Source organism: Pristiophorus japonicus, chromosome 12, assembly GCF_044704955.1.
Source record: "Pristiophorus japonicus isolate sPriJap1 chromosome 12, sPriJap1.hap1, whole genome shotgun sequence".
In the NCBI taxonomy this organism is placed as follows: Eukaryota; Metazoa; Chordata; class Chondrichthyes; family Pristiophoridae; genus Pristiophorus; species Pristiophorus japonicus.
The window spans coordinates 194,683,375-194,744,322 of NC_091988.1; the positions used below are offsets into that span (position 1 = coordinate 194,683,375).

Here is a 60,948-nt window from a genome sequence, read left to right on the forward strand (position 1 = left end):
TCATTGACAGCTCCGACACAGTCTGTGCTGTGCCCCCATCCACCCACCACAGAGCCAGAGAGGCTGAGTCTGTTTCCTTCACTGTGGCCATCTCAGTTTCTAATGCAATTCAGTCGGCCAGCCTCCTTATGACATTCCAGTGTGAGTAAAGACAGTTATTTGTAAACAAGCCAACAAGATCTTGTACTGAAGTTACTTTTTAGCACGAAATAGGGTAATCACATTCTGAAATATATCTGTGATCATAATTTTAAAATGCTCGACTAGTGATTGTGACAAACTCACAGAAGAAAAAACCTTTTCATGTTTTTCATGAGTTCCTGTCACCTTGATGTAAAAAGCACAAGGGATGAGTCAAAGCAATAGTTTCACGTTGCTGGTTTTAAAGGCAATGTATAATCATTTCAAAATTATTTAGTGGAAATTTTTAATTTAACATTGGAACTGAAATTGCGGTTGGAGGATTCCCGTGGGCGAATGCCTCTGAACCCCAAGTAAAATCTGTACTTACCTGATGGCCCCAGGCCTATGAAGACTCACGCTCCTGGGCCTGCAGCCATATGCCTGCGTAAAGGCCCACATATCCCAGCGGCACGTGCAGTTCACAAGCCTCCCTGGGATCACATGGGCTGGCCCAACCAATCAAAAAGGGGATTCCCATTATGCTTATGGGGTTGCCATTAACATACGGAATCCCATAAGCTTAATAGGAATCACATAAAAAATATTTCATTTTCATACAAACTAAATCAAAATACATCATCACGTTTAAAATTAATTAAAATACAATTTAATTAAACATTAATTTAATCTTTTTTAAATAAATTTATACATTTTTAAAGGGCCAACAATAAGCTAAACTAATTTTAAAGGTTTTTGAATGTTTAAATGATTTTTTAAAATGTATTTTAATATTTATTTAAACTCTAATGCTGGGAAAAGGACTTATTTATGCCTGCTTTTACCAGGTGTAAGTGTTTTGTAGTCATTCACCGGCAGTACTTGGGCAAATAGCCCAAACCTGCGCCAGCAAATGTCCATTTCCTGCAGATTCATACGATCTGTCAAGCTGACACTTGATAGATCGCAATTTCCGGGTTTTCACACATGTGCAAACCCAGAACTTGTGGGCCACTTATGACAGTGTACGCAGTCATAGGCCACGGAAAATTCAGGCCATTATATTTACAGTGAACGTATCGGAAACTGTACTTAAATTGTAATTAAAACAATTTTAATAATTTGGAGTTTTCTCATTTGTGTAATTTTCTAAATTCTTTCCCATTCATTTCTGCATCACATTCTATAGTGTTTAGTTTTCTGCTGAAAGTCTAAAATATTAAACAGAAAATAAAGAAACTGATGGGAATTAAGAACTTACAGTAACAAATATATAGGAAATATGAATGTCTGTATGTACTTGTTAATCAGGCTTTATCCATTTCTGACATTTTTCAGTGGCCTATATTCCTGCAAGTGCAACAGAGCAAGAAAAGCTCATTAGACATTGCCCTGCCTTAACCTGAAACATTATAGAGGCTGGTAACATAGAAACATAGAAACATAGAAACATAGAAGATAGGTGCAAGAGTAGCCATTCGGCCCTTCAAGTCTGCACCACCATTCAATAAGATCATGGCTGATCCTTCACCTCAGTACCCCTTTCCTGCTTTCTCTCCATACCCCTTGATCCCTTTAGCCGTAAGGGCCATATCTAACTCCCTCTTGAATATATCCAATGAACTGGCATCAACAACTCTCTGCGGCAGGGAATTCCACAGGTTAATAACTCTCTGAGTGAAGAAGTTTCTCATCATCTCAGTCCTAAATGGCCTACCCCTTATCCTAAGACTGTGTCCCCTGGTTCTGGACTTCCCCAACATCGGGAACATTCTTCCCGCATCTAACCTGTCCCGTCCCGTCAGAATCTTATACGTTTCTATGAGATCCCCTCTCATCCTTCTAAACTCCAGTGTATAAAGGCCCAGTTGATCCAGTCTCTCCTCATATGTCAGTCAAGCCATCCCGGGAATCAGTCTGGTGAACCTTCGCTGCACTCCCTCAATAGCAAGAACGTCCTTCCTCAGATTAGGAGATCAAAACTGAACACAATATCATTCAGATAATATTCTGCCTTCGTGTTTTTGCCCCCAAAATGGATAACCTCACATTTATCCACATTATACTGCATCTGCCATGCATTTTCCCACTCACCTAACCTGTCCAAGTCACCCTGCAGGCTCTTAGCATCCTCCTCACAGCTCACATCGCCATCCAGTTCAGTGTCATCTGCAAACTTGGAGATATTACACTCAATTCCTTCATCCAAATCAATGATGTATATTGTAAAGAGCTGGGGTCCCAGCACTGAGCCCTGCGGTACTCCACTAGTCACTGCCTCCCATTCCGAAAAGGACCCATTTATCCCGACTCTCTGCTTCCTGTCTGCCAACCAATTCTCTATCCACGCCAGTACATTACCCCCATACCATGTGCTTTGATTTTGCACACCAATCTCTTATGTAGGACCTTGTCAAAGGCCTTTTGAAAATACACCACATCCACTGGTTTTCCCTTGTCCACTCTACTAGTTACATCCTCAAAAAATCCTAGAAGATTTGTCAAGCATGATTTCCCTTTCATAAATCCATGCTGACTTGGACCGATCCTGTCACTGTTTTCCAAATGTGCTGCTATTTCATTCTTATTAATTGATTCCAACATTTTCCCCACCACTGATGTCAGGCTGACCACTCTGTAATTACCCGCTTTCTCGCTCCCTCCTTTTTAAAAAAGTGGTGTTACATTAGCTACCCTCCTGTGCATTGGAACTGATCTAGAGTCGATAAACTGTTGGAAAATGATCACCAATGCATCCACTATTTCTAGGGCCACTTCCTTAAGTACTCTGGGATGCAGACAATCAGGCCCCGGGGATTTATCGGCTTTCAATCCCATCAATTTCCCCATCACAATTTCCCACCTAATTAGGATATCCTTCAATTCCTCCTTCTCACTAGACCCTCGGTCCCCTAGTACATCCAGAAGGTTATTTGTGTCTTCCTTCATGAAGACAGAACCAAAGTATTTGTTCAATTGGCCTGCCATTTCTTTGTTCCCCATTATAAATTCACCCGAGTCCGACTGCAAGGGACCTACGTTTGTCTTCACTACTCTTTTTCTCTTCACATATTTACAGAAGCTTTTGCTGTCAGTTTTTATGTTCCTGGCAAGCTTCCTCTCGTACTCTATTTTCCCCCTGCTAATTAAACCCTTTGTCCTCCTCTGCTGAACTTTAAATTTCTCCCAGTCCTCTTGTTTGCTGCGTTTTCTGGCCAATTTATATGTCTCTTCCTTGGATCTAACACTATCCTTAATTTCCCTTGTTAGCCATGGTTGAGCCACCTTCCCTGTTTTATTTTTACTCCAGATAGGGATGTACAATTGTTAAAGTTCATCCATGTGATCTATAAATGTTTGACATTGCCTATCCACCGTCAACCCTTTAAGTATCACTCGCCAGTCTATTCTAGCCAATTCACGCCTCATGCCGTCGAAGTTAGCTTTCCTTAAGTTCAGGACCCTAGTTTCTGATTTAACTGTGTCACTCTCCATCTTAATAAAGAATTCTACCATATTATGGTCACTCTTCCCCAAGGGGCCTCGCACAACAAGATTGCTAATTAGTCCCTTCTCATTACACATCACCCAGTCTAGGATGGCCAGCTCTCAAGTTGGTTCCTCGACATATTGGTCAAGAAAACCATCCCTAATACACTCCAGGAAATCCTCCTCTGCTGCATTGCTACGAGTTGGTGGTCAGTAACATTCCAATTTGTTCTTGGAGCAACTCTATCCATCTATCGAAGTTCCAGAATCAAATCTTAAAATCCATTATTATATTAAAAAGAATAGAATTTTTACCATAATAGATACATTTTACATTCCACAAATATAAAATGTGGTTTTCAGGACCAGGACGGTTGTTCAGCGATAGTTATAACTCAGTACGCCATTAAAACCTCATTGGGCAAGCTTTAACTTTTTCGGGGCGGGGATTAACAGCGATATTAGAGTATAAAAACTGAAGTTCTCGTCAGTTCAGTGATTTCAATTGATTGCAAGCTGTGGGGAGCTCAACAGCGCGGCGTGTGGAGGAGCAGGGAATGACTGACAGCAGCTTCTGGAGGTCCCCGTTTAACTGCACGTGTCGGACGCCAGAACGTGCTGTCAGTTCCACAGTTGTAATGAGAGTGAACGCTGACAGTTTCGCCCTCATTATAACCACAAATTCCAGGCCATTATGAGTACGTGCTTGCAGAGATGTAACATCATTGCAAGCTCTGGAGAAAAGCAGAGTGTCCAGTGTTTGCAGCCTCACTCAGCAACACACAGTACTGGTCTAAGTCCACCAGCCCGAGGTCAGATCGACTCCAGTCAGTGGGTTGGCCCGATGAGGCAGTATGATGGCTCCCCTTGTTAAAATAGAAGTGATAAACAAGTCCTCCACCTTCAGCCTACGTATTTAAGGTATTTGTACGTTCAGCTTTTCTGTACTTTGGATTATGGAACGGTAAATCCGTGCACATTTACATTGCTAAACCAGCTCTCTTTGAACAATAGGCATCTTTGTGATTTGGCATTTAGATAAGAATGAAGTTTTTGAAATGTGAACTTGAGGAGTCAGCACATGGACATCATGCCCCGACCATCTCAAGTACAGAAGCACTAAATGTAAAACTATCTTTAGATGGCCTCAGTCGTAGTAAATCACCATATCATTCTGAAATCAGTCACCAGCAGCAGCAGTTTTAACACCAAATTCTATGATGGTGTTAGCAATCTGCACCATGCTTATTTTTTTCAATGAAAAGCTTCAATTCTTTTAAATATCTCTCTGAAGAGGTTTGAGTGCCAGAAAGATCCTTTTCCCTTTTCGCCGTTCACACTCCAGTGTATCAATTTCCCTTTGAAGGTAAGGTTCCGAAAATTCCACACATTGTTCAAAATGTAGCATTATTAGTGAGATGTACAGGGTCAAATGAATCTGTTCCTATTTATAATTTGATGCCCAAGACACATATTCAGTTACTTGACTTGCCTTTATAATAATAGCTTTATATTTGCAAATGTTTGCATTCAGAGTGTCCTTGTACATGAATCACAGAACGTTAACCTGCAGGTACAGCAAGCAATTAGGAAAGCAAATGGTGTGTTAGCTTTTGTTACAAAGGGATTAGAGTATAAGAATAAAGAAGTCAGTTATACAGGGCATTGGTGAGGCCACACCTGGAGTACTGTGTATAGTTCTGGTCTCCTTACCTAAGGAAAGACATACTTGCCTTAGAGGGAGTGTAATAAAGGTTCAAAAGACTGCTTCCTAGGATGAAGGGATTGCCCTATGAGGAGAGATTGAGTAGACTAGGCCGATATCCCCTAGTGTTTAGAAGAATGAGAGGTGATCTGATTGAAACTTATGAAATTCTTAAGGGGCTTGACAGGGTTAATACTGGGAAAATGTTTCCCCTGGCTAGGTAGCAGTCTCAGAATAAGGGGTCGGCCATTTAGGACTGAGATAAGGAGAAATTTATTGACTCAAAGGGTTGTGATTCTTTGGAATTATCGACCCCAGAGAGCTGTGGCTGCTCAGTGGATGAGTATATTCAAGACAGAGGTCGATAATATTTTGGGAACTAAGGGAATGAATGGATATGGGGATAGTGCAGGAAAGTGGAGTTGAGGTAGATCAGCCATGATCTTGTTGAATGGTGGAGCAGGCTCGAAGGGCTCGAAAGGCTCCTGCTCCTATATCTTATGTTCTTATGTTCTGATATTGGCTGGATGTTTTCAATGAATGGTAAACAATCTCTTGAAATGGATTTCCTTTGCCGTTTTTGCTAAGGGATGTCCATGTAGCCTCTGCAGGTTCGCTGGATACTTTCTGTGACCAGTGGGCAATGGGCATCAGATGACATTTTTGTTTGATTTCACCTGATCTTACTGTTTTAATTTTTTTTTTAAATTTAGTTCATTTTCTTTGAAAAAATAAAACAGTGTGATTTGGACAAGCCGCCCTGGAATATTTCAGTGCTGTTGCCTCTTTAAGGGGAGGCACTTGATTATGTTCCTGTGACACATTGCTCACCTGCACCCAAACTGACCTATCTTAAAATAGAAACCGCACAACCAATTGTTCACGTTTATTCCCTGCCAGGACACTTCCTGGCAGCAGGTAATGCCACCTTCAGAGGATAAGCATTGCCAATGGAAGACCCTGTATTAGTTTAGCAGTACTGCTGGATACTTGGAGTGGAGAACATTATATAAGAACAGAAGAAATAGGAGCAGGAGTAAGCCATAAGGCCCCTCGAGCCTGCTCCACCATTCAATAAGATCATGGCTGATCCGATCATGGACTCAGCTCCACTTCCCTGCCAGCTCCCCATAACCCCTTATCCCCTTATCATTTAAGAAACTGTCTATTTCTGTCTTAAATTTATTCAATGTCCCAGCTTCCACAGCTCTCTGAGGCAGTGAATTCCACAAATTCACAACCTTCTGAGAGAAGAAATTTCTCCTCATCTCAGTTCTAAATGGGCAGCCCCCTTATCCTAAGATCATGCCCTCTAGTTCTAGTCTCCCCCTCCAGTGGAAACATCCTCTCTGCATCCACCTTGTCGAGCCCCCTCATAATCTTATACGTTTCTATAAGATCACTTCTCATTCTTCTGAATTCCAATGAGTAGAGGCCCTCCCTGGTTTCCCCGTTTGTGCCAAGGTGGTATCCATGTTCCATATCTATGTGCAGTGCCAGAGGTTGCATCGCTCCTTCATTGCTTGAGGGGATTGCTTTTATATTATTAGTTTGGCTTTTCCTAACCGGGGAGGCTAGAACTAGGGGACACAGCCTCAAAGTACAGGGGAGCCAATTTAAAACCGAGTTGAGAAGGAATTTCTTCTCCCAGAGGGTTGTGAATCTGTGGAATTCTCTGCCCAAGGAAACAGTTGAGGCTAGCTCATTGAATGTATTCAAGTCACAGATAGATATATTTTTAACCAATAAGGGAACAGTATGTTACAGAACCTATAAGCAAGCAAGCCATCTTAGATCTGGTCCTGTGTAATGAAACAGGAATAATAAACAATCTCCTAATAAAAGATCCTCTCGGAATGAGTGATCACAGTATGGTTACATTTGTAATACAGATTGAGGGTGAGGAAGTAGTTTCTCAAACGAGCGTACTATGCTTAAACAAAAGGGACTACAGTGGGATGAGGGCAGAGTTGGCTCAAGTGGATTGGGAACACAGACTAAATGGTGGCAAAATTGAGGAACAGTGGAGGACTTTTAAGGCGCTCTTTCATAGTGCTCAACAAAAATATATTCCAGTGAAAAAGAAGGGCGGTAAGAGAAGGGATAACCAGCCGTGGATAACCAAGGAAATAAAGGAGAGTATCAAATTAAAAACCAATGCATATAAGGTGGCCAAGGTTAGTGGGAAACTAGAAGATTGGGAAAATTTTAAACGACAGCAAAGAATGACTAAGAAAGCAATAAAGAAAGGAAAGATAGATTACGAAGGTAAACTTGCGCAAAACATAAAAACGGATAGTAAAAGCTTTTACCGATATATAAAACGGAAGAGAGTGACTAAAGTAAATGTTGGTCCCTTAGAAGATGAGAAGGGGGATTTAATAATGGGAAATGTGGAAATGGCTGAGACCTTAAACAATTATTTTGCTTCTGTCTTCACAGTGGAAGACACAAAAACCATGCCAAAAATTGCTGGTCACGGGAATGTGGGAAGGGAGGACCTTGAGACAATCACTATCACTAGCGGGGTAGTGCTGGACAGGCTAATGGGACTCAAGGTAGACAAGTGCCCTGGTCCTGATGAAATGCATCCCAGGGTATTAAAAGAGATGGCGGAAGTTATAGCAGATCCATTTGTTATAATCTACCAAAATTCTCTGGACTCTGGGAGGTACCAGCGGCTTGGAAAGCAGCTAATGTAATGCCTCTGTTTAAAAAAGGGGGCAGACAAAAGGCAGGTAACTATAGGCCGGTTAATTTAACATCTGTAGTGGGGAAAATGCTTGAAGCTATCATTAAGGAAGAAATAGCGGGACATCCAGATAGGAATAGTGCAATCAAGCAGACGCAACATGGATTCATGAAGGGGAAATCATGTGTAACTAATTTACTGGAATTCTTTGAGGATATAACGAGCATGGTGAATAGAGGTGTACCGATGGATGTGGTGTATTTAGATTTCCAAAAGGCATTCGATAAGGTGCCACACAAAAGGTTACTGCAGAAGATAAAGGTACACAGAGTCAGAGGAAATGTATTAGCATGGATCGAGAATTGGCTGGCTAACAGAAAGCAGAGAGTCGGGATAAATGGGTCCTTTTCGGGTTGGAAATCGGTGGTTAGTGGTGTGCCACAGGGATCGGTGCTGGGACCACAACTGTTTACAATATACATAGATGACCTGGAAGAGGGGACAGAGTGTAGTGTTACAAAATTTGCAGATGACACAAATATTAGTGGGAAAACGGGTTGTGTAGAGGACACAGAGAGGCTGCAAAGGGATTTAAATAGGTTAAGCGAATGGGCTAAGGTTTGGCAGATGGAATACAATGTCGGAAAATGTGAGGTCATCCACCTTGGAAAAAAAACAGTAAAAGGGAATATTATTTGAATGGGGAGAAATTGCAACATGCTGCAGTGCAGAGGGACCTGGGGGTCCTTGTGCATGAATCCCAAAAAGTTAGTTTGCAGGTGCAACAGGTAATCAGGAAGGCGAATGGAATGTTGGCCTTCATTGCGAGAGGGATGGAGTACAAAAGCACGGAGGTCCTGCTGCAACTGTACAGGGTATTGGTGAGGCCGCACTTGGAGTACTGCGTGCGGTTTTGGTCACCTTACTTAAGGAAGGATATACTAGCGTTGGAGGGGGTACAGAGACGATTCACTAGGCTGATTCCGGAGATGAGGGGGTTACCTTATGATGATAGATTGAGTAGACTGGGTCTTTACTCGTTGGAGTTTAGAAGAATGAGGGGTGATCTTATAGAAACATTTAAAATAATGAAAGGGATAGACAAGATAGAGGCAGAGAGGTTGTTTCCACTGGTCGGGAAAACTAGAACTAGGGGGCACAACCTCAAAATACAGGGGAGCCAATTTAAAACCGAGCTGAGAAGGAATTTCTTCTCCCAGAGGGTTGTGAATCTGTGGAATTCTCTGCCCAAGGAAGCAGTTGAGGCTAGCTCATTGAATGTATTCAAATCACAGATAGATAGATTTTTAACCAATAAGGGAATTAAGGGTTATGGGGAGCGGGCGGGTAAGTGGAGCTGAGTCCACGGCAAGATCAGCCATGGTCTTTTTGAATGGCGGAGCAGGCTCGAGGGGCTAGATGGCCTACTCCTGTTCCTAATTCTTATCTTATGTTATGTTCTTATGACAGAAGATTTCTGAGAAGAACTTTGTTTCCCTGTTTCTTGGCAACAAACAGCATGGTGAAACCCATCCCTTCACTACAGCGTGTTGGCCGCTTGCTTCCATCACCAGCGAGCATCATTTTTTTTTACTTAATTTTATTTCCAGCCGTGAATAACACAGAATTTCTGTCAGGAGCAGTCTATAAGAAATGCATTCTCGACTCTGCAGATAGTGTCCTGTCTCAGACAGACAATCACAGGCTTATTTCCATCCATTCGGCTGCTTCCTACCCAAACTCCAATTTGTTCTGGGCCACTTGCCGCCAGCACTTACTCCGCAGAGCAGGTACCTTTCAAATAAATGGTTGGATGTCCCTCTGCAGCCATAATGAGGTATGCAGCTGTGGTTTCGTGCTGCAGACATCACAGAAAGGCATTGAAAACAATTGCGGGAAAATCTCCACAATTAACCTTTCATACATCATATCAGGTTGATGCGAACTGAAATTATTTGAGATTTCATTCTGCCTTTGACTTCCAACGCATAGATTACACTTTTTTTCTTTCTGTCTTGTAAGAGGCACTAATTTTATTTTTCTCTCCTGAGCCACCTGATCATTTTGCCCCAAGCAGGTCTCCACCAATGTTGGGCCTCTATTCATTGTAATTCAGAAGAATGAGAGGTGATCTTATTGAAACATATAAGATTATGAAGGGGGCTTCACAAGGGGGATGCAGAGAGAATGTTTCCACTGATGGTTGAGACTAGAACTAGAGGCATGATCTTAGAATAAGGGGCCGCCCATTTAAAACAGAGATGAGAAGAAATTTCTTCTCTCTGAGGGTTGTAAATCTGTGGAATTTGCTGCCTGAGAGAGCTGTGGAAGCTGGGACATTGAATAAATTTAAAACAGAAATAGACAGTTTCTTAATCGATAAGGGGATAAGGGAGTGGGCGGGGAAGTGGAGCTGAGTCCATGATCAGATCAGCCAAGATCTTATTGAATGGCGGAGCAGGCTCGAGGGGCCATATGACCTACTCCTGCTCCTATTTCTTATGTTCTTATGTTCTTATAATTAAGGGTTACGGGGAGCGGGCGGGTAAGTGGAGCTGAGTCCACAGCCAGATCAGCCATGATCTTGTTGAATGGCGGAGCAGGCTCGAGGGGCTAGATGGCCTACTCCTGTTCCTAATTCTTATGTTGTGTTTCGTTTCCTCATTCGGTGGGCAGATCAAGTAGTTCGGGGGGTTTGCTCTTAGTCCTGGCCAAGACTTCAGTCCACAGATCCAGGATGCTCAGGATCACTAGGCAGGATTTTTCTGATTCCTTGCCCACGTTTCAAGCTATAGTTTGTACCCAGGTGACCTTTGGGTAGCAACCCACAGAGCCTACCGGCTCCTTTGTGCCTGGATCCATGTCAGTGACTAAAAAGAATAACATTTTGGAAAATACACAGCTTCTAGTCAATAGTCTATTCCCTGTATCATTTATAGAACATTGCAAATTACAAAAAATTACAATGCATTACCTTCTCAAGCATTCATTCTTATCTCTTTTGTTTACTATTATTCACTAGTAGGCTGCAGTTATACTACATATATATGGCTAGATTTACTATTGACAATATTAACCAACAAATACTTAGCATATTTGCATGGCACTCCTGTGTCCACTATTGTAATGGGGATGTCAATACGCTTGATGTAAATGAGTTAATGCGTCTGTTAAAATATCAGGGAGAGGAATGTTTTTGAACACTTTTTGGGGCTAGACTTTTGGCACATATTCGCCCATTTAGCGCCCTTTTTGCACCCATATAAGCACCGAGATGCTGTTTATCGCCCATATTTGATGATAAATGGAAACTAGCACCCGATTATCGGCCATTTATCGCAGGTGCAACTTTTGGCATACAGGAATGAGCTGAATCGCCCAGCCTATTTTTTTAAATAAATTTTGACATCATCACTCCTGCAAGGCCCAGAATACTGTTTATAATAGAAACTAGCACCCAAATATCGCCCAGATTATCGCCGAGTGTTACTTTCGGCATATCGCCCATATTGTGCCCAAATGATCGTTCACCAAAAAGACGCTCAAGAAAAGCTGCGCTCACCTGACCTTAACTCGGCAGTATGAACGCCATTTTGTAAATCAGAGGAAGTTTAATAAAAGGCTGCTTGAAGTGGATGGGAGCATTGAAGTAATTCGTGAGTGATTTTAAGGGCGTTTTAGAATCTTGCCAATCATCTAATCACGTTGTGGTCAATTTCGAGTTTATATTGTATTTGTTGAGGATAATTTAAGAATATTTGAAGACAGATTAGGGCATTTTGTAGTGATGGGGCCTGTAATTTCTCAACCAATATTGATGACTACTCAAATGCTGCAGAATAGAGATGGGAGAAGGTTCATTGAAGAGCCCAATCAAAGAGGTGGCAGATTGCTGAGGAGCAGGAGACCTTACACCCAACGCATTTACAGGGATAAGCGATCATATCTGGACTTGTCCGATAATACGTGCGTTAGAAGACTGCGCTTCTGAAAGGAGGTCATCAGTGAGATATGCCAGCTAATTAAGGGAGATCTGCAGCCTACCAGCAACATCAGGACCATTGAGGTTAAGGTTACTGCGGCACTTTCCTTCTATGCATCGGTCTCCTTTCAGGCTTCAACTGGCGACATTTGCTGCATCTCTCAGCATGCCATACATTGCTGCATTCGACAGGTGACAGCCCTTTACGCACACAGGCGGGACCTGGGGGTACTTGTGCATGAAACACAAAAGGTTAGGATGCAGGTACAGCAAGTGATCAGGAAGGCCAAAGGAATCTTGGCCTTTATTGCAAAGGGGATGGAGTATAAAAGCAGGGAAGCCTTGCTACAGCTATACAGGGTATTGGTGAGACCACACCTGGAATACTGTGTGCAGTTTTGTTTTCCATATTTACAAAAGGATGGCTGTTCAGAGTAGGTTCACTAGGTTGATTCCGGAGATGAGGGGGTTAGCTTATGAGGAAAGGTTGAGTAGATTGGGCCTCTACTCATTGGAATTCAGAAGAATGAGAGGTGATTTTATCGAAATGTATAAGATTATGAGAGGGCTCGACAAGGTGGTTGCAGAGAGGAGCGGACAGTGAAGTGGACCTGAATTCATGATCGGTTCAGCCATGATCGTATTAAATGGTGGAGCAGGCTCGAGGGGTCGTATGGCCTACTACTGCTCCTATGTTCTTATGTTCTTACGTTATAAACTTCTCTATCACAAGGGAGGCACAGAGTGAGAGGACTTTGGGATTCTCAAGAATAGCAAACTTCCCTAAGGTGCAGGGAGCAATAGGCTGTATGCATATCGCTCTGCGAGCACCTTTACAGGATGCAGAGGTGTTTTGGAACCAAAAGGGATTCCACTCCCTGAATCTGCAGCTTGTTGTTGACCACAAGCAAATAATCATAGCAGGAAATGCAAATTTTCCAGGGAGCATCCATGATGTCATGTATGTAGACCATGTACATTAACTGTATAGTCACATAAGGTGTGACACCAGAGGGCACTGCGGTGGGAGACCTGAGGGTCACCTGCATAGGTGTGCAGGGCTCAGTATAAAAGGCTGCTCACCATGCCTGTGCCTCATTCTGGAGTTACAATAAATGGGACTAAGGTCACAACAGCTCAAGTACAATACTCAACCTTGTGGAGTCACTCATAAGAGTATTAAAGACATGACAACTGGCGACGAGATTACAAACTTTCACGCAAAAATGCCTAACGGTGCATTAGAAAAGTTCTCAGAGGGTGAAGATTGGGAAGCCTTTACGGAGCGGCTCGACCAATATTTCGTAGCAAACGCCCTGGTAGGCGATGATCCGGCCACGCTGGCAGATAAGCGCAGAGCTATCCTGTTGACCAGTTGTGGGCCCGCGGTATACGGCCTCGTCAGGGACTTGCTTGCACCAGAGAAAACAACGACCAAGTCATACGAGGAGCTGAAAGTGCTAATTTGGGACCAACTCAAACCGAAGGAGAGCATCCTCACGGCCAGGCATCGGTTTTAGACACACCGCCGCCCCGAGGGCCAGGAAATCGCGAAGTACACTGCCAACCTCAGGAAGCTGGCAGGACCGTGTGAATTTGGTGCATCCCTCGCCGATGCATTGCGGGACACCTTTGTAACTGGCATTGGTCATGAGGCCCTTCTTCACAGGCTACTGTCTGCCGAAACCACCGTCACTCTGCAGAAGGCCATCAGCATCAGCCAGGCGTTCATGACCTCAAGCTGCAGCTCCAAGCAGTCACTCTCAGGACTCAAATCCGGCATCTTTCGCAGGCAGAACTGTTGAACGTGAACCTGCCCAGGGCAGAGCGTACAGGCCCCCAAGTCCTTTAACCCACAGTCCGGCGAGGGGTGCAAACGTAAGTCGAGTAACACCATGCTGGCGTTGCGGAGATAATCACAGGGCTCATCAGTGTCGGTTCAGAGACTGTGTGTGCAAAGGCTGCAGTACAAAGGGCCACCTTCAGCGAATGTGCAAAAGAGCTGTGACTCACCACGTGGAAGAGGAGTCAGCAGATGGCTGTGAATCCAGCGCTGATCCCGAGCAGCTGGCTAGAGAGGCAGCTCAGTCCCAGGACGAAGTGTATGGAGTATATTGATCTTATTGAATGGCGGTGCAGGCTCAAAGGGCCGAATGGCCTACTCCTGCACCTATTTTCAATGTTTCTATGTTTCTATACCTGCACCACAGATTGTCCTCCAGTGATAATGGAAGTCGAGATAAATGGCGTTCCAGTCTTCATGGAAGTAGACATGGGGGCGAGTCAGTCAGTAATGAGGCAGGAAGCCTTTGAGAGGCTATGGAACGATCAAGCTGAACGACCCAAGCTGGTCCTGGTTCAGGCAAAGCTGCGCACCTACACCAAGGAACTGGTATCAGTTGTTGGTAGTGCAGATGTAAGTGTATCCCATGATGGCGCAGTGCACAATTTACCATTATGGATGTTTCGGGTGATGGACCAACGCTACTTGGAAGAAGATGGATGGGGAAGATTCATTAGAACTGGGAAGACTTCATCCCTCCAGCAATCGATATCCCCCGTGCTCAGAGGCAGAGCAAGCCCCCACCTTCAGTTGGACCAGACACCGGAGAGCAGGTCCGCGCAGACCCCGAGGCACAGACCGCTCATCACGACTGCGTGGCGATGATCCGGCAGAGACGACCCGAACACACCTTCCCGGTTTCAGTGGCAGGACTCCTCGGGAGGAAGGTTGGATCCGTGGATGCCTTCCCAGCTTCAGTGGCAGAATCCCTGGGAAAGAAGATCGCGGCAGTCGACATCATGGACAGGGAAAAGATGGCATCCAAACCACGAGGTGCATGCTAATGGAGCAACGACACGTGGTTCCACGCAAGGAAGACAATTGGGGTAAAAGTAGTAAGGCCATTTTAAAGGAGGCCAACAACCCGCCATTTTTGAATAAACTGCTTGAAATTGGTAACCAATGTAAAAGTCCAGCTGTAACGGGCAAAGTGTTGTTGAGCGATGTCGGGTGCAAATTGCAATCAGCCAATGTAGCGGGCGAACACCTAACAGTCGGATACAGGTCCAGCGGGCTACCCAATGCTGTAGCCTGTGTCCCCAGGACCAGAACGATGTATCATAAAGTGTCCCCACAGCTGACAGAAGTAGACAAACCGCAGAGTAAACGATTCCCGGAGAGCAGAGACACCGGTAGCGATACCCTGCCTCAGATCGGTTTAACATTGCAGGCACCCGATGGCATGAACCGCCACGGGCCAGAAACAGTAAACTGCGCCTATGCTCGCAGTCGGCTACCGTCGCCCACCACCCAGGTGGAAAAGGCGCAGCCCACAAACCCACTCGCCACCACGGCAATGCCCAAGAGCGAAGGGTCTCCCGCAACGGCTCCTCCGAATGGGACCTGGACCAGTCAGGATCACAAACTAGAGAGTGCTCACAACGGTGCCCTCAAGGAAAGCGAGTCAGCAGTCCCCTGCGAACTGCTAGACAAGACGAGGCAGCCCCACCGTCGCTTAGACGAAACGCTCACTCGCTCAGACCGTTTCCCAGGGAGCAGCAGCAAAACTGTGCAAATGAAAAGGACAGGGAGGTCACAGACACATCAGCTGTCTTTGGGCCTGCCCGACACTAGGAGTAACGGCAAGAGCCCTGAGCTCCGACAACTCGAGCAAAATGAGCTCACCTCGCCCACAGACCCACTAGCATGGGGTACTGCGCCACCACCAGACGACCCGGATCTCATCCGGCCGTGCTGGAACTAGACTGTCCTTGTGTACCTGTACTGATATACCTGTACTGATCATGTAAATGTACCACACAAATAGAAACACAACTGTAATCCACCCAACAAATGTACCAAGATGTAAATGTAAAACCCATGTGATGAACTTGATGCAACTTGCCTGTAACGGGCCATTAGCCTGATCTCTGTGTGGGGGGGAGAATGGAGTAGTCATGGACTCACAACCAGAAACCACGGGGACCTCCACTGGCAACAAATCTCACTACCAACCCACCCAAGCTAGAAGTGACCCTCCAATGGTCAACCAGGAAGAGCAAAGCCCAGGTCACCGTCAATATACGAGTCAATTTGCATTAAAGACTTGGGGGGAAGTGATGTCATGTATGTAGACCATTTATACTAACTGTATAGTCACATAAGGTGTGCCACCAGATGGCACTGTGGTGGGAGACCTGAGGGTCACCTGCATAGGTGTGCAGGGCCCAGTATAAAAGTGTGCCACCATGCTTGTGCCTCACTCTGGAGTTACAATAAATGGGACTAAGGTCACAACAGCTCAATGTACAATACTAGACCTCGTGGAGTCATTCATAAGAGTATTAAAGACATAGCACATGATGCGCACATCTTGTGTGAGAGCACTGTCTCTGACCTGTTTAAGAGTCAGCTACAAGGTCACAGTTGGATGCTGGGGGATAAAGGATATGGCCTTACCAGCTGGCTGATGACCCTCCTGGTTAAGCCCCAGACGGAAGCCAAGAAGCACTACAACAAAAGCCATATAGCCACATGCAATATTGTCGAAAAGACACTTGGAGTTCTGAAGCAGCGCTTCAGATGCCTGGACCACTCAGGAGGCAATCTACAATACCACTTTGAGCAGGTCGCTGATTTCATTGTGGTGTGCTGCATGTTGCATAACCGAGCTATCAGGAGAGGACAACAATTGTCGGTTGGGACTGCCAGTCCACCTCAGGAGAGAGGTAAGGCGGAAGAAAAGGACGAGGAGGAGGAGGACGAGGACCTCCGGGAGGACAATCAGCCTGCCGATGAACCATGGCCCCCACTAACCGCCCCCCCACCGGCAAATTTGCGTGAAGTGAAGTTACATTTGTGACAGTTTCAGTTGCGTTACATTTCATCCTAGCCTGGCCTGGCCATTGTTTGCAACCCTTGTATTGATGTTTAACCTCACGCTATTAGAAGACACTACACAACAAGTGTAAAGTTCAATAAAAATTTTAATAATTTAACAATTGATGTAATAAAAATTATAAACAAACTATAACATCCATTTCCACCCCGCCCCTCCCCGCCACCCCCAACAGTCAGCAAAATTTTTCACCCAACAATAATTTTAAAATAACGATAACACTACAAAAACACCCTCCCACCACCCCCACCATTCAACAAATATTTAATAACAATAAGGACAGGCAACAATTTGAATTAAAATAGATTAGGCCCCCCCTTCCTTCCTTCCTGCGGCCATGCTTCCCTCCTGTACCTTTGCCCCCCCCACTCATCCCCCCCCTTTCCAACTTACGCCCCTAGTAATGGGGCCAAGTCGCCTTGCAGCAGAGCACCTCGAGGGCCGCTGCTATGGAGTCAGGGGGAGGGGCGGTAGGTCGTTGACGTTGGCAGATTCAATTCAGGGGACCGAGAAGAAGACATTTCCGAAGAAACGTTTTCCGAGTCAGAAGCAACTGCTTCCCTCCTGACTCACATCTGTCGACGCTGTTGGTGGTACGGCACCTTGGGGTGCAGTGCCGTATCCCGAACCCATCGCCTGCCATATGATATCGACGGAGTCGGCCATTTGCCGCATTGCCGCAACCATCTGTCCCATGTCCTCCGAGATTCTGGCAGATAGTGTGGCAATGTTGCACTGAACCCACCAATCGCCTGGAGGAGCTCTCGACCCATGCCGACACTCGCCCTCGCCAGAGACACCATGTCCTCGTTCACATCTGCTCGTCGCAGCGCGTGCCTACCTCGCCGACCCAACCTCCGCGGGCACTGGATGACTCGGAGTGCCCTGCTGCAAGCCACTTGGCCCCGTTACTTCATCCATTGAGGATGACGTGGCCGCAGGTACCACAGACGACCCTTGAGGCTCATCATCCTCCTCGGTTGTATCTTCTTCCCCCCCCCCCCCCCCCCGTGGGCAGCACGACCTGCAGCGGTACAGGGGTTGCTGCAGGGGCCTCCCGTTGCGTCTGGGGAGCTGGAAAACATAATTGAGGTTTGTAGAAGAGAAGGGAAGACATGAGAATGCTTGCGCTGCACAGGCATGTGTACGAGGAACGACACTACTACAATAAATGTGAACAAGTGATGTTACATATAATTAACATGAGTATATAGAAGCTGCATCCATAACATTACATCATTCATATATTATACTCAACTGGCATTACTTTAAATTACCATTGGTTTACACATTACTCACCATGGGTGGCAGAATGATTATGTGCCCCTACAAGGGCTGAGGTACGTTCCTCCAGGTTGGTTAACTGATAAAGATCCGCAGGCCCTCCTCTGGTCCGTCTTTGCTCTGCCTGATTCTAAGATACCTTCTTCTGCAAACATGACAAGAGCATGGCAGAAGTTAATTGCCTAGGTACTATTAGGGAAACATAGATATTGTAATCAACAGTTAGTCATCGCACATGCTATTCATCGTTAACGTTATATGCTAATACGGTTTGTATACAATTGATGCATGGTTATAATATCTACGTTCAGAGAAGAAATTTAATAAGATCGTGGTTAGGAACTAATGCATAACACCAACACCCCCCAAGAAAGGCCCCATCCACGGGCCGTGCCATTCGCCGCCTGAGGGGAGGGAGCCGGGTTATTGCAATCGATGGAGGTCCCCGAGGGGGGAATCAGGACCGCTGGTGAGCTCGGCAATGACTGGACCATGAGGGGAGGGGGCATCGTGTCCCTGGACTGTGCTCGGAGACCTCCGTGTGGCCGGAGCTAATGTCCCAAAGTGTCCCAGGGCAGACAGTGAGCCAGGGCAGCTCTCCCCCAGTCCACCAGTCCAGGCTGGGGTCACTGTGTGACTGACAGCAGCCGGAGAGACTCACAAATGGTTTCGGGATACGGCACTGCACCCAAACGTGCCGTACCACCAACAGCGTCGACAGATGTGAGTCAGGAGGAAGCAGTTGCTTCTGACTCGGAAAACGTTTCTTCGGAAATGTCTTCTGAGCGGCCACATCAGCACTCAGTCATGTCCCCGTCCACCAACCTAACCAAGAAGGAAACGGTGCCCAAGTTAAAGAGTTGCTCACAGCACACAAGCAGTGATACAATTTAATAATTCTCCTTCTAAACTAAAGTGGTAGAAATGCTGAGTGTTTGTGGTCTGTCTGTTTCCATTTATTCCTTGGGCCCCAATTTTCGATCAAAGCGCTTAAATAATAATTAATACTGTCGATTCAGTTTAAGGCATCGCAGCATGATTACAAATGCACATTTGCAAGGAATGGTTCCTGGGACACCTGCCCTCCCAGGGTCCGAGTCCCGGGCCCTGCCCTCCCAGGGTCTGAGTCCCGGGCCCTGCCCTCCCAGGGTCAGAGTCCCGGGCCCTGCCCTCCCAGGGTCAGAGTCCCGGGCCCTGCCCTCCCAGGGTCAGAGTCCCGGGCCCTGCCCTCCCAGGGTCAGAGTCCCGGGCCCTGCCCTCCCAGGGTCAGAGTCCTGTGGGTGCAGGTTCCGACCCCAATCCAAATCTTAACAGGGTGCTACCCTGTTACAATTACAATTACAATCCGGCAGATTTATATTCTAATTAATGAGTCAGTGCATCATTACAATTATAAATTTAATAATTTAATACTTACTCTTGCAGGTGCCAGCAGACTGTTCCAGCGCTTGCGGCACTGGTTTGCCTCTCTCACGTCGTGGGCTGCCGAAGTTACCACTTTGGCAATACCCGCCCATATTTGCTGGTATACCCGTGGGGGGGGGGGAGGGCGACGGGTGGGGGGGTTCCCACGCCCACCCCGGGTTAATTGGCCCCACCACCTCATGGACCAGAGCTTCGTTGCCTTCATCAGAAAAGGCTTTCGCCCTCCTCCCAGAAATCTCCACAACACTCTCTCTCCCAACGTCTCATGTTCTATCTCCATTGCCTCGACACGACCTTCCTTCTCTCTCTCTCCCTCCCTCCTTGATGACCCCTGACCTCCCAAACCTCAGGAAAAGTTATTTGCCTGGGAAAAAAATGCGCATGTGCAGAACGGCCGTTGCTATGGACGCCAGCCTTGCATGACTGATTACATCGCTAAGGCCCATTTCACATCGCTAAGGCTATCGCCCAAATTAAAAAGGCAAAAGTAGCGTTTTTTTAAATGGGCGATATTCCAGCGATCCTGAAAAATAAAACAACCACAAACGGCAGAAATATCTCCCAAAAACAATAATAATGGAAAGTCTAGCTCAGTGTCCACTTATGTGAACAACAAAAATTTCTAACCTATGTGTATTTGTAAAATGCTCCCCCTCAGCAGGTTCGGTACGAATTATACTTCTGCATGTCATACTGAAGAGAACTGTGTGTACACGTTTGGACCCATGCACAGAGCTCCACCCCACCGGCAGCTAATAATTTTAATTTTATGAGTGCGCACAGGCAGAAGCATCCATGTTCTCCTATCATTAAAAATGAATTTGTAAAGTTTCCAAGAGGCCCAATGGACCAACTAAGCACCTTTAAAATTCAGCGTGGCACCAGCCTACAATTGTATTGCTTCCAATGTGGACACATTGCATTGTGTGATTACCTTCTGGAGGTAGCATCACATCTTTCACTTTGGTGCACTTGAGATTCCGATTGTTGACCTGAGTCCCAAGTCCAAACACCACTTTCACCTTAATACTCATCTACTTTTCAAGTATCAGCTGTGGCTCAGTGGGTATCACTCTCACCTCTGAATCAGAAGGTTGTGGGCTCAGGTCCACCCCAGGGACTTGAGCACAAAAATCTAGGTTGACACTCCAGTGCCATACTGAGGGAGCGCTGCACTGTCGGAGGTGCCGTCTTTCGGATGAGATGTTAAATCGGGGCCCAGTTTGATCTCTGAAGTGGATGTAAAAGATCCCATGGCACTATATCAAAGAAGAGCAGGGGAGTGCTCCCTGGTGTCCTGGGGCCAATATTTACGGCTCGATCAACATCACTAAAACAGATTATCTGATCATTATCACATTGCTGTTTGTGGGAGCTTGCTGTGCGCAATTTGGCTGCCACGCTTCCTACATTACAGCAGTGACTACACTTCAAAAAGTACTTCATTGACTGTAAAGCGCTATGGGATGTCCTGAGATCATGACAGGCACTATAGAAATGTAAGTCTTTTTTTGTGCCTAATCAAAAGTGACAGTACAACTTGTGAGTCAGTTCACTGCTTCATTTATTTCATAGTTCTATGCAGTTACCTGCTCAGTTATTGAAGTTAGTTCGCAACTTGTGCCGTACACATTGCTGTAAATTTGTGATGGTTTATCCACAATGCTCATTTGAAATGCCTATGTTTGTGCAGTATGCTCTCTTGTGGTTCACACTGGCCTTTGCAGCATAGTAGGCAGCAGAGCAGTGTGCATCTTGCAAACTATTGTATTGTTGTTCAATTTGCATTTTGCACTAAATCATTGTGGGTTCTGTAGTATGTTCTATTGTGGATCAGTGAGGGGAGGGTTTAGTGAACAATACTGTGGATGAGAGTGGTGTCAGCAGTGGATTAGTGTGGATTCATACAATGTGCTGCGTTGCAGATCAGTACAGGGTTTGTGCCGTTCGCTGTGCTGCAAATCAGCATGGGTTTGGCAGCGTGCTGTTTAGAATGGCAGCACGGCCTTATTTTTCTTCAAGGCTTCATTTAAGACAGATGTTCCTCAGGATTGACCCGCTGCACCAACATTTGGAGTGAGTGTTTCTTTTTCACCATATGATTATCTGAGTCTTTCCTCATTCACCTCTCCTTGGGGAACGATTAGAAGAGAGAGGGAGCCTCCCATGCCAGGAGACAGCCTAAATAAATCCACAGTCCTGCAGGTCAGCATATTAGGCCTCATGAAACACATAAATCAAGCATCAGCCAAACAGCCGAGCTCTCACGCAATTCGAAGAGAGAGCATTTCAGCTTTTAGAACCAACCATAGGACCACGAGCCCCGATCGGTTGTTGTTTGTTGATGTAAATAACACAAAAATATTATTTCAGAGTTGCAACATCATGTCATAATATTATTCCTGAGTCCTCACTTCAAATTGGTAAAGCTGTGTGTCCAGAGTTAATCAGTCTAGGCATGGAGTTGCTGGAAAAATAAATAAAATGACTTGGGAATCACAGCCTACTGATTGGTAGTTTGCATGTAGTTGAGAAAGTACTGGCTGTAAAAGTTTTCTGCAACTTCTAAAGGATGAACTTAGTCTGAATGGTGATTACTTAAATAGCGCATTTAATCAAACATAACGTCGACCTTCATACAACATTGAATAAACACCAGAAATAATTCGTCGGTCAAAATATGTCTGCAAGACCTAGAAAAAACAAACATAAACTACTCATAGCTCCAAACAATCCAAGCAACATTTCAATGATCTTCATTCATTTAATTATGATGTTAGGCGGAGGAATTATTTTTAAGACATGCTGGTGGTTGTAGCCTCAAATAACTGTAAATGTTTAACCTGGGGTTATTTTCTTGAGTTCTGACTTGAAAAGTTATATTCGACAAGTCACTGATGGTTGCATTTGATAAGAAGGCTACTGATGACTTCAGGTTTATTCACCCTGTGGAATCAGAAGCTTTCATTAAACTCTAGTCTCGATAAGGCTTTAAAGCCATCGGGAACCAGATGTACACACACATGCCAACACTAAACTGCCAGAGTAACAGATATACACACCAGCAATCAGATATACACTCATCACTGGAGTGCCGCAAAATACAGGGCTCTTGTTCTATTGATAGCTAAGTATATGGGTTACACTCTTACTTGATTGCCAGAGATTGGATGCCATATGCCGTAATGAAGTAGTACTTGGTAAAATAATGGGACTAAAGGTGGACAAGTCCCCTGGACCTGATGGCTTACATCCTAGGGTCTTAAAAGAGGTGGCTGCAGAGATAGTGGATGCATTGGTTGTAATCTACCAAAATTCCCTGGATTCTGGGGCGGTCCCAGCGGATTGGAAAACCGCAAATGTAACGCCCCTATTTAAAATAAGAGACAGAAAAAAACAGGAAACTATAGACCAGTTCGCCTAACATCTGTCATTGGGAAAATGCTGGAGTCCATGATTAAGGAAGCAGTAGCGAGACATTTGGTAAAGCATAATTCAATCAAGCAAAGTCAGCATGGTTTTATGAAAGGGAAATCATGTTTGACAAATTTGCTGGAGTTCTTTGAGGATGTAACGAGCAGGGTGGATAAGGGGGAACCAGTGGATGTGGTGTATTTGGATTTCCAGAAGGCATTTGATAAGGTGCCACATAAAAGGTTACTGCACAAGATGAAGGTTCATACATTAGCATGGATAGAGGATTGGCTAACTAACAGAAAACAGAGAGTCAGGATAAGAGGGTCATTTTCCGGTTGGCAAACAGTGACAAGTGGGGTGCCGCAGGGATCGATGCTGGGTCTACAACTATTTACAATCTATATTAATGACTTGGATGAAGGGACCGAGTGTAATGTAGCCAAGTTTGCTGATGATACAAAGATGGGTGGGAAAGCAAATTGTGAGGAGGACACAAAAAATCTGCAAAGTGATATAGACAGGCTCAGTGAGTGGGCAAAAATCTGGCAGATGGAGTATAACGTGGGAAAATGTGAGGTTATCCACTCTGGCAGAAATAATAGAAAAGCAAATTCTAATTTAAATGGATAAAAATTGCAAATTGTTACAGTACAGAGGGACCTGGGTGTCCTTTTGCATAAAACACAAAAAGTTAGTATGAAGGTACAGCAAGTAATCAGGAAGACCAATGGAATCTTGGCCTTTATTGCAAGGGGGATAGAGTATAAAAGCAAAGAAATCCTGCTACAACTGTACACGGTATTGGTAAGGCCACAACTAGAGTACTGCATACAGTTTTGGTCTCCGTATTTAAGGAAGGATATACTTGCATTGGAGGCTGTTCAGAGAAGGTTCACTAGGTTGATTCCGGAGATGAGGGGGTTGACTTATGAAGATAGGTTGAGTAGGTTGGGTCTATACTCATTGGAGTTCAGAAGAATGAGAGGTGATCTTATCGAAACATATCAGATAATGAAGGGGCTCGACAAGGTGGATGCAGAGAGGATATTCCCATTCATAGGGGAAACTAAAACTAGGGGACATAGTCTCAGAATAAGGGGCCGCCCATTTAAAACTGAGACGAGGAGGAATTTCTTCTCTGAGGGTTGTAAATCTATGGAATTCTCTGCCCCAGAGAGCTGTGGAGACTGGGTCATTGAATATATTTAAAGCAGAGATAGACAGATTTTTGAGGGATAAGGGAGTGAAGGGTTATGGGGAGCGGGCAGGGAAGTGGAGTTGAGTCCATGATCAGATCAGCCATGATCTTATTGAATGGCGGAGCAGGCTCGGGGGGCCAAATTGCCTAATCCTGCTCCTATTTCTTATGTTCTTATATCAACAGACTGACTGGGATCCAGGTGCATAGCCTCCAGATAACTAGACTGCCAGGCAATGTTCCCCCTCATTTTTTTGTGGTGGTGGTGGGGGGGCGGGGGTGGGGGGGCGGGGGTGGGGGGGCGGGGGTGGGGGGGTGCACGCGACACATTCACAGTTTTGTGGACGAACGCCTTGACCTGAAATTTTTTTGCGGAAGTACCTGGTGGTCACGGAGCACCTTCGAATGCAGTTGGAGGCCTTCATTCGATGCGCAGCATACGGGGACAGGACTTCCCTGTACGTACGGACATACTGGAGTCACGTGGGCCTGGACCACCAATCACTCGGCAGTATTCTCATTGATAAAAATGGGAACTCCGTTTCTCCGAGTTCCCATTATTATCAATAAGAATAAACATTTAAGACAAGAAACACAACATAATAAATAAATAAAACACTTCACATATTTAAAACGAATTGAAATTAAAGTTGATTAAATGTTTTAGAATTTTTTTTTTAATGTGTTTTAATACGGTTTAAAATAAACTTACTTGATGGACAGAGGTTTTAACATAAAAATGTGTTTTTAACTTTAATTTTTACATGTTTTAAAACTCTTACACTGGTAAAAGTAGGCGGTCCACCTGCTTTTACCAGGCGTAAGTGTTTGAAGGACATTAGCCGGGCAAGAGTTGAGCAAATAGCCCAATCTCACCCGCGTAAATGTCCTTCTCCTGGGGAGGCGGAGGATCTGTCAAGATATAAGAACATAAGAAATAGGAGCAGGAGTAGGCCAGTTGGCCCCTCGAGCCTCTCCGCCATTTAGTAAGATCGTGTCTGATCTGATCACGGACTCAGCTCCACTTCCTTGCCCGCTTGAAAGACCGGAAAAGCCGGTTTTCGTCGCACTTGCATGGCGTCCCGAAAACCGGCTTTGACGAAGCCTCGCCGGGTCTGTCCGCACTTTTTACGGACCTGGTGTGGCTGGAATGTTAGTCCCAATATTGAAAAAATATCAGCTCCGGTCTGCGTGGGACCGGCGGAGAGCTGCACTGCTAGAATATTGCTACCGGGGATTGTATAGTTCCCCAGTACATCACTGACAGCTTCTTCCTTGGATTCTACTCCAAGTGATCCCAATTCCAATTCCTGCATCATTTTCAACAGGTTTTGTGGTGGGTTATGTCATGGACTGGTGTGTTTGTAAACAGAGACTCAATGCTGATGGCAATTTTTCTTTAAAGCGAGTGTGCTGCCTGGTCAGGCTAATTATACTGCAGATTTTGCCTCACTGCAAAATGGTTTCAGCTCGGCAGCGATTCCACATGTGTGACATAGGACCTTTTACACTGGAGGTGCCTCTGTCAAGCACGTGGTGTGCACAATGGCTGTAGCCACTCTGACCTATTTGACCTCTCCTCCTTCTACGAAATGGACCTCTGACCATCCCAATGCCTGCCCTCAGCCAGGCCTCGGTTTTCTCACCAGTTCACCGAACGCCCAGCTTACGGCTCGCATCCCACCGTAGGCAACTAGGCTCATACAGCAGTGCCTGGTCTCCAGTCGTCTTGGATCTCCTTGCCACTGGACCAAGACCTTGCTCTGCTAAGCCCGTGCTTTTCGCTGGTGTGCAACGGGCACCACACGTTAAAAGAACTCACACACAGGCATCTTTCGCCCTTCAAAATGAAGATTTCAAGTGATGTTTGGAGTTTATTGTTTTAAGTGCAAAAATATAAATACTGGGTTATTTACCGGGGATGAAGGACTTCAGTAATGCCGAGAGGCTGGAGAAGCTGGGATTGTTCTCACAGCAGAGAAGGCGAAGGGGGAGATTTAATTGAGGTGTTCAAAATTATGAGGGGGTTTTGATAGAGTAAATAAGGAGAAAAAGCAAAAAAGTAGAAAGAAATCAAAAGGTGACGTCACAGCCAAAGGGGTAAGTGATTGGCTGGTGATTGGTGAGTAGCTTTTCTTTTTCTTTTTTATATCAGTAAGTAACCTGTTAACATTGTTGTCGCCAAATTAAATGTATCTAAGGGTTAAATCATGGCAGGAGAGCTCGGGTCACGTGATATGCTCCTCCTGTACTATGTGGGAACTCAGGGACACTTCCGGTGTCCCTGACGATTACATGTGCGGGAAGTGTATCCGCCTCCAGCTCCTGACGGACCGCGTTGCGAAATTGGAGCTGAGGGTGGATTCACTCTGGAGCATCCACGATGCTGAGAATGACGTGATTAGCACGTGTAGCGAGTTGGTCTTACTGCAGGTAAAGGGTCCACAGCCAGATAGGGAATGGAAGACCAACAGGAAGAGCAGTGCAAGGAAGGTAGTGCAGGGGTCCCCTGCGGTCATCCCCCTGCAAAACAGATACACCGCTTTGAGTACTGTTGGGGGGGGGGGGGGTACTGTTGGGAGGGATGACTCATCAGGGGAGGGCAGCAGCAGCCAAGTTCATGGCACCATTGGTGGCTCTGCTGCACAGGAGGGCAGGAAAAAGAGTGGCAGAGCGATAGTGATAGGGGATTCAATTGTAAGGGGAATAGATAGGCGTTTCTGCGGCCGCAACCGAGACTCCAGGATGGTATGTTGCCTCCCTGGTGCAAGGGTCAAGGATGTCTCGGAGCGGGTGCAGGACATTATGAAAAGGGAGGGTGAACAGCCAGTTGTCGTGGTGCACATTGGTACCAACGATATAGGTAAAAAACGGGATGAGGTCCTAAGAGATGAATTTAAGGAGCTAGGAGCTAAATTAAAAAGTAGGACCTCAAAAGTAGTCATCTCGGGATTGCTACCAGTGCCACGTGCTGGTCAGAGTAGGAATCGCAGGATAGCTCAGATGAATACGTGCCTTGAGCAGTGGTGCAGCAGGGAGGGATTCAAATTCCTGGGGCATTGGAACCGGTTCTGGGGGAGGTGGGACCAGTACAAACTGGACAGTCTGCACCTAGGCAGGACTGGAACCAATGTCCTAGGGGGAGTGTTTGCTAGTGCTGTTGGGGAGGAGTTAAACTAATATGGCAGGGGGATGGGAACCAATGCAGGGAGACAGAGGGAAGCAAAATGGAGACAGAAACAAAAGACAGAAAGGAGATGAGTAAAAGGGGAGGGCAGAGAAACCCAAGGCAAAAAACAAAAAGGGCCACTTTGCAGCAAAATTCTAAAGGGTCAAAGTGTCTTAAAAAGGCAAGCCTGAAGGCTCTGTGCCTCAATGCGAGGAGTATTCGGAATAAGGTGACGAATTAACTGTGCAGATAGCAGTTAACGGATACAATGTGGTTGGCATCACGGAGACATGGCTCTAGGGTGACCAAGGCTGGGAACTCAACATCCAAGGGTATTCAATATTTAGGAAAGATAGACAGAAAGGAAAAGGAGGTGGGGTGGCGTTGCTGGTTAAAGAGGAAATTAATGCAATTGTAAGGAAAGACATTAATTAGCTTGGATGATGTGGAATCGGTATGGGTGGAGCTACGGAATACCAAAGGGCAGAAAACGCTAGTGGGAGTTGTGTACAGACCTCCAAACAGTAGTAGTGATGTTGGGGAGGGCATCAAACAGGAAATTAGGGGTGCATGCAATAAAGGTGCAGCAGTTATCATGGGTGACTTTAATATGAATATAGATTGGGCTAACCAAACTGGAAACAATACGGTGGAGGAGGATTTCCTGGAGTGCATAAGAGATGGTTTTCGAGACCAATATGTCGAGGAACCAACTAGGGGGGAGGCCATTTTAGACTGGGTGTTGTGTAATGAGAGAGGATTAATTAGCAATCTCGTTGTGCGAGGCCCTTGGGGAAGAGTGACCATAATATGGTGGAATTCTATATTAGGATGGAGAGGGAAACAGGTAATTCAGAGACCATGGTCCAGAACTTAAAGAAGGGTAACTTTGAAGTATGAGGCGTGAATTGGCTAGGATAGATTGGCGAATGATACTGAAGGGGTTGACAATGGCAGACATTTAGAGACCGCATGGATGAACTACAACAATTGTACATCCCTGTCTGGCGTAAAAATAAAAAAGGGAAGGTGGCTCAACCGTGGCTATCAAGGGAAATCAGGGATAGTATTAAAGCCAAGAAAGTGGCATACAAATTGGCCAGAAATAGCAGCAAACCCGGGGACTGGGAGAAATTTAGAACTCAGCAGAGGAGGACAAAGGGTTTGATTAGGGCAGGGAAAATAGAGTACGAGAGGAAGCTTGCAGGGAACATTAAAATGGACTGCAAAAGCTTCTACAGATATGTAAAAAGAAAAAGGTTAGTGAAGACAAACGTAGGTCCCTTGCAGTCAGAATCAGGGAAAGTCATAACTGGGAACAAAGAAATGGCAGACCAATTGAACAAGTACTTTGGTTCGGTATTCACTAAGGAGGACACAAACAACCTTCCGGATATAAAAGGGGTCAGAGGGTCTAGTAAGAAGGAGGAACTGAGGGAAGTCCTTATTAGTCGGGAAATTGTGTTGGGGAAATTGATGGGATTGAAGGCCGATAAATCCCCAGGGCCTGATGGTCTGCATCCCAGAGTACTCAAGGAGGTGGCCTTGGAAATAGCGGATGCATTGACAGTCATTTTCCAACATTCCATAGACTCTGGATCAGTTCCTATGGAGTGGAGGGTAGCCAATGTAACCACACTTTTTAAAAAAGGAGGGAGAGAAAAACAGGGAATTATAGACCGGTCAGCCTGACATCGATAGTGGGTAAAATGATGGAATCAATTATTAAGGATGTCATAACAGCGCATTTGGAAAGAGGTGACATGATAGGTCCAAGTCAGCATGGATTTGTGAAAGGGAAATCATGCTTGACAAATCTTCTGGAATTTTTTGAGGATGTTTCCAGTAGAGTGGACAAGGGAGAACCAGTTGATGTGGTATATTTGGACTTTCAGAAGGCTTTCGACAAGGTCCCACACAAGAGATTAATGTGCAAAGTTAAAGCACATGGGATTGGGGGTAGTGTGCTGACGTGGATTGAGAACTGGTTGTCAGACAGGAAGCAAAGAGTAGGAGTAAATGGGTACTTTTCAGAATGGCAGGCAGTGACTAGTGGGGTACAGCAAGGTTTTGTGCTGGGGCCCCAGCTGTTTACATTGTACATTAATGATTTAGATGAGGGGATTAAATCTAGTATCTCCAAATTTGCGGATGACACTAAGTTGGGTGGCAGTGTGAGCTGCGAAGAGGATGCTATGATGCTGTAGAGTGACTTGGATAGGTTAGGTGAGTGGGCAAATGCATGGCAGATGATGTATAATGTGGATAAATGTGAGGTTATCCACTTTGGTCGTAAAAACAGAGAAACAGACTATTATCTGAATGGTGACAGATTAGGAAAAGGGGAGGTGCAACGAGACCTGGGTGTCATGGTACATCAGTCATTGAAGGTTGGCATGCAGGTACAGCAGGCGGTTAAGAAGGCAAATGGCATGTTGACCTTCATAGCGAGGGGATTTGAGTACAGGGGCAGGGATGTGTTACTATAGCTGTACAGGGCCTTGGTGAGGCCACACCTGGAGTATTGTGTACAGTTCTGGTCTCCTAACTTGAGGAAGGACATTCTTGCTATTGAGGGAGTGCAGCGAAGGTTCATCAGATTGATTCCTGGGATGGCGGGACTGACATATCAAGAAAGACTGGATCAACTGGGCTTGTATTCACTGGAGTTCAGAAGAATGAGAGGGGATCTCATAGAAACGTTTAAAATTCTGACGGGTTTAGACAGGTTAGATGCAGGAAGAATGTTCCCAATGTTGGGGAAGTCCAGAACCAGGGGTCACAGTCTAAGGGTAAGTGGTAAGCCATTTAGGACCGAGATGAGGAGAAACTTCTTCACCCAGAGAGTGGTGAACCTGTGAAATTCTCTACCACAGAAAGTTGTTGAGGCCAATTCACTAAATATATTCAAAAAGGAGTTAGATGTAGTCCTTACTACTAGGAGGATCAAGGGGTATGGCGGAAAGCAGGAATGGGGTACTGAAGTTGCATGTTCAGCCATGAACTCATTGAATGGCGGTGCAGGCTCGAAGGGCCGAATGGCCTACTCCTGCACCTATTTTCTATGTTTCTAAATTGTTCCCACTGACAGATGGATCAGTAACCAGAGGACACAGAGTTAAGATAATTGACAATTGTTTTTCATACAGCTGTTACAGTGAGTTGTTGTGATCGGGAACGCACTGCCCGAAAGGTCGGTGGAAGCAGATTCAATCGTAACTTTCAAAAGGGAACTGGATAAATACTCGAAATTTGAAGGCTTTGGTAAAAGAGTGGGACTAATTGAACAGCCTTTTCAAGGAGCCTGCACAAGCATGATGATCGAATGGCCTCCTTCAATACTATGCTGGGTCATACAAGGAAAGCATCTATTCAAGAGTGGTTAATGTAGGAGGTAGATTAGATAATTATATTCTAAGGTTTCACTTGATTTGCCTTTCGGAGTCAGGGGACCACTTGCAGAACCTATCCCAAAGAGACTAAATAGATTAGGATAAAGTATATTGCGGAGAGTCTATGGAAGGATTGGGCTCGATCAGGAATGGTCTTTCCTCATTCCACACATTCTCATCTCTTACTCATTAGCTGAAGCGAGCATTGTTGTTCTTAAGCTGTAACATTAAATGGCTCAAGTCCCAGTGTGCACTCTCCAAATTTTCTGTCCCACCCTGGAGAAGAGGGCTGGCCTCCACTCACTGCCATCTCCTAAGATCAGGAGATTAAGGCAAGCTCATGTCATTACAATGCCAACCACTTGCATTTATATAGCACCTTTGACGTAGTAAAACGTCCCAAAGTGCTTCACAGGAGCGTTATCAAACAAAATTTGACACCAAGCCACAGAAGGGATATTCGGACAGGTGACTGGTGAAAGGGGTAGGTTTTAAGGAGAGTCAAAGGAGAGAGAAGCAGAGGTTTAGGATGCAAACTCCAACGCCTAGGGCCTAGGCAGTTGAAGGCATGGCCACCAATGGTGCAGCAATGAATATCAGGGATGTGCAAGAGGCCAGAATTGGAGGAGTGCAGAGATCTTGAAGGGTGTAGGGCTGGAGGAGGTTAGAGATAGGGAGGGGCACGAGTTGGAGTTCCTTCACACTCTTCAAAATAGATAAAGTACATGTCAGAAAATATTCCAGAATAATGGGGAGCAGGTAACACCGAAATAAAGAAAATGTACATTATGTAACTGTTTTGTTTGAATAACTAAGAAAGCCTTTAGAATGTATAATGTATCGCTAAGTAATAGTAAGTAGTGAATATTTTTGGAATAGATATATAAGGATAATTGCAGACGGAAACATCAGCCAAACAAAGCCTGAAAAATGATGTTTAAATCCAATCAGGACACTTTCTATTCTTCACGGCTGAAGAGGTGGAACATCAGAAACAAGTCGGTTTTGTATATATTTTGAAAAGAACACACATATTAGCACACAGGTTTTCAATTTTTTATTACACAGCATAAAAACATATTTGGAAAATCTATTCAGCAAATTCGTTATAATATGAAGTTGCAGTGCAGTCATAGTGGCCTTTAATACCGCCTCGCCTTGGCTCCCCCTCCCATTCCCCCCTTCCCCCTTCCCCTCCCCCTCTCATCCTCCCTTCCCCTCCCCCTCCCATTCCCCCCCCCCCCTTCCCCTCCCCCATAAGGAGACCACCCATAAGAAATCATTGAAAATATACAGCCAACTGCTTTGAACAGATGTTCCAATTAAACATAATCTAAAACTAATGGAGGTGCCATCTGTCATGCAGGACACAATGCATTTAAAAATGTAGTGGTGGGCTGTGCCAGATTCCATTCAAGCTATTCCACTTTTTAATTTTGATAAAGCATCCTCACTGCACTCTGCTGTCGCTTAGCAGCTTGTAAGCTGCACTTACAGAACAATAAAGTTGTTCAGCTGCTGTGAGTCGGGTGTTTGTACGTCTGGGCCCTATGTATTGGAATGCCGATCCCTGGAAGTTTTCCTAAATATGAAGACAATTTAAATTTGACGTTGAATCAATGCAGGAACATTAGTTTCCGATACTCCATAAAATGTTCACGAACAAAGCCTTTTGGAACTGAACAGTGATTTCGCTTCAAACAGGCAAAGTCTCAGCGAGAAACTGTCAGTGAAATTACTGAGGGATTTAAAACACTTGGCATCTCTCGCTAACACACACACACACACACGTATAGATTAATGGGAGGTTGGATGAATTGCGAAGAATAGGTACAGATTCCTGAGTATTTGGTGATTTGGACAGAATGTACATGCCGGGTTTGGCTGAAAGGAAAACTGTGAATAAGGAAAAACTTGAGTCAAATCAGCAATTCTGGAAACGCACAATAGCTTGATCAACTTCTGAGGTGAAGCAGTTCAATTTTCAGCTCAAGCCCTTCACCAGATCTCTGACTTCTGATGAAAGCTTACACCCAAAGCACCAACTGATCTTTCTCTCAGATGCTGATCTAGAAACATAGAAAATGGGGGGGTGGTTACGGGTAATGTTCCCTCTAACCTTTTTTTGGGTCACGTGGGCCATTCAAACATGCGGATTTTTTCTATTTAAAAGCCAGCTCACGGGCTGCGCGGGACCTGCAGAGCTCTGCCCGGCTGCACAGCTTAAAGGGAATGTTGGTAATGGGGTTGCATCACACCCAGATCGGCTGCTAGCCTCAGCTGATGTTCGTACCTTGCATGTAGCAGATAGCCTGGATACATTGCAGACATAGACACGCCATCTGCAGGCGCAGCCCGTGAGCTGGCTTTTAAATAGAAAAAATAACCACCCCCCAACAGCTTGGCAGCACTCACCATTTAGACTCACACATAAATAGATAGTGTAGGTGGCCAGCACCCAAGGAACCGTAGCCCCGACAGGACTCCGCGCCTTAAGGAAGTTTAATGAAAGCATTAACAACAACGCTACCAAAGGAAATGAAATCCCTGTCTGTTAACATGAGCAATACGCATTAGCCTTTGATGAATTCCTAAGTTGTAGATTAATCTTTTCCCCTCTTGCCTCTGATTATTAATTTTCCACCTGGAGCAGTGATTATATGGGTGAAATACTTGCTCCTAAACAGAAACTATGATTGTGTGGAATCGGAGGTTGAAACTGGAGGGTCTAGAACTAGCAGCCATATTATGGACTAAAATTGGCCAGCCTTGTGCCTGTTTTTTCCGGCAATATTTCGCCTTTTTGATGATAAAAGGTGTTCACCTAAATTGGCCAAAGTTGTGCATCGGCAGTTTTGAAATACCGCTGAAAAGCAGATCGCCGTCGTGCAACACCAAAAAAACCGATATCGCTTTAAATTGCCGTTCGGCGCAACCGTATTCTGCGCGGAAAAAACCCGTCCAAGAAAAGCTGCGGTGTAGCCCCAGAAACGGCAGTACGTATGGAGCCCTGCAAAAAAGGTAAGTTAAAGTTTTTATTTTTACATTTTTTTGCAGCGATTACTTAGTTAAAGGTCTTGTAAAATGTTTTGTGATTTTTTTATTTTTATTTGTGTGTTTTCCCCCCTCCCAGGGCCTGCCTTTTTAGCGGTAATCGGCCTCGGACTAAAGTTAGCGAGGGCCGCGGTTTCCACCACGAATCCTCGTGCAACGCCGATTTTTACCATCGGGCGCATTTTGTTGCCAATTTTACCTCTTTGAAAAATAGCGGTATTTGTAACCGTATTTCTGCCGAAAAATGCCGAAAAAATACCTCTATCGCCAAAAAAACAATTTCTAGCACATCGTCACAGGATAAGGGGTCGGCCATTTTAAGACTGAAATGAGGAGGCATTCCTTCACTCAGAGCGTTGTGAATCTTTGGAATTCTCTGCCCCAGAGGGCTGTGGATGCTCAGTCGTTGAGTATATTCAAGACCGAGATAGATAGATCTTTGGACTCTAAGGGAATCAAGGGATATGGAGATCGGGCGGGAAAGTGGAGTTGAGGTCGAAGATCAGCCGTGATCTTGTTGAGTGGCAGAACAGGCTCGAGGGGCCGTATGGCCTACTCCTGCTCCTAGTTCTTATGTTCATCACAAATATCTGCCATTGGAGAAGCGGGGGTTAAATTTGATGAAAAATAATCTAAGCATTCTGATGTCAAATTATGTAGGTTACAAATCGGTGCTAGTTTGTTGGGACTGATAATTGAATCGTGCCTTGAGGCAATATAAAACAGTAACAAGAATGATCCAGCAACAGAAATGTAAAATTTCCCAGAGCACAGCAGAGCAGCAAAGTAACCACACAGAACGAACTTAAACTTGTCTGTGCACAGATCAATCCAAAACTTTAACATACAAGCCACGCGCACTTATCCTGGGAAACACCCAAATAAATAGCTATTATTGCACATTATTAAATACTTTCTACAGTCTTTCATATCGAGAATACTAGCTTAGTAATCCAAAGACAGAAAAAAGCTTGAAAAATCCGTGGGTCTAAATTCATATACATTTATTGCCCTGTGCAACGCCCAAAATGCCGGGATTCTCGCTAATATTTATATTGTTTTGAAATTTATGAGGTATGTTAAAATTCAGTTTCTGGGATCTGGAGGCATAGCATGTACAGATTGCAGCACCAACACACTGTGTCATTGAGTGACAGGCTGCAGGCTCACAATTGCAATTCCCCACAGGTTCAGCTCTAAGTACCAGCCTGACTGTCACGTGGTGGCAGTAAGTGCAGGCCATGTGCTTCCTAACCGGAAGGGAGGGCAAATCAGTGACAATTGCCTTGACAATTGACAATCGGTGCAGGCTCGAAGGGCCGAATGGCCTACTCCTGCACCTATTTTCTATGTTTTTTTTTGCCTTGAGGCTACCTGTTCACACCTCATACACAGGAACCTTGTGATAGGCCTGAAAGCTGTGTGATATGTGCCCTCTCAACAACAACAACTTGTATTTATATAGCACCTTTCACGTAGTGACAAAACATTTGACACCGAGCCACATAAGGAGAAATTAGGTAGATGCTTGGTCAAAGAGGTAGGTTTTAAGCAGCTTCTTAAAGGAGGAAAGAGAGGTAGAGACGCAGAGAGGTTTAGGCTTGGAATTCCAGAGCTTAGGGCCCAGGCAACAGAAGGCACGGCCACCAATGGTTGAGCGATTATAATCAGGGATGCTCAAGAGGGCAGAATTAGAGGAGCACAGATATCTTGGGAGGTTGTGGAGTTGGAGGAGATTACAGAGATAGGGAGGGGCGAGGCTATGGAGGGATTTGAAAACAAGGTTGAGAATTTTGAAATCGAAGGGTTGCTTAACCGGGAGCCAATATAGATCAGTGATCACAGGGGTGATGGGTGAACGGGACTTGTTGCGAGTTAAGACACGGGCAGCCAAGTTTTGGATGACCTCAAGTTTACGTAGGGTAGAAGGTGGGAGGCCAGCCAGGAATGCGTTGGAATAGTCGAGTCTAGAGGTAACAATGGCATGGATGAGGGTTTCAGCAGCGGATGAGCTGAGGTAAGGGCGGAGACGGGTGATGTTGCGGAGGTGGAAATCGGCGGTCTTATTATGCTGCGGATATGTGGCCAGAAGCTCATTTCAGCTGAGTAATGTTGCACGGCAAACTCGCCTAAAAAGGGACATTGGAAAGAAAATACATTAATAGATCAAAATGCATCTTCCAGCACTCACAGCTGTGAATGTTTGGCTGGCACTGAAGACAACATACCTCAGGCCTCTGGCGACCCGAGATAAATTACAGATCATATCTCCCTAAAAATAAAAATTAATAATCTCAAGTAAGACTCTGGTACCTTCACAGAAGAGTCTTGTTTAATCGCCTTTAATCCCTTTTTTGAGCCTCCCCGTGATAGACTGTTGCCTTAACCAGAGGGCACAGAAAAGCAACAACACTAGATCGCAGCCTGTTGCTAGGCCTCTGCTCGCGACTTGGCAGCGAGGAAGTGCGCAACAAGCGTGCCTCGGGGTAATTCATCCTCCCAAAGTTTCTCCCTTCCCGTCGGGAAACGCTTGCCCCTCCTCTCTGCTGCGTTGCCGGTGATTCAAAGCACAATCTGCTCGCGTGTCAATGTACCGCCAGCCGTGATGGCAAACCTCGCGAGCGCCAAAGTATGAAGACAATTGACGTCAGGGCCCTCGAGAATCAGAGGCACTGCTCCCAACGCCTCCAGTGCTGGGATGTTCACTTCAGTGCCGTGGTTGAAGTTCTGACATCCATTTCAAAGAATCGTTCAAATGAGTACCATCGCATTAGAGTCTGTTTAAAAATAAATTGAGAGCTCTGTCGTCTAAAGTGACAAACTGTCAACTCGTTGGTAACGGCCTACTGATGCTCCTCTTCTGCTGGTCCTCTGACAGCAGCACTTCACTCCCGAGACTCTGGAAAATAAGTACAGCTAAGGTGTGAGATGCAACTTTTGTGAAAGGGTGCAGCGTTTATTGGGGGTTAAATCTCAGTTCCAACCTCTCCTATGCAACATGCAACATTACAGACCAGAGGGTTAAAAGTCTCTGAGCATTAATAACCGTAAGCATCCAACTTTTCAAAATGTCAGCTGTGGCTCAGTGGGTGGCACTCTCGCCTACTGAGTCAGAGGATTTGTGGGTTCAAGTTCCACTCCAGACACAAAAATCTAGGCTGACACTCCAGTGCAGTGCTGAGGGAGTGCTGCACTGTCGGAGGTGCCATCTTTCGATGATAGGTTAAACCGAGGCCCCGTCTGCTCTCTAAAGGTGGAAGTAAAAGATCGCATGGCGCTATTTCAAAGAAGAGCAGGGGAGATATCCTCAGTGTCTTGGCCAATATTTATCCCTCAATCAACATAAAAACAGATTATCTAGTCATTATCACATTAGTGTTTGTGGGAGCTTGCTGCGTGCAAGTTGCCTGCCGCGTTTCCTACATTACAACAGTGACTGCACTTAAAATCCTTCATTAGCTGTAAAACACTGAGATATTTAGGGGTTGTGAAAGGTGCTATATGAATGTAAATCTTACTTTATTTAAGGTTTTTTTTAAAACCAATTTTTCCCCCTTCTCTCCCGAAGATGGAGATTCATGTTGAGGCACCTCGCACAACGACCCATTCATTGGCGTGAGCAGAGATAGGGAGTGTCAGCGGGCCACTTCTTCACAGAAGACACCACAGCCAAGCTCGATCTTGTTCTCACCCAACAGCCACACAATGGACTTTCCAGCAGGGCTCACTAGATACTGCCCTGGAGAAAGAACCCTATCTGAACCTTGCCCTCTCAAGCCCAGAAGCATTGAGATTCATTGCAACGACCCCCCACTGCTGTATCAGCGAACTCAACACGGACCAACAACCAACACTGGGACCTTCTGTTCTGCACAGTTTAGTACAACACTAGGCAATATCCAGTAGATCATTGAGAGAGCCCACAGTTTTCATTGGTGTAAAAAGGTGTTAAGTTACTCACAAACAAGTGCCCCTGTAATGTTTTAGTTTCATGCAGAACTTTAAGACACAGTTCACAGTAAGAATAGTTCAAACAAATGTAATTGTATCAGTGGCAATATTTTGTTATCAAGCAAACGAGCACTGGAGAGATAAGCCCATGAGCTCAGATTCAGCCTCCAGTTAATGCCTTTCAGAAGCGGTGCTGCAAATTCTCATCAGCGATATGACAAACATCTGCCTTCAATATGGCGGAAGAACTCACAAAGGACAGTTTGCAACCTCCCAGTGACCTTGATGTAACAAACATTCAGGTCCAACTCCATGCACTAAGCTTACTCACCAACTACCATTCCATCCAGATCCTTGTATGAAAGGCTGTAGCAAAGAGACATGCTAGTCATGAAGCCAACTTCCTCTCAATGGTGTTTAGCAGCTGGTCAGAGTAGAAAAGTGCCTTCCCTCCTTCCAACTGTTTCCCCTTTGCCACAAATGTACCTTGCAACTCAGTTCTTTACCTCACACTTGGGCTGCAGGAAGCTCTTCTGTTCTATGCTTAAGCGCTACGAATCATGAAGGAGAACACTTCAATACGCCCTACAATTGGACTTGCCCGTCACTGAAGAAAAATGAGAAAGAAAGGCTCTGGCAACTCGGTCCTAAAGAACTGTGTCCACAACTGAAGTTGAGACTGTCCCGATACCAATACAAATCAACATTGTGGACATGGTGTAATGGGATCAGCATTGATCCATCTGTGGCTTTCTGCAGAAGGCAATATCTATCCTGCAGTCCGCTACATGGAGAACACAGCGTAATGGGATTGGAACATTTTACCCCAGCTTCGGTCCCTCTGTGGAGGAGCAAATGTAATGGAATTATAGAGCTTTATTGGAGATAGTGAAAGAAATAAAAAGACTTGCATTTATATAGCACCTTTCACGATCACCGGACGTCCCAAAGTGCTTTACAGCCAATGAAGTACAGTCACTGTTGTATTGTGGGAAACGCGGCAGCCAATTTGCGCACAAGCAAGCTCCCACAAACAGCATTGTGATAATGACCAGATAATCGTTTTTTGTTATGTTGATTGAGGGATAGATATTGGCCAGGACACCAGGAATAGCTCCCCTGCTCTTCTTCAAAATAGTGCCATGAGATCTTATACGTCCACCTCAGAGAGCAGATGGGACCTCGGATTAACTTCCCATCCGAAAGACGGCACCTCCGACAGTGCAGCACTCCCTCAGCACTGCACTAGAGTGTAAGCCTAGATCTTTGTGCTCAAGTCTCTGGAGTGGACCCACAACCTTCTGACTCAGACAAGAATGCTACCCACTGAGCCACGGCTGAAAGTGTGTTGCAACCCGGACTATAGCCTGGTGAACCAGGACCGAATATCATGGAATTATACAACTTTAACCCAGATTGCCACCTCCTGTACGGGTAATACAGTGTAATAGGAATATACAGATTTACCCAAGTGCAGACCCACTGTATGGGGCCACAGTATAAAGAGATGATATAGCAGCAATCCAGCCATTTGTATTGTGTGTGGGGGGGAGCGAGATGGAATGGAATTACACAGCTCTGATCCAGCCTGCAGCCACCCTTGTTTCCATTGCATCGATCTCGTGCATCCACGAGTAAACCTGCTGTGATATTCTACGGCCAGGGGCCAAGAAAACTTGGGTCTTCCCACCCACCACTCTTAGCAAACTATTTTTGGCTTGCAGCCGGTTTCGTAAGATCCATGCATTGGGAACCAGTATGTCTATAATGGGCATTAGCGCAATATAAAAGCAGTTTTAACGGGATAGTAAAACTGTACCTCCGACTCAACCCCTGCATGGGAGACAGAGTGTAATTCTTTTAATATGCGTTCACAGAATGTGGGCATCGCTGGCAAGGCCAGCATTGATTGCCCATCCCTAATTGCCATTGAGAAAGTGCAGTCCGTGTGGTGAAAATGCTCCCTCAGTGCTGATAGGGAGAGAGTTCCAGGATTTTGACCCAGCGACGATTAAGGAACAACGATATATTTCCAAGTCAGGATGGTGTGTGACTTGGGGGGGAAATTTGTGGGTGGTGGTGCTCCCACACACCTGCTGCCCTCATCCTTCTAGGTGATAGAGGTCGCGGGTTGGGGAGGTGCTGCCAAAGAAGCCTTGGCGAGTTGCAGCAGTGCATCTTGTAGATGGTGCACACTGCAGCCACGGTGTGCTGGTGGTGGAGGGAATGAATGTTTAAGGTGGTGGATGGGGTACCAATCAAGAGGGCTGCTTTGTCCTGGATGGTGCCGAACATCTTGATGTAATTAAAATAGCTGTACCCTATACTGTGTCCCCATATAGTGGGTCTGCACTTGGGTAAATCTGTATATTCCTATTACACTGTATCACCCGTACAGGAGGCGGCAATCTGGGTTAAAGTTGTATAACCCCATATTCGGTCCTGATTCACCAGGCTATAGACTGGGTTGCAACACACTTTCAGCTGTGGCTCATTGGGAAGCACACTCGCCTCTGAGTCAGAAGGTTGTGGGTTCAAGTCCCACTCCAGAGACTTGAGCACAAAGAGCTGACACTCCAGTCCAGTGCAGTGCTGAGGGAGCGCTGCACTGTCGGAGGTGCCGACTTTTGGATGAGATGTTAATCCGAGGCCCTGTCTGCTCTCTGAGTGTAGTGGGATACAAGCCTGTAGCCTCATGCATCAAGACTGAATGTAATGGGATATTGCAGCCTGAAGGCCCCTGTATGGGGAGGATGTAAGGGGAGGATACATGCTAGTGAGTGAACCAGAATGCCCTGCCTTCACAGCAGGAGATGGATCCCTGCAGCAAGTCGGCATTCTGTAGAAGGCAATTGTACCAGTGAATGCATTAATAAGCCATGCTTGTTATCGAAGCACATATTCACAAAACGTAACCAGTAATTATGATCCCACGCCATTAAAATAGAAACTTCATGTAGAATTGTTATTACTTTTTTTAACCTTGGCCGTTTTTTGTTTAAATTGAAGAATAGATTTACCTTCGAGCAGAGAACTGTCTGTCAATCTCTTCCAGTGATTGCCCCTTCGTCTCAGGAAGGTAAAGACATATAAAAGCAACTGAGGCAAATCCCACCAGCCCATAAAATAGGAATGTCCCAGAGAGTCCAATAGCATCTGAACAAAGAACGAGATAAATGCAAGTGAAAAAAAAACATTTTCCAGGAGTAGAGCCTCAGTATTTTTCAATATTAATATTGGCCTCCGCCCATACACTCTCCCTCCGGGTAACTTACCAGCAGTAACGGCTTTCCTCCAGCGTCACTCCATTACCACACTAAACAAAACATTTAACACCTCACCAGCCACTGATGTTTTTTACACACACACACACAGGGCAACTCTTGTCTTTAACAGGTTGGGACTCCAGCCACGTTGATTCTCTGCCATCAGTGGATACTTTTCATATTTCTATTTGTAACTAAGAACCATCCAGCCTATATTTGCCTCCCACGGCCAATAGGCCTTGCTTCTCTGTCTACCAGCAGTATTTGAGGAATTGAAGCCTTTGAGTAATGCCAGCAAGAAATATACCGTATATACTCGCGTATCATGCGACTTTTGAAGACCTAAATTGTAACCTAAATTTGGGGGGTCGCATGATACACGAGATACAAAATTTGCGGGTGTGAAGTGCTGGCCAAGATTAGGCTGTTAGGCTGTTAAGCAGACCGTATCCACGCTGAATCTCGGCAGGTATCTCCTGGGCTGGATTGCAGCCTCTATTGTCACTTGTACTGTATCGGAGGGGATGAGAGAGAGTCGCGGAGGTCGGGGGGGAGAGAGAGTCGCGGAGGTCGGGGGGGGGGGGGAGGAAAGAGACCGGACCGGATCCGACCTGACCCCCGCTCTCCCTATCCCGGCGACCCGACCTCCGCTCCCCCAACTCCCCCCCCCCCACCCGGCAACCCGACCTTCGCTTCCCCCCGGTGACCCAACCCGACCTCCTCTTCACCCCCCCCACCCCCCCGGCGACCCGACCTCCGCCACCCACAACTTCCTCTGAAGTTTGCTGCATTATTAGAGGCTCCATCTATCTCAGCCCATGCTTCTTTTACCCGCAAACACAGTAGAGGCTGTGGCTGAACGATGCTAGTCAAGCCAGCTGGAACGATTGCTGTATCGGTGTTCGATTCGCGAACAGCTTTCACAGCAGAATCCACTCGATGTTTCATGTTAAGGTCTGTATTCGATCTCAAAAAAGTGACTCGCATGATACATGAGATATTTGGTAAAATCATGTTTTGGGGCCGAAAATTTAGGGGTCGCATGATACGCGAGATCGCAGGATACGCGAGTATATACGGTAATTATTCTTGTAGATCTTACAAGAATGGGCGGAACTTGCAACTTCAGTGGGGCAATATACAGGCGGCAGCGGATTGGCCGACTGTTACACACCCCGCTCAATTTTCCTTTCCCTTGATTTCAATCGTCAATCCGCTGCCAAAGTTGAAAGTTCCGTGCATTGACTTGCACTTGTCTGACATTACTCACATAAAAGAACGGCCCGGAATTTGCGGTTATAACAAGAGCGAACTCTGTAAAAGTGACAGAATGTGTGCAGTTAAACGCGGAAATCCAGGAGTTGCTGTCAGTGACACAATGCTTCTCCACAGGCTGCACTGTTGCAGTCCTCGCAGATGGGAATCACTGAATTGACGCGCACATCTATTTTTTATGCTCAAATCTTGCTGTAAAAACCCTTTAAGAAGTTACGCCTTGTGGAACGTGGTGTAACTGGGTTTTTAATGGCATACTATATCATAACTACCACTGAACAACCTCTCTGGTTCTGAAAAACAAATTTCTCAATTATAAAATATATATAGATTTTTTAAATAATAAATTTTCTCTAAAGTTATGATATTTCAGCTTCTACCTCAATCGTATGTGTATGTCCCAATCTTTATTTTGCTCTGTAAAATGATTAAAAAGTGAAGGATAATCAGTGCTTTTTACTTCCTGGTTTGCTGTCCGCGAGACCTCTTCAGTGTGATTGGCTGCTTAGCCTGCTTGATGGCATTGCTGTTGTTGGAGATCATCTATAGGTGGCGCCAGAATGAAATTAACGTCTGGGAGGTTGAAATCCATACCACCTAGATCACTATATCTTTGTGGGCAGTTTTCTCGACTACAAAATCCGAGCCAAGGTCTGAAAGTGCATTACAAGGGCAGAGGTGGACGCTGACCAGGAATTTAAGGAAGGGCGGGAGGGGGGGGGGGGTGGCGATTGATGGTACTGATGAAGAGATAGGATTTTGGGAGACTTTTGAAGACAGACAGAGAGGGTGCAATGCAAAGTGGTCCTTGAAGAGAGCAGAGGTGTAATGGCTGAAGGACTGGGGCTTGGAGCAAAGGCAGTGGGGGATGGGCAGTTAGGTCTCTCACCACCACAACTGGGAAACAACAGCAGTGGAGTCTGTGACCAATCTTTGCTGCTGGTGAAGACGGACTTCAGCCAAATGGCAAATGCTGCCCCCACACTACCACCACTTTATTATAGCAGAGACCTGGACTATATATTAAATCTTACTGATTGGCTAAAATGTATTTTTAGCAATCTCTGACAATTCTTTCCAAGGGTTTTTCTTTTAAATACAAACATTTCCAAAAAGCTTGCAGTTTAACAGATCACTGAAATGTTTGTGAATTGAACCATAAGTAAAACTCACCAGCGGTGCTTCCAATGCAATCACATCCTTGTACATCTTAAATATGGCTCAGTGCGTCGCCCAGTGGGGGACTGAGCTGTTCCATACCAGGAAGGTTCCCGATTTGATCCCCAGCCTGAGTTAGTTAGTCTCAGCCAGGGCAGCAACTGGGGTGCTCCGATTGGACGCGGTCCCCTCGGACTAGGGAGGAGGACGTCATCCAGATTCCCAGCTCCTCATCACTATCCAGTTACTCCTGCTGGACGAGCATGTGAGGGTCTCAGGCGAGGACACGGTCAGAGTCGGTCATTGTTCCCACCAAGGTTGACTAGCCTGTTGGCACCACGTTCATGCACAGAGCATGTCCATTTGGTTGTGATAATAGAGGACTGCATGAGACCATACCCCAGCAAGAGTCTGTAACTTCAACAAAAAAAATAAAGAGAGAAAACTGGGAAAATAAGGACTGCATTTGAGCTGAAGTTGGATAAAGGCTCTTGCATATTACATCAGGTCTACAGCACAGATGTCGGCCATTCGGCCATTGGCGGGGGGTGTGTCGAGTGTTTCAGTGTAAGGGGTGACGCAGGTGTGTGGGGCGGACTGGTTGGGTCGGGTGCACTTTACCTGTCTGCCATTGTTCATTGTTCATAGGTTTATATGTAACCTTCAGGACTGCTGACCGAGGGCCGTGCAGCTCTTTGTCGGCCGGCGCAGACACAATGGGCCGAAATGGCCTCCTTCTGCGCTGTAGATTTCTATGTTTCTAATTGATCTATGCCAGTGTGTTGTGTCATAAAAACTGCATGAATGTCAAGAAAGTACAATTTTAAAAGCACCTCGCTCATGCCTTATGTTAGAATATCTGCTGTGTGCTCTCACTATACGCTCTTCGAAAAAGAATGGGGACGATTCCCAGGGTCCAACGCTCCTCCCTCAACCAGACTGACTGCTTATTCATTTCTGCTGTCTGTGGGACTTTGCTGATGCAAAATGCCACTGTATTTGCCGAGTTAGCAACAGTCACTGCACTCCAAAAGAAGTAATTCACTCTGTGTAAGATTCTTTTGAGACATTTTGACATGATAAAGGCCCAATACAAACACAAGCAGTCTTCTCTTACTTACCAATTACGTCCAGAAAGGTGACAGTGATAATTACATTCGCTGCCCAGTTGAAGCTACTCGAGAATGCAAAGGCTCGTCCTCTTATTCCAGCAGGGAATATCTCGCTCAGAACCAACCAAGTCACTGGAAAATTAGAGCAATTTGTGTCAGGTATGTGGCACTGTTGCAGCACAGTATCAGCTGTGGCCCAGTGGGTAGCACATTCGCCTCTGAGTCAGAAGGTTGAGTGTTCACAGGCCCACTCCAGAGACTTAAGCACAAAAATCTACGCTGACACTCTGATGCAGTGCTGAGGGAGCACTGCACTGTCGGAATTGCCGTCTTTTGGATGAGACGTTAAACTAAGTTCCCGTCTGCCCTCAGGTGCATGTAAAAGATCCCCTGGCACTAATTCGAAGAAGAGCAGGGGGAGTTATCCCTGGTGTCCCGGCCAATATTTATCCCTCAATCAATCTGATCATTATCACATTGCTGTTTGCGGGAGCTTGCTGTGCGCAAATTGGCTGCAGTGTTTTCCACATTACAACCGTGATTACACTTCAAAAAGTACTTCATTGGTTGTAAAAGTGTTTTGGTGAGGTTGTGAATGGCGCTATAGAAATGCAAGTCTATACATGATATTGTAACCTTGTGTAGCAATGAGGGAACTGAGAATCGCCAAATACAGACCTGATGCATTTGTGTTTTTTTTGTGGTCTCAAATGGCATTGAATTGGACAATGCAAAGCCGTTTGTATTTCTGAGAAGCTTCCAGATTTATTTCTACTGAATGCGAGCTTTGGGAGTTGTGACTATACGGAGATTACCAACCTATTGTCTACCAAATGGAGGCCAGGGACTCCCCCAGTGCGACCCCCGCCTCTATTCATTTCCACTCCTCTTTCCCATGCACAAGAGCCACGCCAACACCAGGCCACAGGTGGCAGTGGCAGTGCAGTGACCTTTCTAAAATGGACTTGCTATCTTTTGTTTTGTAATACTTGCTCATTCTCAATTTCCTATCCATGAGGCACCTTCCAAAACTGGAGAAGGCCGCAACCACAATTAATGAACCAAAGTCTGAGGATTGCTGATCTATGATGTCCGGTCAAAACCCAAAGAGCTTCATCATAGAGGGAGGAAACGAACAAGGTTTTGATCAAATTAAACTGTTATTTTAGTTTCTGTTAATAGATATTTCAACAATGCCTGGTAGTCACGGCAGTAAAGAGTCCTCAGTCTCAACTATTCCTACAATTCAGCAGCGATATTGTTCGACTGCAATTTATCCCTTTTAAACATTTTCAGTATAGTAAGAGATCCTACTACAGGTGGAACCTCCCTTATCCCCAAACCTCGGGACCTGGCCTGTTCCGGATAAGGGATTTTTCCGGACGAGAGGTGGTCACGTTAAATTGGATGGTACAGGTGCTGAGCAAGGGGATATCGGGGCTGGCTGGCTTGGGGCTGGGAGTGCGGCAGAGAAATCATGGGGGGGGGGGGGTGGCGGGACGAGGGGGGAGTGGTGGAGGGGCAGTGGATCACGGGGTCAGGCCAGCGAGGAAGGACTTCAGTTTATTCATGTCGGAGTTCAGCGCATGCGCCACCCGGTGGCCAGCAATGCTTCTGGATAAGGGAGGTTCAACCTGTATATGTGTGTGTTATAGCCAACCCCCTCCCTGCTCAGTCAACAAACTATACATACTGTAACTTAGCAACACTGGTTTATGACTATAGAATGGTAGCAATAGTAATGTACTTACTTGGACCAAACCCAATTGAATAAGCACTGACAAAGGCCATCATACTAAGCAGTGTAATCCAATTTGAAGCCAAATGTTTGGAGGTTTGAGTAGAGCTTACTGGCGTTTTTGTCTGGTGACTCCTTGTTTTCTTTGAACGGAAACCTTCATCTGAAGTGTGTGTGTTAGTTAAAGAGTCCATCTGCTCACCGACCAAACTGTTATTCATTCCCTCATCAAATGGTTTACCCTGGACAGATGAGGGCAAAGTACGACTCATGTTGAGTAAACTTTCATTGGTAAATGTTAGATTTGATTTCCAAAGAATTGGCTTGGAGAAGGTTCGACTAGAATTGAACATGCGATGCGATCCATTAACCTGGGCTTTGGCTCTGCAGGTCTGGTGGGATTCCACTGTAACACTCTGGCTCGAGAAAGCAATCACAGTGACTGACACGGACATTACAACACAGCCGCCGATTAGCAGCGTTCGCCTTCCAACTTTATCAGTGCATACCGTGGCTACCACAGTGCTAATGACTTTCACGATTCCCAGTCCGACTGAAGCCAGTACTGCCGAAGCATTGCTCTCAAATCCCACCGACCTAAAAATGGTCGAGGCGTAGTACAGCACATTGGGTTGTCCAGTGAGCTGCTGGGACAGCACAAGTCCCAGTGCCACCAGCAATCTGGCCCTCATGTTGTCTTTGGACCGAAACAAATCAAGAAAACTGTACTGTCGGTCGCTCGCTCGAGTGGAGTTAACATCCTCCGGGTCAGGAGTGTCGTGGTCTCCATTTTGTAACTGCAGCAGAACTTTCTGGGAATCGTCACCTTGCCCTTTGACCCTCTGGATGCTCGCGGGAAGGAAGAGAACGCTGATGCCCTGGACAGCCGCTGGGCCGATGGCCAAACCAAACATGTACTTCCATCCGTTTCTTACGTCCGACCAAACGTAATTCAACGCGTAGGCGCTCAAGATGCCGACTGTGATCCCAACTTCATAAAGAGACACCAGCATGCCTCTCTGATGGGGGCTGACCATTTCCGAGACGTATATGCAACAGGCCGTGGAGGAAATGGACATGGCGAACCCAACAGTTATTCGGCCACTCACGAGCAGTGTGAATGAGGAGGACAGCAGGAGGATGCCGCTTCCGACACACATCAATACCGCGCTCAGAAGGATGGAGTTCTTTCGCCCGTGGTAATCAACGACTATCCCTCCCACCAGCGAGGCGAGGAAGGCCCCGATCAGAAGGGCGCTGACCAGTATTTCTTGCTGCAAGCAGCTGAGGCTGAAGACCTCTTGAAGCTGCAGTAAAGCACCGGAGATGATTCCCAATTCGTACCCGAAAATCAGGCCGCCGAGAAGGGCAACCGTCGACGACACCAACAGGACATGCGGAAGCCGGCCTGAAATGCAAAACAAATATTTATTAAAAAATCCAATCAGCTCTCACCCAAAGCAGTAAACGGGCAGCCACTGAAAACTATCGGCCCGGAATTTCCGGTCGGCGGTGGGGGGGGGGGGGACAAACCGGCAGCGTTCACCGTCAATCCGCCTTGGAAACCAACCGCAACATCGCCATTTGCCACACGCGGAGATCCTGAAGTCCATTCATAGCTGCGATATCGGCTACACCACGCCAGCCGCCCGCCTCCTCCCCGGCAATCACTGCAATCATCCCAATTCAGGGAAACGGACGGAAACTTCAGCTCTTCCGCAGTAATTACTCTGTTAAATTCCCCAGGAAAAGTTAGACCCAAATAGATTCGGTGTAATTGGGGTTTTAACAGCGTATTGACTGCTAAGCAAGGGTTAAGGGCCTGGAAAACTAATTTTAATTTTGTACCATGTCAAATTTATCCATTTTAATAAAAATTAAAAAAAATTTTTTAACTTTTTAAAAAATTTATATTATTTTTAACGTTGATCCATCTTTATTTCAGGTTTATCTTTCCCCGTGTGAGAGCCCCAATCTTTGTTTTGCTCTCTCTCACATTTTTTAAAAGTTAAAATTTCAAGCGCTTACTCACTTCCTTGTTTGCTGTCTGTGAGAATTCTGCATTTTGATTGGTTGCTTAAACAGCTTGTTGACGTGACAGCAGCTCGCACTCTGGGATTCCCACTACAGCCCGTTGATTTGAATTGAACGTGGGAAAACCTAAACATCTCGACACAGAGGTCTTGAGATCCTCGTGCGAAGCTTACTTCGGGGCCAGTGGCAACAACTTCACTTCACCGTTGGCCGCAAGTGCCGGTTCAATAGAACTGGGTCACCATGGTCCTTTAAACCATGCCGAGGACCTTAAGAAAGGTTACTTCATCATCATAAACAGTCCCTCGAAATCGAGGAAGATTTGCTTGCACTCTAAAAGTGAGTTGTCAGGTGACTGAACAGTCCAATACAGGAGTTACAGTCTCTGTCACAGCTGAGACAGACAGTGGTTGAAGGAAAGGGTGGGTGGGGAGTCTGGTTTGCCGCACGCTCCTTCTGCTGCCTGTGCTTGCTTTCTGCATGCTGTCGGTGAAGAGACTCGAGGTGCTCAGCGCCCTCCCGGATGCTCTTCCTCCACTTAGGGCGGCCTTTGGCCAGGGACTCCCAGCCATTTTATCAAGGAGGCTTTGAATCGTTTCTTCTGCCCATCTGGGGCTCGCTTGCTGTGTAGGAGTTCCGAGTAGAGCGCTTGCTTTGGGAGTCTTGTGTCGGGCATGCGAACAATGTGGCCAGCCCAACGGAGCTGGTCGAGCGTGGTCAGTGCTTCGATGCTGGGAATGTTGGCCTGATCGAGGACACTGACGTTGGTGCGTCTGTCTACCCAGGGGTTACTTAAAGTACTATTGGATAACATATCAACATTTTTGCAACTGTGACCAGAGTGAGGGAAGCGACTGGGCAGACATTTAAAGATCACATGGATGAACTACAACAATTGTACATCCCTGTCTGGCGTAAAAATAAAACGGGGAAGGTGGCTCAACCGTGGCTAACAAAGGAAATTAGGGTTAGTGTTAAATCCAAGGAAGAGGCATATAAATTGGCCAGAAAAAGCAGTGAACCTGAGGACTGGGAGAAATTTAGAATTCAGCAGAGGAGGACAAAGGGTTTAATTAGGAGGGGGAAGATAGAGTATGAGAGTAAGCTTGCAGGGAATATAAAAACTGACTGCAAAAGCTTCTATAGATATGAAGAGAAAAAGATTAGTGAAGACTAATGTAGGTCTCTTGCAGTCAGAATTAGGTGAATTCATAATGGGGAACAAAGAAAAGGCAGACCAACTGAACAAATACTTTGGTTCTATCTTCACTAAGGAAGACACGAATAACCTCCCGAAAATACTAGGGGACCGAGGCTCTAGCGAGAAGGAGGAACTGAGGGAAATCCCTATTAGTCAGGAAATGGTGTTAGGGAAATTGATGGGATTGAAGGCCGATAAATCCCCGGGGCCTGATAGTCTGCATCCCAGAGTACTTAAGGAAGTGGCCCTAGAAATAGTAGATGCATTGGTGATCATTTTCCAACATTCCATGGACTCTAGATCAGTTCCTATGGACTGGAGGGAAGCTAATGTAACCCCACTTTTTAAAAAAGGAGGGAGAGAAAGCGGGTAATTATAGACCGGTTAGCCTGACATTAGTAGTGGGGAAAATGCTTGAAACAATTATTAAATATATAATAGCAGCACATTTGGAAAGCAGTGACAGGATCGGTCCAAGTCAGCATGGATTTATGAAAGGGAAATCATGCTTGACGAATCTTCCAGAATTTTTTGAGGATGTAACTAGTAGAGTGGATAAGGGAGAACCAGTGGATGTGGTGTATTTGGACTTTCAAAAGGCTTTTGACAAGGTCCCACACAAGAGATTGGTATGCAAAATTAAGGCACATGGGATTGGGGGTAATATATTGATGTGGATAGAACAGACAGGAAGCAAAGAGTGGGAATAAACGGGTCCTTTTCAGAATGGCAGGCAGTGACTAGTGGGATACCGCAAGGTTCAGTGCTGGGACCCCAGCTATTTACAATATACATTAATGATTTAGACAAAGGAATTGAATGTAATATCTCCAAGTTTGCAGATGACATTAAGCTGGGTGGCAGTGTGAGCTGTGAGGAGGATGCTAAGAGGCTGCAGGGTGACATGGACAGGTTACATAAGAACAGTAGAACATAAGAATTAGGAACAGGTGTAGGCCATCTAGCCCCTCGAGCCTGCTCCGCCACTCAACAAGATCATGGCTGATCTGGCCGTGGACTCAGCTCCACTTACCCGCCCGTTCCCCATAACCCTTAATTCCCTTATTGGTTAAAAATCTATCTATCTGTGATTTGAATACATTCATTCAATGAGCTAACCTCAACTGCTTCCTTGGGCAGAGAATTCCACAGATTCACAACCCTCTGGGAGAAGAAATTACTTCTCAACTTGGTTTTAAATTGGCTCCCCCGTATTTTGACGCTGTACCCCCTAGTTCTAGTCTCCCCGACCAGTGGAAACAACCTCTCTGCCTCTATCTTGTCTATCCCTTTCATTATTTTAAATGTTTCTATAAGATCACCCCTCATCCTTCTGAACTCCAACAAGTAAAGACCCAGTCTACCCAATCTATCATCATAAGGTAACCCCCTCATCTCCGGAATCAGCCTCGTGAATCGTCTCTGTACCCCCTCCAAAGCTAGTATATCCTTCCTTAAGTAAGGTGACCAAAACTGCACGCAATACTCCAGGTGCGGCCTCACCAATACCCTATACAGTTGCAGCAGGACCTCCCTGCTTTTGTACTCCATCCCATTCGCCTTCCTGATTACCTGCTGCACCTGCAAACTAACTTTTTGGGATTCATGCACAAGGACCCCCAGGTCCCTCTGCACCGCAGCATGTTGTAATTTCTCCCCATTCAAATAATATTCCCTTTTACTGTTTTTTTTTAGGTTAGGTGAGTGGGCAAATGCATGGCAGATGCAGTATAATGTGGATAAGTGTGAGGTTATCCACTTTGGTGGCAAAAACAGGAAGGCAGATTATCATCTGAATGGTGACAGATTAGTAAAAGTGGAGGTGCAACGAGACCTGGGTGTCATGGTACATCAGTCATTGAAAGTAGGCATGCAGGTACAGCATGCAGTAAAGAAAGCAAATGGCATGTTGGCCTTCATAGCGAGAGGATTTGAATATAGGAGCAGGGAGGTCTTGCTGCAGTTGTACAGGGCCTTGGTGAGACCACACCTTGAGTATTGTGTGCAATTTTGGTCTCTTAATCTGAGGAAGGACATTCATGCTATTGAGGGAGTGCAGCGAAGGTTCACCAGACTGATTCCCAGGATGGCAGGACTGACATATGAAGAAAGATTGGATCAACTAGGCTTATATTCACTGGAATTTAGAAGAATGAGAGGGGATCTCATCGAAACATGTAAAATTCTGACGGGATTGGACAGGTTAGATGCAGGAAGAATGTTCCCGATGTTGGGGAAGTCCAGAACCAGGGATCACAGTCTAAGGATAAGGGGTAAGCCATCTAGGACCGAGATGAGGAGAAACTTTTTCACCCAGAGAATTGTGAACCTATGGAATTCTCTACCACAGTAAGTAGTTGAGTCCAGTTCGTTGGATATATTCAAAAGGGAGTTAGATGTGGCCCTTACGGCTAAAGGGACCAGGGGGTATGGAGAGAAGGCAGGAGTGGGGTACTGAAGTTGCATGATCAGCCATGATCATATTGAATGGTGGTGCAGGCTCAAAGGGCCGAATGGCCTACTCCTGCACCTATTTTTCTATGTTTCTATCACTCATATTCAGAGGTAATTCATGGACTGAGCAATACGTGACGTCATGAATATCAGAGGGCCAAAGACAAGGGAGCTTGAGAGAAAAGTGCTGCAGAAACAAGGAAGTGATTAGCGAGTAACACTGTGCAATCTCACACACACACACAACTTCCAACAAGATGGGAAAACTAAGCCACATACTTGCAGAGGTTTCTCATGGTGTTCACGGAACACAACCCTTTTCATTAAAGTTTCGGGTCAAAGCGAGGTGCCTCAGAGCACAGTTCAGGTCATGTTGGGTTTAAAGGCTGAAATCACTGATCTCTAGTGATTCTGGATTCTTCTCATACTTCAGTTCACTGGAACCAAGAGCTCCCCCCTCCCCCGGTAAAACTACTAAAAACACTGAATCGCATCTGGAGATGAATGTGACTCAAGTCATAAACTGGTGAACCTAAACTGCAAGCAATATCACGTAGGAAAATAGAATCTAAAATCCCAACTTGTCTAAATGTTTGTCTGTAATCATTGATGTCAATGCAGCAAACATTAACTTCAATCGTAGAATCATAGAATAATACAGCACAGAAAGTAGCCATTCAGCCCATCGAGTCTCTTTCAAAGAGCAATCCAGACAGTCCCCCTTCCCCGCTCTTTCCCCATGTCCCCGCACTTTTTTTCTCCTTCAAGTATTTATCCAATCCCCGTTTGAATCTGCTTCCACCACCTATCAGGCTGTGCATTCCAAATCCTAACCACTTGTTGCTAAAAACAAAATTCCTCACATCGCTTCGAGTCCTTTTGCCAATTACCTTAAGTCTGTACCTTCTGGTTATTGGCCCTTCAGCCATTGGAAACAGTTTGGCCAAGAAATTGGCCTCCTTGGCACCTCCTGTTATCGCCTCTGGGGGGGCGATAATGGGGCGCACTTAGCAACCGGGCGAGAAGATTGACTCCCGCCATATTGGGCGGGAGGTTTGCGGCGGCGATACGGCGTTACGCCTCGATCGTCTTCGCCCAGGGACCGTGACGTCATCGCCGTGTGCATCGCCCCGGACCCGAACTTGGGTTCCGCCCCCTACAGCATCGCCGGGCGAAAACACTGAACAGCTGCAGGCGGCATTGATCGGGAGGCCGGGCGCTTCGGGGAGCGGGGGCGAGCAGGACGATGCTTAAAGGCGAAGTGACCGAGGTAAGTAACAAAAAACGTGAATCTTCTGTTTGATTTGTTTTTTTCCCCCCGCGATCGATCAGCCCGGCACTCTGCTGCGGTGCATCGGGCTGATTAGGCCGGATGGTGGCTGCTCTTCATTTGCAGAGCCTGCAGCGATGGGCCTTCCCTTTAAGGGAGGGAAGGAACCTTCCAACGCGGCAGTGCTACACGGCCCATTGGGCAGCGATGCTCGCCTACCGCCCCGCCTGCTGCCTCTTGCGCTCCAGACAGGAAGTGGAACGCTTGATTTAATGATCCACTTCCTGCCTGGGGTGCAAACGCTGAATTTGTTTTTAAAGTTTGGAAACATTTCCACCGGGCCCTAATTTTTCAAATTGCTTCCGAATTTCTCCCCTTTTCTCTTTATAAACCCTTCCCGATCAAAACTCCTCTTTGCCTTCTCGTCTCTAAGGAAAACAACCCCAGCTTCTCCACAAAACTGAACTCCCTCATCCCTGGAACCATTCTAGTCAATCTCTTCTGCACCCTCTCCAATGCCTTCACATCCTTCCTAAAGTGAGGTGCCCAGAATTGGACACAAAACTCCAGCTGGGGCCGAACTAGTGTTTTATATCGGTTTAGCATAACTTCCTGGCTTTTGTATTCTATGCTTCTATTTATAAAGACCAGGATCCCATGTGCACTACTTTGAGGGTTTTTCCCGGTACTAGTGTCCACGGAGATAAAAAAGGAACAACTGGCAAAAAGTACCAGCAACGCTATCTGCCCTGTGGAGAAATAATTTATTAGCATTAAGTATTTATTTACCATTGACTGATAACTGGTGCTTAATAATGCAAAGGATCGATTCTTGAACCTAAATGCCAAATTGCCATTACTTTCCACTGGGTCCTGTAAATGTTCCCCGAGCGCTTGAGGTCAAGTTACAGTATCACTGAGGCAGGTAACCATACGAGTAAGCATTACAAGTGCACTACAGGCTGTCCTACAACACTTCAGGAAGTCGCAGAAGGAACAAAAGGCTTCAGAAAACACTCATCCCCACAATGCCGACTATCCCCCCGACCAATGTATGCAAGCCAAAACAGAACAGCTCCCTCTCCTTAACAGACCAAAGGCTGAGGTGTGCCAAGGAGGTGCTTCCTGACCTGTGCCACCTCCTGAACAATAATGGGCCGGATTTGCGGCTTTCGAGGTTTTATGACGAAAATGAAAATTACCGTAGCGATACGTGACAATTACCGTTTTCGCTGCGCTACCGTTTTTAGGCCGTACTTTCGGCCTTTGGGGTCTGTGCCAGTAAGGGAGGCGTTCCATGATTATTCGCGGCACAAAACGCGAGTTTCGGCAACTTTAGTCCGGGGTCGTTTGCGCTACGAGAGAGGCCTTGGGAGGGGGGGAAAAAATTCCCCAAAACATTCCAAAAACATTACCAAGGCCCTTAACTAACTAATCGTTGCAAAATAAATTAATAAATAAAAACTTTAACTTCCCTTTTTGGCGGGTTTTTCGACTTACCGCTGCTGGCAGGGCTGCACCGACAAGTTTGATCTGTCGCCGTTCTGGGCCTGGCGTACGGGTCAGGAGAGCGCCGAAACTCGGACGGTGACACAATCCGCAGCGTTACACGTCCGGCACAGCTCTCCCAGGCGGTATGTCCCATCGACACCGCAAACAGGTAACCGAGGATCCCGCCCGGGCTTTGCGACTGGGTTTCTCCGTGGAAGGTCAAAACGTGGCAAAAAACCCAACCCCAAACCCATCGAAAATCCGACCCAATAGGGGCAGTCTTCAGTTCAACCCCATAGCATGCGAGGTAGCAACAGGTTTCTAGCTCAAATTGCTCACATCTTTGCCACAGGAGACACAAACCAAAAGCAATTTCATTTCTTTAAAGTGCAGAGGGAATGCAACCACTGATTCAGGATTCTGCACGATGACACTCGCTCCCCCAGGAGCACCACGATTCTAAACCAAGCCAACATTGCCAAGTTTTTCCGAGACCAGACGGTTGCTAGGCGATTATGGATTACGCTTTGCTGCAGTGACTCATGGGGCTCCTGTACCACCCGCACATCGGGGCTGAAGTGTGTGCCTAGGCTGAGTCATTGATCAGTCAGCCCTGTACCAAGCTCAGGCCCGGCACCAGGTGGCTGGGCTGCTCAGCTGCTTCTGCCCACCTCCGAGAAGTTGGCCACAACAGTGAGAAGCTGCTGCATAACACTGATAGAGATATCGGCATTCAGTTCATTGCTGACAAGGGGAAAGAAGAAAGACTTGGATTTATATAGCGCCTTTCACGACCACCGGATGTCGCAAAGCGGAGCGTAGTCACTGTTGTAATGTGGGAATCGCGGCAGCCAATTTGCGCACAGCAAGCTCCCACAAACAGCAATGTGATAATGACCAGATAATCTGTTTTTTTGTTATGTTGATCGAGGGATAAATATTGGCCAGGACACCGGAGATAACTCCCCTGTTCTTCTTCGAAATAATGCCATGGGATCTTTTCCATCCAGAACCTCGGTTTAACATCTCATCTGAAAGACGACACCTCCGACAGTGCAGCGCTCCCTCAGCGCTGCACTGGAGTGTCAGCCTAGATTTATTTGTGCTCAAGTCCCTGGAGTAGGACTTGAACAACCTTCTAACTCAGAGGTGGAAGTCCGACCCACTGAGCCACAGCTGGCACTGGGAGCAATACAGATCAGCTGGGGAAGACAGATGATTGACAGCAATTGGTTATCTCCTCTTGCTGCACTGGGATAATTTTATTGCATTGGCTGCAGCGATGTCTGCTCTATCTGCCAGCCCATGGTTACCTGCATATTAACAAGTGTGTCCGTTGATAGGCTTTTCTATTTATAGCACACCTACCAACAGCAGTACGATTTAATTGGTGACAACAATTAGTGCCAAAATCTAATTGCTGTGCAGATCCCAATATGTGTCACGAGCATTTCTGTGACTTTAACATAGTGTGAACAGATATATTGATGTGCGAAGGTGTGTGCATGATGTACTGGAATTGGGCTCCACTTATTAAACAGGGGAGAGGAATTTATTGCACGCGTGTGAACTGTATCACGACCTCCTGGTGCTGCTATCTTTCAAACCTGTGGGCCCTAATGTTGCTCCAAATGTTGTAGTTCCTGGGGTGCATCATGACTGTGAAGAGACTCCTACCTACTTCTGTAAAATCGTATTTGTGGGGTACGGTTGCATAGTGGTTATGTTACTGGACTAATAATCCAGATGCCAAGACTAATAATCCAGAGACGTGAGTTCAAATCCCACCAGGGCTGCTGGGGAATTTAAATTCAGTTAATTAAATAAATCTGGACTACAAAACTGGTGCATGAAACTACCAGATTGTCATTAAAAACCCATCGGTTCACATGGCTCCAGTTGGGGTGGAGTGTACAATGTTTTAGTATAAGGGGTGTCTCAGTTATGTGGGGCGGACTGGTTGGGCTGGGTGCTCTTTACCTTTCTGTCATTGTTCATAGGTTTATATGTAACCTTCAGGGCTACTGACCGAGGGCCGTGCGGCTCTTTGTCGGCCGGCGCGGACACAATGGGCCGAAATGGCCTCCTTCTGCGCTGTAAATTTCTATATTTCTATGTTCACTGATGTCCTTTCGGGAAGGAAATCTGCTGTCCTTACCCGGTCTGGCCTCCTATGTGACTCCAGACCCACAGCAATATGGTTGACTCTGAAAAGACTGAGCAAGCCACTCAGTTGTAGAAGGTGTCTCACCACTGTCTTCTGAAGGGCAATAAACGCTGGCCTTGCGGGCGACGCCCACATCCAATGAATTAAAAAAAATAAGGCCCTCAATCTCAGTAATCATGAGGTGCCGATGCCAGTAACAGGAGTTCCTTGAGATGCCATCACCCCTACATCTAAGATGTGCTTCATTGTCACTTTCAAGAGGCTGCAGGTTGGCAGAAAACTGCCAGCCAAGCGTGGTTACCGTCTCACCTGACGTTGCAGGAGAGCGTGTATTCACGCAGTGAGCTGGCAGCAAAGGATGACAGACCCATGTGAGTTGTTGTGGTCTTTGTAGCTGGGTTTCCCATGGCCAGGTGTGGAGCACCTATCGAGGTTTCTGGTCTCGCTTTGGGAGGCCGGTCACAGACATTGGCACTTTGCCACTCTTCTGATCTCGGGCAGAGAAGCCGTCCTCTTTATCCATGGCATTGCGACTGCACGGGAAGGTGGGCAGGGCACAGGCTGTTTGGGAACAGCCAGACATTGGTACACTGCACTCCCAAAGAGACGTCTTGGTTAACCCTTGCCACTGGAACAAGACCTCGCTCTGTCAAGCCCGTGTGATAGCTGGTGTACAATGGCCACCACACGTTAAAAAAAATCTATCCACAGGCATCTTCCACCCTTCAACATGTAGTTCGGGACCTGGGATATTAGGTCCTTCATTGAAACACCTGTGAACTCATCCCTTTTCGGCATGGAAGCAAGTCATCCTCGTTTCGAGGGACTGCCTATGATGATGATAGAGACGTACCACACACATAGGGGCCCTTAACCCTTTTTTAAAAATTCATTCACGGGATGTGGGCATCACTGGCAAGGCCAGCATTTATTGCCCATCCCTAATTGCCCTTGAGAAGATGGTGGTGAGCCGCCTTCTTGAGCCGCTGCAGTCCGTGTGGTGAAGGAACTCCCACAGTGCTGTTAGGGAGGGAGTTTTTGACCCAGCGACAATGAAGGAACGACCAATATATTTCCAAATCAGGATGGTGTGTGACTTGGAGGGGAATGTGGAGGTGATGGTGTTCCCATGCGCCTGCTGCCCTTGTCCTTCTAGGTGCTAGAGGTCGTGGGTTTGGGAGGTGCAGCCGAAGAAGCCTTGGTGAGTTGCTGCAGTGCATCTTATAGATGGTACACACTGCAGCCACGGTGCGCCGGTGGTGGAGGGAGTGAATGTTGAAGGTGGTGGATGGGGTGCCGATCAAGCGGGCTGCTTTGTCCTAGATGTCCCTCAAGCAACATCGCTAAAACAGATTATCTGCTCATTATCACATTGCTGTTTGTGGGAGCTTGCTGTGCACAACTAACTTCCCCGTTTCCTGCATTACTACAGTGACTACACTTCAAAAGTTCTTCAATGGCTGTAAAGCGCTTAGGAATGTCATGAAAGGCACTATATAAATGCAAGTATTTATTTCTTTCTTTTATTGAACAGATCATACCTATTGCTCCCAGCGCAAAATACGTGGGATTTCCCACAGAAGAATATCAGCTCTCGTAAACCCCCAAAATAACAACACAAGCACTCTTGAGAATCAAAAGCAGAAACATGTCTGTTCACCCTTATTTGATAAAGTTCCTAACAGAATAAACTCTGGTGATAGACACACACTGCACGGTGAAACTTGACACATTTAACACGGTGAAAGAGGTTCAACTCCTCCACTCACCCATCTCTCCACCACAGCAAGGCCACATCATTCTTGAAAATATATCAACAGTCATCCAGCCTTCGGTCTTTCTCTGGAGAGAACAAAAGATCAGCAATCACAACATCGTTAACACTTGGAACCAGTGAGAAATTTCCCAATGCCGATCGGCCGTAAAGAGATTCTTTACCAAGTTGCATTACCTTGACTTATCGCTCTCAACCTTCAGCTGCTCCATGGTGGTGGCAAATGAAGGCAAGAGAAAATGGAGATTAGTTAGTGACGTGTTAGGAACCACTAGAAACCTCTTGAGGAACATCAAAGAGATTTGTAGCCAAGGCAACTAGTGGATTAATTAAACCCCACAGGGAACAAAAAATAAAGGCACGGCAAATTATTAAAATAGGCAAACACACAGATTGTGGTATGCACTGATCTCATTATTGGCAGCCTGGTCTGTGCGTATCGCAAGGTCGCAATGTCCATCCTCCCCTACTTTTGTGAGATAGCGAGGTTACAGTTTCCATAGAAACCCACGAGACTAAATAAGTTGGCACGCCGATTCAAACACCGATTCAGTGTAACGATTGATTTATTTGGTCATTTAATTTTGATGAGAAAATCCCCGAGTAATGATTAGATTACCTGTGATTACCGGAGATCATTCCCAGTGAATGGTGAAGTGGCTGTAAACAGGTTTCTGTCCGGGATGTTAGTGAAAGAGATGGATGTAACCCAGTAATCTAGAGTAAGTTGTTATGTTTAAAGAGTAGATATGAGCATCAGTTTTTGAATAAAATGAGCACAGTATACCAAAAATAACACACACAGTCCATCATAAATAACATAGATATCACACACAGAGAGATAGCGGCTGGTATATCACACACAGAGAGATAGCGGCTGGTATATCACACACAGAGAGATGGCGGTTGGTATATCACATACAGAGAGATAGCGGCTGGTATATCTCAGGTGGACATTAAAGATCCCTCGGCACTATTTCAAAGAAAAGCAGGCGAGTCATCCCAGCTGACCTGGCCAATATTTATCCCTCAACCAACATTACTAAAACTCATCATCTGGTCATTATCATACTGTACCAGTGACTACACTTCAAAAAGGGCATCATTGCTAAAAAGCACTTTGGGACATCCTGAGGTCATGAAAAGCGCTATATAAATGCAAGTCTTTCTTTCGTACACGAGAAAACAGCAGAAAAGTGATCCAAGGTACTGTTTAATTAAGATCTGTAGAACATTACTCTATAAAGAGTACTTGCCCCTTAGTTATATAAGAAAAGGTAGTTTTATATTTCTGCTACCAGAAACCCACCATATCAAGTTCTGAAACCTGGGAACGAACCACTCAGCTGGTGTAAGAAACCCTTTGGGTTACTGTGCATCAACGCCCATCTTAACCGTGGAGGCAGCAGCAATTTTAAAAGATTTCGGCCCCAGAACAAGTTTGGGCTCGGCTGTGATGACTCCCACAGTCGGCCAGCCTGCAAACACTGGCTGTCCAGGCTCACACATGAAGAAAGGCACTGAGCCAAGCTACCAGAGGGCTACTGGTAACCCATCAAGAGCCATCACTCTCAGAACATAGGAGCAGGAGGGGACCATTCAGCCCCTCGAGCCTGCTCTGCCATTCAATGAGATTGTGGCTGATCTGTGATCTAACTCCATATACCCGCCTTTGCCCAATATCCCTTAATACCTTCGGTTAACAGAAAGCTATCAACCTCCTATTTAAAATTAACAATTATTTAATATCAATTGCCGTTTGTGGAAGAGAGTTCCAAACTTCTACCGCCCTTTGTGTGTAGAAGTGTTTTCTAATTTCACTCCTGAAAGGTCTGGCTCTAATTTTTAGACTGTGCCCTCTAGTCCTAGACCCCCAACCAGCAGAAATAGTTTCTCTCTACCCTCTACCCTATCCGTTCCCTTAATATCCTGAAAACTTCGATCAGATCACCCCTTAACCTTCTAAATTCTAGGGAATACAACCCTCATTTGTGTAGTCTCTCCTCGTAACTTAACCCTTGATGTCCAGGAGGAGAGAGAAATCATTGGGGAAAGAATCGGTTAGAAATGTGCCCTTGTAGCATTCCACTTTAAATGTTCATCCATTAATGCAAAGCAAATTCTGATATCCAAACAGCACAGTTATTAGCAACAGAGAATAAAACCTACATACAATCATAGAATGGTTACAGCACAGGTGGCCATTCGGCCTGTCGAGCCCATCCCGAC

At 45.9% G+C, this 60,948-nt stretch overlaps 1 protein-coding gene across 2 annotated transcripts; it reads right to left on the reverse strand.

The window, feature by feature from the left end:
• Positions 1–34,857: 34,857 nt before the first annotated feature.
• Positions 34,858–59,390, reverse strand: slc2a10 (solute carrier family 2 member 10). 2 transcript variants are annotated; one of them, XM_070895112.1, is made up of 7 exons: positions 59,339–59,390; positions 58,897–58,922; positions 58,715–58,787; positions 46,342–47,736; positions 44,600–44,722; positions 40,800–40,935; positions 34,858–36,727 (listed from the first exon to the last, which is right to left on the reverse strand). In XM_070895112.1, exons 3-7 carry the CDS (start codon positions 58,767–58,769, stop codon positions 36,637–36,639), a joined length of 1,800 nt encoding a protein of 599 aa, XP_070751213.1. In that variant the 5' UTR covers positions 58,770–58,787; positions 58,897–58,922; positions 59,339–59,390; the 3' UTR covers positions 34,858–36,636. The 2 variants fall into 2 exon arrangements, with proteins under 2 accessions (XP_070751213.1, XP_070751214.1); XM_070895113.1 differs by lacking the exon at positions 58,897–58,922 and having other exon boundaries at positions 59,339–59,374.
• Positions 59,391–60,948: the final 1,558 nt, after the last annotated feature.

What these genes read in the sequence shown, in the direction of transcription:
- slc2a10 (XM_070895112.1), bottom strand. Translation starts at nt 58,769, where the DNA reads ATGACTGTTGATATATTTTCAAGAATGATGTGGCCTTGCTGTGGTGGA. An exon ending in TTGCTGTGGTGGAGAGATGG is followed by an intron (nt 47,737 to 58,714) that starts GTGAGTGGAGGA and finishes TTTGCATTTCAG; the next exon opens with GCCGGCTTCCGCATGTCCTG. An exon ending in CACCTTTCTGGACGTAATTG is followed by an intron (nt 40,936 to 44,599) that starts GTAAGTAAGAGA and finishes TTCTTTGTTCAG; the next exon opens with ATGCTATTGGACTCTCTGGG.